General features: G+C 41.2%; 6 protein-coding genes across 9 annotated transcripts in view; 2 read left to right on the plus strand and 4 right to left on the minus strand.

Moving 5' to 3' along the window:
• Positions 1 to 3,093: 3,093 nt before the first annotated feature.
• LOC119262258 lies at positions 3,094 to 7,633 on the minus strand. 2 transcript variants are annotated; one of them, XM_037533567.1, is made up of 3 exons: positions 6,812 to 7,633; positions 5,827 to 6,091; positions 3,094 to 4,863 (listed from the first exon to the last, which is right to left on the minus strand). In XM_037533567.1, the coding sequence occupies exons 1-3, from the start codon at positions 6,983 to 6,985 to the stop codon at positions 4,331 to 4,333; spliced, it is 972 nt and encodes a 323-aa protein (XP_037389464.1). In that variant the 5' UTR covers positions 6,986 to 7,633; the 3' UTR covers positions 3,094 to 4,330. The 2 variants fall into 2 exon arrangements, with proteins under 2 accessions (XP_037389464.1, XP_037389462.1); XM_037533565.1 differs by having other exon boundaries at positions 5,827 to 7,633.
• Positions 7,634 to 10,651: 3,018 nt separating this feature from the next.
• On the minus strand, positions 10,652 to 16,322 carry LOC119262260. Its single transcript, XM_037533573.1, has 2 exons — positions 15,875 to 16,322; positions 10,652 to 15,565 (listed from the first exon to the last, which is right to left on the minus strand). Exons 1-2 carry the CDS (start codon positions 16,286 to 16,288, stop codon positions 14,954 to 14,956), a joined length of 1,026 nt encoding a protein of 341 aa, XP_037389470.1. The 5' UTR covers positions 16,289 to 16,322; the 3' UTR covers positions 10,652 to 14,953.
• On the minus strand, positions 10,652 to 20,061 carry LOC119262254. Of its 2 annotated transcripts, none has more exons than XM_037533553.1 (2): positions 19,728 to 20,061; positions 10,652 to 18,047 (listed from the first exon to the last, which is right to left on the minus strand). In XM_037533553.1, the coding sequence occupies exons 1-2, from the start codon at positions 20,027 to 20,029 to the stop codon at positions 16,418 to 16,420; spliced, it is 1,932 nt and encodes a 643-aa protein (XP_037389450.1). In that variant the 5' UTR covers positions 20,030 to 20,061; the 3' UTR covers positions 10,652 to 16,417. The 2 variants fall into 2 exon arrangements, with proteins under 2 accessions (XP_037389450.1, XP_037389443.1); XM_037533546.1 differs by lacking the exon at positions 19,728 to 20,061 and adding an exon at positions 18,492 to 18,829.
• Positions 18,092 to 42,723, plus strand: muc3a (mucin 3A, cell surface associated). Its single transcript, XM_037533544.1, has 12 exons — positions 18,092 to 18,243; positions 30,214 to 36,255; positions 36,742 to 36,857; positions 37,033 to 37,094; positions 37,216 to 37,281; positions 40,448 to 40,572; positions 40,681 to 40,743; positions 40,884 to 41,058; positions 41,406 to 41,567; positions 41,736 to 41,827; positions 42,038 to 42,186; positions 42,465 to 42,723. Exons 2-12 carry the CDS (start codon positions 30,237 to 30,239, stop codon positions 42,507 to 42,509), a joined length of 7,074 nt encoding a protein of 2,357 aa, XP_037389441.1. The 5' UTR covers positions 18,092 to 18,243; positions 30,214 to 30,236; the 3' UTR covers positions 42,510 to 42,723.
• A 133-nt stretch (positions 42,724 to 42,856) lies between these two features.
• snapc2 (small nuclear RNA activating complex, polypeptide 2) lies at positions 42,857 to 51,244 on the minus strand. Of its 2 annotated transcripts, none has more exons than XM_017687540.2 (5): positions 51,115 to 51,244; positions 48,956 to 49,164; positions 48,254 to 48,427; positions 47,186 to 47,813; positions 42,857 to 45,326 (listed from the first exon to the last, which is right to left on the minus strand). In XM_017687540.2, exons 2-5 carry the CDS (start codon positions 49,157 to 49,159, stop codon positions 44,890 to 44,892), a joined length of 1,443 nt encoding a protein of 480 aa, XP_017543029.1. In that variant the 5' UTR covers positions 49,160 to 49,164; positions 51,115 to 51,244; the 3' UTR covers positions 42,857 to 44,889. The 2 variants fall into 2 exon arrangements, with proteins under 2 accessions (XP_017543029.1, XP_017543030.1); XM_017687541.2 differs by having other exon boundaries at positions 51,023 to 51,204.
• A 12,931-nt stretch (positions 51,245 to 64,175) lies between these two features.
• The window catches only part of nat16 (N-acetyltransferase 16), an 18,696-nt gene continuing 10,782 nt past the window's right edge, over positions 64,176 to 72,089 (plus strand). The window contains exons 1-4 of the mRNA XM_017687539.2: positions 64,176 to 64,325; positions 69,974 to 70,197; positions 70,336 to 70,560; positions 70,838 to 72,089. The exon at positions 70,838 to 72,089 is cut by the window's right edge and continues 10,782 nt beyond it. Of these exons, the coding sequence (XP_017543028.1) occupies positions 69,982 to 70,197; positions 70,336 to 70,560; positions 70,838 to 71,401 (1,005 nt within the window). The 5' untranslated portion in view covers positions 64,176 to 64,325; positions 69,974 to 69,981 and the 3' untranslated portion in view covers positions 71,402 to 72,089. The remainder of the gene's footprint in view (positions 64,326 to 69,973; positions 70,198 to 70,335; positions 70,561 to 70,837) is intronic.

Genomic DNA, 72,089 nt, shown 5'->3' on the forward strand with positions numbered 1-72,089 from the left:
AATCTGGGCTCATACCCCTTGGTTTCACTGTCATTACTCCACTTGGTAATCACCATAGTCTGGGCAATAAACCAGGTAAGTCTGAGACCCAGTGATGAACCACTTTTGTTGTGACTCAGAATGGGGAGTTAACATTTAAGGCAATTAGATGATTTGGGTGTTTTCACTTGTGGACCAGGCTTCTCCATCCAGGTTAGTTGACTTCATTCTGTATTCTGAACATGCGCCAGGATGGTGGAGATGGAACAGTTTTTCCATCGATGCAGGTTAAGGAGACTTTTCTTTGTGTTTCAGGGAATAGTCCATGAACAAGAAGTACACAGCATTTCTCAGTCTATCAAAAAAGGACTACCCTGTTTCATTGTTGTTTTGCTTCAGATTCTTTATTTAGCCCAGTCACTAATTGCTGGGAAGGCATCCTCAATGTTTTTGTCCAACAAAAGGTACAAGCAGTGCTGTCAGGTGCTGTCTTTGGTTTAACAGGGCCTTTGACCTCTGCCCAATTAAACTTAGGGACACTGCTCATATCATATCTTTTTCAAAGCATTTAACTCTACCAGAAGTTTGAATGTTTTTTTTTAATCTGGGATCATAATTATTGCCAATGATTGCATTTCAGACATGTCTCATGGTTAAGCACACCTGAATGGTTGCTTGACTGTCAGCCCTCAAAATTGGTGAGGAAATCACTGGAAAAACACTAAACATGATTTGCAAAAAGTACAAAATTCTACACAAAGATGACATACTAGCAGAAAAGGTAGCCACTGCAAAAAACTTTAGTAATCTCAAGAACCATATCATAATTATCCAGCCTTTATAGAAAAATGACTTAGAATTAATTTACTTAAAAAGTAGATCACAAGCATTTTGAATTTGGTGTGCAATTTTTTAACAAATATGGTATTTAGAAGTAATTTCCATATCATACCCTAGGTGGAGAAACAACCAAAGGATCAAACACAGACAATTCGGATACAAGTACACATGATGAAGGAAAAACAACACAAGGGTTTGATAGAACGAGACAGGAAGCAGGTACAAGAGTATTTGTTTCTGAAACAACATTCAGTCTTCTTACAACAACATCAGAGGCAGAAAAAAAGGCAGCGACGTGGGAACCAAAAAGACAAGTTTCAGGAACAACCACACGTGTCTTAGAAACAACGATACCACATGATGGCACAACAAAACCTGTTGTGGAAGTAACCACATTGAATACAGCCAATACATCCAGTTACACTGCAACAACAGACAGTTCAGAAGCAGTAACACTGACAACCATCATAACGACAGCAGAGACAGAAACAACGAAAGAGACTTTGGCTACAACTACACATGACAGAGGAACAACTACACAAGTGTTTGATATAACTACACATGAAGAAGCTACAACAGTAGCTGTTTCAGAAACAACACCAGATGTTGTCACAACATCTAGTGTCCATGCCAGTACAACTGATGGTGTAATAGCAACAACATTCATTCTTCCCACAACAACATCCAAACCAGAAACAACAGCAGTGACATGGGAACCGACAACACAAGTTGCAGGAACAACCACCCTTGTCTCAGAAACAACGATACCACACGATGGCACAACCACAGCAGATTTGGAAAGAACAACATTGGATTCAGACACTACATACAGTGACACTGCCACAACACACAGTTCAGAAGCAGTAACACTGACAACCATCATAACGACAGCAGAGGCAGAAACAACCAAAGAGAATTTGGATACAACTACACATGACGGAGGAACAACAACACAAAGGTTGGATATAACTACACATGAAGAAGCTACAACAGTAGCTGTTTCAGAAACAACACCAGATGTTGTCACAACATCTAGTGTCCATGCCAGTACAACAGACGGTGGAGTAGCAACAACATTCAGTCTTCCCACAACATTAGAGGTACAGAGAACATCACCAACCTGGGAAGCAACAACACAGGATGCAGGAACAACCACACCTGTCTTAGAAACAACTATAGCACATGATGGTACAACAACACCTGGTGTGGAAGTAACCTCACTGGATTCAGCCACTACATCCAGTGACACTGCCACAACAGACAGTTCAGAAGCAGTAACACTGACATCCATCATAACGACAGCAGAGGCAGAAACAACCAAAGAGAATTTGGCTACAACTACACATGACGGAGGAACAACTACACAAGTGTTTGTTATAACTACACATGAAGCAGGTACAACAGAAGTTGTTTCTGAAACAACACCAGATGTTGCCACAACATCTAGTGTTCATGCCAGTACAACTGATGGTGTAATAGCAACAACATTCATTCTTCCCACAAGAACATCCAAACCAGAAACAACAGCAGTGACATGGGAACCGACAACACAAGTTGCAGGAACAACCACCCTTGTCTCAGAAACAACTATATCACATGATGGCACAACAACACCTGGTGTGGAAGTAACCTCACTGGATTCAGCCACTACATCCAGTGACACTGCCACAACACACAGTTCAGAAGCAGTAACACTGACAACCATCATAACGACAGCAGAGGCAGAAACAACCAAAGAGAATTTGGATACAACTACACATGATGGAGGAACAACAACACAAAGGTTGGATATAACTACACATGAAGAAGCTACAACAGTAGCTGTTTCAGAAACAACACCAGATGTTGTCACAACATCTAGTGTCCATGCCAGTACAACAGACGGTGGAGTAGCAACAACATTCAGTCTTCCCACAACATTAGAGGTAGAGAAAACATCACCAACCTGGGAAGCAACAACACAGGATGCAGGAACAACCACACCTGTCTTAGAAACAACTATAGCACATGATGGTACAACAACACCTGGTGTGGAAGTAACCTCACTGGATTCAGCCACTACATCCAGTGACACTGCCACAACAGACAGTTCAGAAGCAGTAACATTGACATCCATCATAACGACAGCAGAGAAAGAAACAACCATAAATAATTTGGCTACAACTACACATGACGGAGGAACAACTACACAAGTGTTTGATATAACTACAAATGAAGCAGGTACAACAGAAGTTGTTTCTGAAACAACACCAGATGTTGTCACAACATCTAGTGTTCATGCCAGTACAACTGATGGTGTAATAGCAACAACATTCATTCTTCCCACAACAACATCCAAACCAGAAACAACAGCAGTGACATGGGAACCGACAACACAAGTTGCAGGAACAACCACCCTTGTCTCAGAAACAACGATACCACACGATGGCACAACACCTGGTATGGAAGTAACCACATTGGATCAAGCCACTACATCCAGTGACACTGCCACAACACACAGTTTAGAAGCAGTAACACTGACAACCTTCATAACGACAGCAGAGGCAGAAACAACCAAAGAGAATTTGGATACAACTACACGTGATGGAGGAACAACAACACAAAGGTTGGATATAACTACACATGAAGAAGCTACAACAGTAGCTGTTTCAGAAACAACACCAGATGTTGTCACAACATCTAGTGTCCATGCCAGTACAACAGACGGTGTAGTAGCAACAACATTCATTCTTCCCACAACAACATCCAAACCAGAGACAACAGGAGTGACATGGGAACCGACAACACAAGTTGCAGGAACAACCACCCTTGTCTCAGAAACAACGATACCACACGATGGCACAACCACAGCAGATTTGGAAAGAACAACATTGGATTCAGACACTACATCCAGTGACACTGCCACAACACACAGTTCAGAAGCAGTAACACTGACAACAATCATAACGACAGCAGAGGCAGAAACAACCAAAGAGAATTTGGATACAACTACACATGATGGAGGAACAACAACACAAAGGTTGGATATAACTACACATGAAGAAGCTACAACAGTAGCTGTTTCAGAAACAACACCAGATGTTGTCACAACATCTAGTGTCCATGCCAGTACAACAGACGGTGGAGTAGAAACAACATTCAGTCTTCCCACAACATTAGAGGTAGAGAAAACATCACCAACCTGGGAAGCAACAACACAGGATGCAGGAACAACCACACCTGTCTTAGAAACAACTATAGCACACGATGGTACAACAACACCTGGTGTGGAAGTAACCTCACTGGATTCAGCCACTACATCCAGTGACACTGCCACAACAGACAGTTCAGAAGCAGTAACACTGACATCCATCATAACGACAGCAGAGGCAGAAACAACCAAAGAGAATTTGGCTACAACTACACATGACGGAGGAACAACTACACAAGTGTTTGTTATAACTACACATGAAGCAGGTACAACAGAAGTTGTTTCTGAAACAACACCAGATGTTGCCACAACATCTAGTGTTCATGCCAGTACAACTGATGGTGTAATAGCAACAACATTCAGTCTTCCCACAAGAACATCCAAACCAGAAACAACAGCAGTGACATGGGAACCGACAACACAAGTTGCAGGAACAACCACCCTTGTCTCAGAAACAACTATATCACATGATGGCACAACAACACCTGGTGTGGAAGTAACCTCACTGGATTCAGCCACTACATCCAGTGACACTGCCACAACACACAGTTCAGAAGCAGTAACACTGACAACCATCATAACGACAGCAGAGGCAGAAACAACCAAAGAGAATTTGGATACAACTACACATGATGGAGGAACAACAACACAAAGGTTGGATATAACTACACATGAAGAAGCTACAACAGTAGCTGTTTCAGAAACAACACCAGATGTTGTCACAACATCTAGTGTCCATGCCAGTACAACAGACGGTGGAGTAGCAACAACATTCAGTCTTCCCACAACATTAGAGGTAGAGAAAACATCACCAACCTGGGAAGCAACAACACAGGATGCAGGAACAACCACACCTGTCTTAGAAACAACTATAGCACATGATGGTACAACAACACCTGGTGTGGAAGTAACCTCACTGGATTCAGCCACTACATCCAGTGACACTGACACAACAGACAGTTCAGAAGCAGTAACATTGACATCCATCATAACGACAGCAGAGAAAGAAACAACCATAAATAATTTGGCTACAACTACACATGACGGAGGAACAACTACACAAGTGTTTGATATAACTACAAATGAAGCAGGTACAACAGAAGTTGTTTCTGAAACAACACCAGATGTTGTCACAACATCTAGTGTTCATGCCAGTACAACTGATGGTGTAATAGCAACAACATTCATTCTTCCCACAACAACATCCAAACCAGAAACAACAGCAGTGACATGGGAACCGACAACACAAGTTGCAGGAACAACCACCCTTGTCTCAGAAACAACTATATCACATGATGGTACAACAACACCTGGTGTGGAAGTAACCTCACTGGATTCAGCCACTACATCCAGTGACACTGCCACAACAGACAGTTCAGAAGCAGTAACACTGACATCCATCATAACGACAGCAGAGGCAGAAACAACCAAAGAGAATTTGGATACAACTACACATGATGGAGGAACAACAACACAAAGGTTGGATATAACTACACATGAAGAAGCTACAACAGTAGCTGTTTCAGAAACAACACCAGATGTTGTCACAACATCTAGTGTCCATGCCAGTACAACAGACGGTGTAGTAGCAACAACATTCATTCTTCCCACAACAACATCCAAACCAGAGACAACAGGAGTGACATGGGAACCGACAACACAAGTTGCAGGAACAACCACCCTTGTCTCAGAAACAACGATACCACACGATGGCACAACCACAGCAGATTTGGAAAGAACAACATTGAATTCATCACCATCTTCAACAACAGCACCAACCTGGGAAGCAACAACACAGGATGCAGGAACAACGACACCTGTCTTAGAAACAACTATAGCACATGATGGTACAACAACACCTGGTGTGGAAGTAACCTCACTGGATTCAGCCACTACATCCATTGACACTGCCACAACACACAGTTCAGAAGCAGTAACACTGACAACCATCATAACGACAGCAGAGGCAGAAACAACCAAAGAGAATTTGGATACAACTACACATGATGGAGGAACAACAACACAAAGGTTGGATATAACTACACATGAAGAAGCTACAACAGTAGCTGTTTCAGAAACAACACCAGATGTTGTAACAACATCTAGTGTCCATGCCAGTACAACAGACGGTGGAGTGGCAACAACATTCAGTCTTCCCACAACATTAGAGGTAGAGAAAACATCACCAACCTGGGAAGCAACAACACAGGATGCAGGAACAACCACACCTGTCTTAAAAACAACTATAGCACATGATGGTACAACAACACCTGGTGTGGAAGTAACCTCACTGGATTCAGCCACTACATCCATTGACACTGCCACAACAGAAAGTTCAGAAGAAGTAAGACTGACATCCATCATAACGACAGCAGAGGCAGAAACAACCATAAATAATTTGGCTACAACTACACATGATGGAGGAACAACTACACAAGTATTTGATATAACTACACATGAAGAAGGTACAACAGAAGTTGTTTCTGAAACAACACCAGATGTTGTCACAACATCTAGTGTTCATGCCAGTACAACTGATGGTGTAATAGCAACAACATTCATTCTTCCCACAACAACATCCAAACCAGAAACAACAGCAGTGACATCGGAACCGACAACACAAGTTGCAGGAACAACCACCCTTGTCTCAGAAACAACTATATCACATGATGGTACAACAACACCTGGTGTGGAAGTAACCTCACTGGATTCAGCCACTACATCCAGTGACACTGCCACAATAGACAGTTCAGAAGCAGTAACACTGACATCCATCATAACGACAGCAGAGGCAGAAACAACCAAAGAGAATTTGGATACAACTACACATGATGGAGGAACAACAACACAAAGGTTGGATATAACTACACATGAAGAAGCTACAACAGTAGCTGTTTCAGAAACAACACCAGATGTTGTCACAACATCTAGTGTCCATGCCAGTACAACTGATGGTGTAATAGCAACAACATTCATTCTTCCCACAACAACATCCAAACCAGAAACAACAGCAGTGACATGGGAACCGACAACACAAGTTGCAGGAACAACCACCCTTGTCTCAGAAACAACGATACCACACGATGGCACAACACCTGGTATGGAAGTAACCACATTGGATCAAGCCACTACATCCAGTGACACTGCCACAACACACAGTTTAGAAGCAGTAACACTGACAACCTTCATAACGACAGCAGAGGCAGAAACAACCAAAGAGAATTTGGATACAACTACACATGATGGAGGAACAACAACACAAAGGTTGGATATAACTACACATGAAGAAGCTACAACAGTAGCTGTTTCAGAAACAACACCAGATGTTGTCACAACATCTAGTGTCCATGCCAGTACAACAGATGGTGTAGTAGCAACAACATTCATTCTTCCCACAACAACATCCAAACCAGAGACAACAGCAGTGACATGGGAATCGACAACACAAGTTGCAGGAACAACCACCCTTGTCTCAGAAACAACGATACCACACGATGGCACAACCACAGCAGATTTGGAAAGAACAACATTGGATTCAGACACTACATACAGTGACACTGCCACAACACACAGTTCAGAAGCAGTAACACTGACAACCATCATAACGACAGCAGAGGCTGGAACAACCAAAGAGAATTTGGATACAACTACACATAATGGAGGAACAACAACACAAAGGTTGGATATAACTACACATGAAGAAGCTACAACAGTAGCTGGTTCAGAAACACCAGATGTTGTCACAACATCTAGTGTCCATGCCAGTACAACAGACGGTGGAGTAGCAACAACATTCAGTCTTCCCACAACATTAGAGGTAGAGAAAACATCACCAACCTGGGAAGCAACAACACAGGATGCAGGAACAACCACACCTGTCTTAGAAACAACTATAGCACATGATGGTACAACAACACCTGGTGTGGAAGTAACCTCACTGGATTCAGCCACTACATCCAGTGACACTGCCACAACAGACAGTTCAGAAGCAGTAACACTGACATCCATCATAACGACAGCAGAGGCAGAAACAACCAAAGAGAATTTGGATACAACTACACATGATGGAGGAACAACAACACAAAGGTTGGATATAACTACACATGAAGAAGCTACAACAGTAGCTGTTTCAGAAACAACACCAGATGTTGTAACAACATCTAGTGTCCATGCCAGTACAACAGACGGTGGAGTAGCAACAACATTCAGTCTTCCCACAACATTAGAGGTAGAGAAAACATCACCAACCTGGGAAGCAACAACACAAGTTGCAGGAACAACCACCCTTGTCTCAGAAACAACGATACCACACGATGGCACAACAACACCTGATGTGGAAGTAACCACATTGGATCAAGCCACTACATCCAGTGACACTGCCACAACACACAGTTCAGAAGCAGTAACACTGACAACCATCATAACGACAGCAGAGGCAGAAACAACCAAAGAGAATTTGGATACAACTACACATGATGGAGGAACAACAACACAAAGGTTGGATATAACTACACATGAAGAAGCTACAACAGTAGCTGTTTCAGAAACAACACCAGATGTTGTCACAACATCTAGTGTCCATTCCAGTACAACAGACGGTGTAGTAGCAACAACATTCATTCTTCCCACAACAACATCCAAACCAGAAACAACAGCAGTGACATGGGAACCGACAACACAAGTTGCAGGAACAACCACCCTTGTCTCAGAAACAACGATACCACACGATGGCACAACCACAGCAGATTTGGAAAGAACAACATTGGATTCAGACACTACATACAGTGACACTGCCACAACACACAGTTCAGAAGCAGTAACACTGACAACCATCATAACGACAGCAGAGGCAGGAACAACCAAAGAGAATTTGGATACAACTACACATAATGGAGGAACAACAACACAAAGGTTGGATATAACTACACATGAAGAAGCTACAACAGTAGCTGTTTCAGAAACACCACATGTTGTCACAACATCTAGTGTCCATGCCAGTACAACAGACGGTGGAGTAGCAACAACATTCAGTCTTCCCACAACATTAGAGGTAGAGAAAACATCACCAACCTGGGAAGCAACAACACAGGATGCAGGAACAACCACACCTGTCTTAGAAACAACTATAGCACATGATGGTACAACAACACCTGGTGTGGAAGTAACCTCACTGGATTCAGCCACTACATCCAGTGACACTGCCACAACAGACAGTTCAGAAGCAGTAACACTGACATCCATCATAACGACAGCAGAGACAGAAACAACCATGAATAATTTGGCTACAACTACACATGACGGAGGAACAACTACACAAGTGTTTGATATAACTACACATGAAGCAGGTACAACAGAAGTTGTTTCTGAAACAACACCAGATGTTGTCACAACCTCTAGTGTTCATGCCAGTACAACTGATGGTGTAATAGCAACAACATTCATTCTTCCCACAACAACATCCAAACCAGAAACAACAGCAGTGACATGGGAACCGACAACACAAGTTGCAGGAACAACCACCCTTGTCTCAGAAACAACTATATCACATGATGGTACAACAACACCTGGTGTGGAAGTAACCTCACTGGATTCAGCCACTACATCCAGTGACACTGCCACAACAGACAGTTCAGAAGCAGTAACACTGACATCCATCATAACGACAGCAGAGACAGAAACAACCATAAATAATTTGGCTACAACTACACATGACGGAGGAACAACTACACAAGTGTTTGATATAACTACACATGAAGCAGGTACAACAGAAGTTGTTTCAGAAACAACACCAGATGTTGTCACAACATCTAGTGTCCATGCCAGTACAACTGATGGTGTAATAGCAACAACATTCATTCTTCCCACAACAACATCCAAACCAGAAACAACAGCAGTGACATGGGAACCGACAACACAAGTTGCAGGAACAACCACCCTTGTCTCAGAAACAATGATACCACACGATGGCACAACACCTGGTATGGAAGTAACCACATTGGATCAAGCCACTACATCCAGTGACACTGCCACAACACACAGTTTAGAAGCAGTAACACTGACAACCTTCATAACGACAGCAGAGGCAGAAACAACCAAAGAGAATTTGGATACAACTACACATGATGGAGGAACAACAACACAAAGGTTGGATATAACTACACATGAAGAAGCTACAACAGTAGCTGTTTCAGAAACAACACCAGATGTTGTCACAACATCTAGTGTCCAAGCCAGTACAACAGACAGTGTAGTAGCAACAACATTCATTCTTCCCACAACAACATCCAAACCAGAGACAACAGGAGTGACATGGGAACCGACAACACAGGTTGCAGGAACAACCACCCTTGTCTCAGAAACAACGATACCACACGATGGTACAACCACAGCAGATTTGGAAAGAACAACATTGGATTCAGACACTACATCCAGTGACACTGCCACAACACACAGTTCAGAAGTAGTAACACTGACATCCATCATAACGACAGCAGAGGCAGAAACAACCAAAGAGAATTTGGATACAACTACACATGATGGAGGAACAACAACACAAAGGTTGGATATAACTACACATGAAGAAGCTACAACAGTAGCTGTTTCAGAAACAACACCAGATGTTGTCACAACATCTAGTGTCCATGCCAGTACAACAGACGGTGGAGTAGCAACAACATTCAGTCTTCCCACAACATTAGAGGTAGAGAAAACATCACCAACCTGGGAAGCAACAACACAGGATGCAGGAACAACCACACCTGTCTTAGAAACAACTATAGCACATGATTGTACAACAACACCTGGTGTGGAAGTAACCTCACTGGATTCAGCCACTACATCCAGTGACACTGCCACAACAGACAGTTCAGAAGCAGTAACACTGACATCCATCATAACGACAGCAGAGACAGAAACAACCATAAATAATTTGGCTACAACTACACATGACGGAGGAACAACTACACAAGTGTTTGATATAACTACACATGAAGCAGGTACAACAGAAGTTGTTTCTGAAACAACACCAGATGTTGTCACAACATCTAGTGTTCATGCCAGTACAACTGATGGTGTAATAGCAACAACATTCATTCTTCCCACAACAACATCCAAACCAGAAACAACAGCAATGACATGGGAACCGACAACACAAGTTGCAGGAACAACCACCCTTGTCTCAGAAACAACTATATCACATGATGGTACAACAACACCTGGTGTGGAAGTAACCTCACTGGATTCAGCCACTACATCCAGTGACACTGCCACAACAGACAGTTCAGAAGCAGTAACACTGACATCCATCATAACGACAGCAGAGACAGAAACAACCATAAATAATTTGGCTACAACTACACATGACGGAGGAACAACAACACAAAGGTTGGATATAACTACACATGAAGAAGCTACAACAGAAGTTGTTTCTGAAACAACACCAGATGTTGTCACAACATCTAGTGTTCATGCCAGTACAACTGATGGTGTAATAGCAACAACATTCATTCTTCCCACAACAACATCCAAACCAGAAACAACAGCAGTGACATCGGAACCGACAACACAAGTTGCAGGAACAACCACCCTTGTCTCAGAAACAACTATATCACATGATGGTACAACAACACCTGGTGTGGAAGTAACCTCACTGGATTCAGCCACTACATCCAGTGACACTGCCACAATAGACAGTTCAGAAGCAGTAACACTGACATCCATCATAACGACAGCAGAGGCAGAAACAACCAAAGAGAATTTGGATACAACTACACATGATGGAGGAACAACAACACAAAGGTTGGATATAACTACACATGAAGAAGCTACAACAGTAGCTGTTTCAGAAACAACACCAGATGTTGTCACAACATCTAGTGTCCATGCCAGTACAACTGATGGTGTAATAGCAACAACATTCATTCTTCCCACAACAACATCCAAACCAGAAACAACAGCAGTGACATGGGAACCGACAACACAAGTTGCAGGAACAACCACCCTTGTCTCAGAAACAACGATACCACACGATGGCACAACACCTGGTATGGAAGTAACCACATTGGATCAAGCCACTACATCCAGTGACACTGCCACAACACACAGTTTAGAAGCAGTAACACTGACAACCTTCATAACGACAGCAGAGGCAGAAACAACCAAAGAGAATTTGGATACAACTACACATGATGGAGGAACAACAACACAAAGGTTGGATATAACTACACATGAAGAAGCTACAACAGTAGCTGTTTCAGAAACAACACCAGATGTTGTCACAACATCTAGTGTCCATGCCAGTACAACAGATGTTGTAGTAGCAACAACATTCATTCTTCCCACAACAACATCCAAACCAGAGACAACAGCAGTGACATGGGAATCGACAACACAAGTTGCAGGAACAACCACCCTTGTCTCAGAAACAACGATACCACACGATGGCACAACCACAGCAGATTTGGAAAGAACAACATTGGATTCAGACACTACATACAGTGACACTGCCACAACACACAGTTCAGAAGCAGTAACACTGACAACCATCATAACGACAGCAGAGGCTGGAACAACCAAAGAGAATTTGGATACAACTACACATAATGGAGGAACAACAACACAAAGGTTGGATATAACTACACATGAAGAAGCTACAACAGTAGCTGGTTCAGAAACACCAGATGTTGTCACAACATCTAGTGTCCATGCCAGTACAACAGACGGTGGAGTAGCAACAACATTCAGTCTTCCCACAACATTAGAGGTAGAGAAAACATCACCAACCTGGGAAGCAACAACACAGGATGCAGGAACAACCACACCTGTCTTAGAAACAACTATAGCACATGATGGTACAACAACACCTGGTGTGGAAGTAACCTCACTGGATTCAGCCACTACATCCAGTGACACTGCCACAACAGACAGTTCAGAAGCAGTAACACTGACATCCATCATAACGACAGCAGAGGCAGAAACAACCAAAGAGAATTTGGATACAACTACACATGATGGAGGAACAACAACACAAAGGTTGGATATAACTACACATGAAGAAGCTATAACAGTAGCTGTTTCAGAAACAACACCAGATGTTGTAACAACATCTAGTGTCCATGCCAGTACAACAGACGGTGGAGTAGCAACAACATTCAGTCTTCCCACAACATTAGAGGTAGAGAAAACATCACCAACCTGGGAAGCAACAACACAAGTTGCAGGAACAACCACCCTTGTCTCAGAAACAACGATACCACACGATGGCACAACAACACCTGATGTGGAAGTAACCACATTGGATCAAGCCACTACATCCAGTGACACTGCCACAACACACAGTTCAGAAGCAGTAACACTGACAACCATCATAACGACAGCAGAGGCAGAAACAACCAAAGAGAATTTGGATACAACTACACATGATGGAGGAACAACAACACAAAGGTTGGATATAACTACACATGAAGAAGCTACAACAGTAGCTGTTTCAGAAACAACACCAGATGTTGTCACAACATCTAGTGTCCATTCCAGTACAACAGACGGTGTAGTAGCAACAACATTCATTCTTCCCACAACAACATCCAAACCAGAAACAACAGCAGTGACATGGGAACCGACAACACAAGTTGCAGGAACAACCACCCTTGTCTCAGAAACAACGATACCACACGATGGCAAAACCACAGCAGATTTGGAAAGAACAACATTGTATTCAGACACTACATACAGTGACACTGCCACAACACACAGTTCAGAAGCAGTAACACTGACAACCATCATAACGACAGCAGAGGCAGGAACAACCAAAGAGAATTTGGATACAACTACACATAATGGAGGAACAACAACACAAAGGTTGGATATAACTACACATGAAGAAGCTACAACAGTAGCTGTTTCAGAAACACCACATGTTGTCACAACATCTAGTGTCCATGCCAGTACAACAGACGGTGGAGTAGCAACAACATTCAGTCTTCCCACAACATTAGAGGTAGAGAAAACATCACCAACCTGGGAAGCAACAACACAGGATGCAGGAACAACCACACCTGTCTTAGAAACAACTATAGCACATGATGGTACAACAACACCTGGTGTGGAAGTAACCTCACTGGATTCAGCCACTACATCCAGTGACACTGCCACAACAGACAGTTCAGAAGCAGTAACACTGACATCCATCATAACGACAGCAGAGACAGAAACAACCATGAATAATTTGGCTACAACTACACATGACGGAGGAACAACTACACAAGTGTTTGATATAACTACACATGAAGCAGGTACAACAGAAGTTGTTTCTGAAACAACACCAGATGTTGTCACAACCTCTAGTGTTCATGCCAGTACAACTGATGGTGTAATAGCAACAACATTCATTCTTCCCACAACAACATCCAAACCAGAAACAACAGCAGTGACATGGGAACCGACAACACAAGTTGCAGGAACAACCACCCTTGTCTCAGAAACAACTATATCACATGATGGTACAACAACACCTGGTGTGGAAGTAACCTCACTGGATTCAGCCACTACATCCAGTGACACTGCCACAACAGACAGTTCAGAAGCAGTAACACTGACATCCATCATAACGACAGCAGAGACAGAAACAACCATAAATAATTTGGCTACAACTACACATGACGGAGGAACAACTACACAAGTGTTTGATATAACTACACATGAAGCAGGTACAACAGAAGTTGTTTCAGAAACAACACCAGATGTTGTCACAACATCTAGTGTCCATGCCAGTACAACTGATGGTGTAATAGCAACAACATTCATTCTTCCCACAACAACATCCAAACCAGAAACAACAGCAGTGACATGGGAACCGACAACACAAGTTGCAGGAACAACCACCCTTGTCTCAGAAACAATGATACCACACGATGGCACAACACCTGGTATGGAAGTAACCACATTGGATCAAGCCACTACATCCAGTGACACTGCCACAACACACAGTTTAGAAGCAGTAACACTGACAACCTTCATAACGACAGCAGAGGCAGAAACAACCAAAGAGAATTTGGATACAACTACACATGATGGAGGAACAACAACACAAAGGTTGGATATAACTACACATGAAGAAGCTACAACAGTAGCTGTTTCAGAAACAACACCAGATGTTGTCACAACATCTAGTGTCCAAGCCAGTACAACAGACAGTGTAGTAGCAACAACATTCATTCTTCCCACAACAACATCCAAACCAGAGACAACAGGAGTGACATGGGAACCGACAACACAGGTTGCAGGAACAACCACCCTTGTCTCAGAAACAACGATACCACACGATGGTACAACCACAGCAGATTTGGAAAGAACAACATTGGATTCAGACACTACATCCAGTGACACTGCCACAACACACAGTTCAGAAGCAGTAACACTGACATCCATCATAACGACAGCAGAGGCAGAAACAACCAAAGAGAATTTGGATACAACTACACATGATGGAGGAACAACAACACAAAGGTTGGATATAACTACACATGAAGAAGCTACAACAGTAGCTGTTTCAGAAACAACACCAGATGTTGTCACAACATCTAGTGTCCAAGCCAGTACAACAGACAGTGTAGTAGCAACAACATTCATTCTTCCCACAACAACATCCAAACCAGAGACAACAGGAGTGACATGGGAACCGACAACACAGGTTGCAGGAACAACCACCCTTGTCTCAGAAACAACGATACCACACGATGGTACAACCACAGCAGATTTGGAAAGAACAACATTGGATTCAGACACTACATCCAGTGACACTGCCACAACACACAGTTCAGAAGTAGTAACACTGACATCCATCATAACGACAGCAGAGGCAGAAACAACCAAAGAGAATTTGGATACAACTACACATGATGGAGGAACAACAACACAAAGGTTGGATATAACTACACATGAAGAAGCTACAACAGTAGCTGTTTCAGAAACAACACCAGATGTTGTCACAACATCTAGTGTCCATGCCAGTACAACAGACGGTGGAGTAGCAACAACATTCAGTCTTCCCACAACATTAGAGGTAGAGAAAACATCACCAACCTGGGAAGCAACAACACAGGATGCAGGAACAACCACACCTGTCTTAGAAACAACTATAGCACATGATTGTACAACAACACCTGGTGTGGAAGTAACCTCACTGGATTCAGCCACTACATCCAGTGACACTGCCACAACAGACAGTTCAGAAGCAGTAACACTGACATCCATCATAACGACAGCAGAGGCAGAAACAACCATAAATAATTTGGCTACAACTACACATGACGGAGGAACAACAACACAAGTGTTTGATATAACTACACATGAAGCAGGTACAACAGAAGTTGTTTCTGAAACAACACCAGATGTTGTCACAACATCTAGTGTTCATGCCAGTACAACTGATGGTGTAATAGCAACAACATTCATTCTTCCCACAACAACATCCAAACCAGAAACAACAGCAATGACATGGGAACCGACAACACAAGTTGCAGGAACAACCACCCTTGTCTCAGAAACAACTATATCACATGATGGTACAACAACACCTGGTGTGGAAGTAACCTCACTGGATTCAGCCACTACATCCAGTGACACTGCCACAACAGACAGTTCAGAAGCAGTAACACTGACATCCATCATAACGACAGCAGAGACAGAAACAACCATAAATAATTTGGCTACAACTACACATGACGGAGGAACAACAACACAAAGGTTGGATATAACTACACATGAAGAAGCTACAACAGTAGCTGTTTCAGAAACAACACCAGATGTTGTCACAACATCTAGTGTCCATGCCAGTACAACAGACGGTGTAGTAGCAACAACATTCATTCTTCCCACAACAACATCCAAACCAGAGACAACAGGAGTGACATGGGACCCGACAACACAAGTTGCAGGAACAACCACCCTTGTCTCAGAAACAACGATACCACACGATGGCACAACCACAGCAGATTTGGAAAGAACAACATTGGATTCAGACACTACATCCAGTGACACTGCCACAACACACAGTTCAGAAGCAGTAACACTGACAACCATCATAACGACAGCAGAGGCAGAAACAACCAAAGAGAATTTGGATACAACTACACATGATGGAGGAACAACAACACAAAGGTTGGATATAACTACACATGAAGAAGCTACAACAGTAACTGTTTCAGAAACAACACCATATGTTGTAACAACATCTAGTGTCCATGCCAGTACAACAGACGGTGGAGTAGCAACAACATTCAGTCTTCCCACAACATTAGAGGTAGAGAAAACATCACCAACCTGGGAAGCAACAACACAGGATGCAGGAACAACCACACCTGTCTTAGAAACAACTATAGCACATGATGGTACAACAACACCTGGTGTGGAAGTAACCTCACTGGATTCAGCCACTACATCCAGTGACACTGCCACAACAGACAGTTCAGAAGCAGTAACACTGACATCCATCATAACGACAGCAGAGGCAGAAACAACCAAAGAGAATTTGGATACAACTACACATGATGGAGGAACAACAACACAAAGGTTGGATATAACTACACATGAAGAAGCTACAACAGTAGCCGTTTCAGAAACAACACCAGATGTTGTAACAACATCTAGTGTCCATGCCAGTACAACAGACGATGGAGTAGCAACAACATTCAGTCTTCCCACAACATTAGAGGTAGAGAAAATATCACCAACCTGGGAAGCAACAACACAGGATGCAGGAACAACCACACCTGTCTTAGAAACAACTATAGCACATGATGGTACAACAACACCTGGTGTGGAAGTAACCTCACTGGATTCAGCCACTACATCCAGTGACACTGCCACAACAGACAGTTCAGAAGCAGTAACACTGACATCCATCATAACGACAGCAGAGGCAGAAACAACCAAAGAGAATTTGGATACAACTACACATGATGGAGGAACAACAACACAAAGGTTGGATATAACTACACATGAAGAAGCTACAACAGTAGCTGTTTCAGAAACAACACCAGATGTTGTAACAACATCTAGTGTCCATGCCAGCAGATGTTTCACAACATCTAGTGTCCATTCCAGTACAACAGACGGTGTAGTAGCAACAACATTCATTCTTCCCACAACAACATCCAAACCAGAAACAACAGCAGTGACATGGGAACCGACAACACAAGTTGCAGGAACAACCACCCTTGTCTCAGAAACAACGATACCACACGATGGCAAAACCACAGCAGATTTGGAAAGAACAACATTGTATTCAGACACTACATACAGTGACACTGCCACAACACACAGTTCAGAAGCAGTAACACTGACAACCATCATAACGACAGCAGAGGCAGGAACAACCAAAGAGAATTTGGATACAACTACACATAATGGAGGAACAACAACACAAAGGTTGGATATAACTACACATGAAGAAGCTACAACAGTAGCTGGTTCAGAAACACCAGATGTTGTCACAACATCTAGTGTCCATGCCAGTACAACAGACGGTGGAGTAGCAACAACATTCAGTCTTCCCACAACATTAGAGGTAGAGAAAACATCACCAACCTGGGAAGCAACAACACAGGATGCAGGAACAACCACACCTGTCTTAGAAACAACTATAGCACATGATGGTACAACAACACCTGGTGTGGAAGTAACCTCACTGGATTCAGCCACTACATCCAGTGACACTGCCACAACAGACAGTTCAGAAGCAGTAACACTGACATCCATCATAACGACAGCAGAGACAGAAACAACCATAAATAATTTGGCTACAACTACACATGACGGAGGAACAACTACACAAGTATTTGATATAACTACACATGAAGCAGGTACAACAGAAGTTGTTTCTGAAACAACACCAGATGTTGTCACAACATCTAGTGTTCATGCCAGTACAACTGATGGTGTAATAGCAACAACATTCATTCTTCCCACAACAACATCCAAACCAGAAACAACAGCAGTGACATGGGAACCGACAACACAAGTTGCAGGAACAACCACCCTTGTCTCAGAAACAACTATATCACATGATGGTACAACAACACCTGGTGTGGAAGTAACCTCACTGGATTCAGCCACTACATCCAGTGACACTGCCACAACAGACAGTTCAGAAGCCGTAACACTGACATCCATCATAACGACAGCAGAGGCAGAAACAACCATAAATAATTTGGCTACAACTACACATGACGGAGGAACAACTACACAAGTATTTGATATAACTACACATGAAGAAGGTACAACAGAAGTTGTTTCTGAAACAACACCAGATGTCACAACATCTAGTGTTCATGCCAGTACAACTGATGGTGTAATAGCAACAACATTCATTCTTCCCACAACAACATCCAAACCAGAAACAACAGCAGTGACATGGGAACCGACAACACAAGTTGCAGGAACAACCACCCTTGTCTCAGAAACAACTATATCACATGATGGTACAACAACACCTGGTGTGGAAGTAACCTCACTGGATTCAGCCACTACATCCAGTGACACTGCCACAACAGACAGTTCAGAAGCAGTAACACTGACATCCATCATAACGACAGCAGAGACAGAAACAACCAAAGAGAATTTGGATACAACTACACATGATGGAGGAACAACAACACAAAGGTTGGATATAACTACACATGAAGAAGCTACAACAGTAGCTGTTTCTGAAACAACACCAGATGTTGTCACAACATCTAGTGTCCATGCCAGTACAACAGACGGTGGAGTAGCAACAACATTCAGTCTTCCCACAACATTAGAGGTAGAGAAAACATCACCAACCTGGGAAGCAACAACACAGGATGCAGGAACAACCACACCTGTCTTAGAAACAACTATAGCACATGATGGTACAACAACACCTGGTGTGGAAGTAACCTCACTGGATTCAGCCACTACATCCATTGACACTGCCACAACAGACAGTTCAGAAGAAGTAACACTGACATCCATCATAACGACAGCAGAGGCAGAAACAACCATAAATAATTTGGCTACAACTACACATGACGGAAGAACAACTACACAAGTATTTGATATAACTACACATGAAGAAGGTAAAACAGAAGTTGTTTCTGAAACAACACCAGATGTTGTCACAACATCTAGTGTTCATGCCAGTACAACTGATGGTGTAATAGCAACAACATTCATTCTTCCCACAACAACATCCAAACCAGAAACAACAGCAGTGACATGGGAACCGACAACACAAGTTGCAGGAACAACCACCCTTGTCTCAGAAACAACTATATCACATGATGGTACAACAACACCTGGTGTGGAAGTAACCTCACTGGATTCAGCCACTACATCCAGTGACACTGCCACAACAGACAGTTCAGAAGCAGTAACACTGACATCCATCATAACGACAGCAGAGGCAGAAACAACCAAAGAGAATTTGGATACAACTACACATGATGGAGGAACAACAACACAAAGGTTGGATATAACTACACATGAAGAAGCTACAACAGTAGCTGTTTCAGAAACAACACCAGATGTTGTAACAACATCTAGTGTCCATGCCAGTACAACAGACGGTGGAGTAGCAACAACATTCATTCTTCCCACAACAACATCCAAACCAGAAACAACAGCAGTGACATGGGAACCGACAACACAAGTTGCAGGAACAACCACCCTTGTCTCAGAAACAACGATACCACACGATGGTACAACCACAGCAGATTTGGAAAGAACAACATTGGATTCAGACACTACATCCAGTGACACTGCCACAACACACAGTTCAGAAGCAGTAACACTGACATCCATCATAACGACAGCAGAGGCAGAAACAACCAAAGAGAATTTGGATACAACTACACATGATGGAGGAACAACAACACAAAGGTTGGATATAACTACACATGAAGAAGCTACAACAGTAGCTGTTTCTGAAACAACACCAGATGTTGTCACAACATCTAGTGTTCATGCCAGTACAACTGATGGTGTAATAGCAACAACATTCATTCTTCCCACAACAACATCCAAACCAGAAACAACAGCAGTGACATGGGAACCGACAACACAAGTTGCAGGAACAACCACCCTTGTCTCAGAAACAACTATATCACATGATGGTACAACAACACCTGGTGTGGAAGAAACCTCACTGGATTCAGCCACTACATCCAGTGACACTGCCACAACAGACAGTTCAGAAGCAGTAACACTGACATCCATCATAACGACAGCAGAGACAGAAACAACCATAAATAATTTGGCTACAACTACACATGACGGAGGAACAACTACACAAGTGTTTGATATAACTACACATGAAGCAGGTACAACAGAAGTTGTTTCTGAAACAACACCAGATGTTGTCACAACATCTAGTGTTCATGCCAGTACAACTGATGGTGTAATAGCAACAACATTCATTCTTCCCACAACAACATCCAAACCAGAAACAACAGCAATGACATGGGAACCGACAACACAAGTTGCAGGAACAACCACCCTTGTCTCAGAAACAACTATATCACATGATGGTACAACAACACCTGGTGTGGAAGTAACCTCACTGGATTCAGCCACTACATCCAGTGACACTGCCACAATAGACAGTTCAGAAGCAGTAACACTGACATCCATCATAACGACAGCAGAGGCAGAAACAACCAAAGAGAATTTGGATACAACTACACATGATGGAGGAACAACAACACAAAGGTTGGATATAACTACACATGAAGAAGCTACAACAGTAGCTGTTTCTGAAACAACACCAGATGTTGTCACAACATCTAGTGTTCATGCCAGTACAACTGATGGTGTAATAGCAACAACATTCATTCTTCCCACAACAACATCCAAACCAGAAACAACAGCAGTGACATGGGAACCGACAACACAAGTTGCAGGAACAACCACCCTTGTCTCAGAAACAACTATATCACATGATGGTACAACAACACCTGGTGTGGAAGAAACCTCACTGGATTCAGCCACTACATCCAGTGACACTGCCACAACAGACAGTTCAGAAGCAGTAACACTGACATCCATCATAACGACAGCAGAGACAGAAACAACCAAAGAGAATTTGGATACAACTACACATGATGGAGGAACAACAACACAAAGGTTGGATATAACTACACATGAAGAAGCTACAACAGTAGCTGTTTCTGAAACAACACCAGATGTTGTCACAACATCTAGTGTCCATGCCAGTACAACAGACGGTGGAGTAGCAACAACATTCAGTCTTCCCACAACATTAGAGGTAGAGAAAACATCACCAACCTGGGAAGCAACAACACAGGATGCAGGAACAACCACACCTGTCTTAGAAACAACTATAGCACATGATGGTACAACAACACCTGGTGTGGAAGTAACCTCACTGGATTCAGCCACTACATCCATTGACACTGCCACAACAGACAGTTCAGAAGAAGTAACACTGACATCCATCATAACGACAGCAGAGGCAGAAACAACCATAAATAATTTGGCTACAACTACACATGACGGAAGAACAACTACACAAGTATTTGATATAACTACACATGAAGAAGGTAAAACAGAAGTTGTTTCTGAAACAACACCAGATGTTGTCACAACATCTAGTGTTCATGCCAGTACAACTGATGGTGTAATAGCAACAACATTCATTCTTCCCACAACAACATCCAAACCAGAAACAACAGCAGTGACATGGGAACCGACAACACAAGTTGCAGGAACAACCACCCTTGTCTCAGAAACAACTATATCACATGATGGTACAACAACACCTGGTGTGGAAGTAACCTCACTGGATTCAGCCACTACATCCAGTGACACTGCCACAACAGACAGTTCAGAAGCAGTAACACTGACATCCATCATAACGACAGCAGAGGCAGAAACAACCAAAGAGAATTTGGATACAACTACACATGATGGAGGAACAACAACACAAAGGTTGGATATAACTACACATGAAGAAGCTACAACAGTAGCTGTTTCAGAAACAACACCAGATGTTGTAACAACATCTAGTGTCCATGCCAGTACAACAGACGGTGGAGTAGCAACAACATTCATTCTTCCCACAACAACATCCAAACCAGAAACAACAGCAGTGACATGGGAACCGACAACACAAGTTGCAGGAACAACCACCCTTGTCTCAGAAACAACGATACCACACGATGGTACAACCACAGCAGATTTGGAAAGAACAACATTGGATTCAGACACTACATCCAGTGACACTGCCACAACACACAGTTCAGAAGCAGTAACACTGACATCCATCATAACGACAGCAGAGGCAGAAACAACCAAAGAGAATTTGGATACAACTACACATGATGGAGGAACAACAACACAAAGGTTGGATATAACTACACATGAAGAAGCTACAACAGTAGCTGTTTCTGAAACAACACCAGATGTTGTCACAACATCTAGTGTTCATGCCAGTACAACTGATGGTGTAATAGCAACAACATTCATTCTTCCCACAACAACATCCAAACCAGAAACAACAGCAGTGACATGGGAACCGACAACACAAGTTGCAGGAACAACCACCCTTGTCTCAGAAACAACTATATCACATGATGGTACAACAACACCTGGTGTGGAAGAAACCTCACTGGATTCAGCCACTACATCCAGTGACACTGCCACAACAGACAGTTCAGAAGCAGTAACACTGACATCCATCATAACGACAGCAGAGACAGAAACAACCATAAATAATTTGGCTACAACTACACATGACGGAGGAACAACTACACAAGTGTTTGATATAACTACACATGAAGCAGGTACAACAGAAGTTGTTTCTGAAACAACACCAGATGTTGTCACAACATCTAGTGTTCATGCCAGTACAACTGATGGTGTAATAGCAACAACATTCATTCTTCCCACAACAACATCCAAACCAGAAACAACAGCAATGACATGGGAACCGACAACACAAGTTGCAGGAACAACCACCCTTGTCTCAGAAACAACTATATCACATGATGGTACAACAACACCTGGTGTGGAAGTAACCTCACTGGATTCAGCCACTACATCCAGTGACACTGCCACAATAGACAGTTCAGAAGCAGTAACACTGACATCCATCATAACGACAGCAGAGGCAGAAACAACCAAAGAGAATTTGGATACAACTACACATGATGGAGGAACAACAACACAAAGGTTGGATATAACTACACATGAAGAAGCTACAACAGTAGCTGTTTCTGAAACAACACCAGATGTTGTCACAACATCTAGTGTTCATGCCAGTACAACTGATGGTGTAATAGCAACAACATTCATTCTTCCCACAACAACATCCAAACCAGAAACAACAGCAGTGACATGGGAACCGACAACACAAGTTGCAGGAACAACCACCCTTGTCTCAGAAACAACTATATCACATGATGGTACAACAACACCTGGTGTGGAAGAAACCTCACTGGATTCAGCCACTACATCCAGTGACACTGCCACAACAGACAGTTCAGAAGCAGTAACACTGACATCCATCATAACGACAGCAGAGACAGAAACAACCATAAATAATTTGGCTACAACTACACATGACGGAGGAACAACTACACAAGTGTTTGATATAACTACACATGAAGCAGGTACAACAGAAGTTGTTTCAGAAACAACACCAGATGTTGTCACAACATCTAGTGTCCATGCCAGTACAACTGATGGTGTAATAGCAACAACATTCATTCTTCCCACAACAACATCCAAACCAGAAACAACAGCAGTGACATGGGAACCGACAACACAAGTTGCAGGAACAACCACCCTTGTCTCAGAAACAACGATACCACACGATGGCACAACACCTGGTATGGAAGTAACCACATTGGATCAAGCCACTACATCCAGTGACACTGCCACAACACACAGTTTAGAAGCAGTAACACTGACAACCTTCATAACGACAGCAGAGGCAGAAACAACCAAAGAGAATTTGGATACAACTACACATGATGGAGGAACAACAACACAAAGGTTGGATATAACTACACATGAAGAAGCTACAACAGTAGCTGTTTCAGAAACAACACCAGATGTTGTCACAACATCTAGTGTCCATGCCAGTACAACAGACGGTGTAGTAGCAACAACATTCATTCTTCCCACAACAACATCCAAACCAGAGACAACAGGAGTGACATGGGAACCGACAACACAAGTTGCAGGAACAACCACCCTTGTCTCAGAAACAACGATACCACACGATGGTACAACCACAGCAGATTTGGAAAGAACAACATTGGATTCAGACACTACATCCAGTGACACTGCCACAACAGACAGTTCAGAAGCAGTAACACTGACATCCATCATAACGACAGCAGAGGCAGAAACAACCAAAGAGAATTTGGATACAACTACACATGATGGAGGAACAACAACACAAAGGTTGGATATAACTACACATGAAGAAGCTACAACAGTAGCTGTTTCAGAAACAACACCAGATGTTGTCACAACATCTAGTGTCCATGCCAGTACAACAGACGGTGGAGTAGCAACAACATTCAGTCTTCCCACAACATTAGAGGTAGAGAAAACATCACCAACCTGGGAAGCAACAACACAGGATGCAGGAACAACCACACCTGTCTTAGAAACAACTATAGCACATGATGGTACAACAACACCTGGTGTGGAAGTAACCTCACTGGATTCAGCCACTACATCCAGTGACACTGCCACAACAGACAGTTCAGAAGCAGTAACACTGACATCCATCATAACGACAGCAGAGACAGAAACAACCATAAATAATTTGGCTACAACTACACATGACGGAGGAACAACAACACAAGTGTTTGATATAACTACACATGAAGCAGGTACAACAGCAGTTGTTTCTGAAACAACACCAGATGTTGTCACAACATCTAGTGTTCATGCCAGTACAACTGATGGTGTAATAGCAACAACATTCATTCTTCCCACAACAACATCCAAACCAGAAACAACAGCAATGACATGGGAACCGACAACACAAGTTGCAGGAACAACCACCCTTGTCTCAGAAACAACTATATCACATGATGGTACAACAACACCTGGTGTGGAAGTAACCTCACTGGATTCAGCCACTACATCCAGTGACACTGCCACAACAGACAGTTCAGAAGCAGTAACACTGACATCCATCATAACGACAGCAGAGACAGAAACAACCATAAATAATTTGGCTACAACTACACATGACGGAGGAACAACAACACAAAGGTTGGATATAACTACACATGAAGAAGCTACAACAGTAGCTGTTTCAGAAACAACACCAGATGTTGTCACAACATCTAGTGTCCATGCCAGTACAACAGACGGTGTAGTAGCAACGACATTCATTCTTCCCACAACAACATCCAAACCAGAGACAACAGGAGTGACATGGGAACCGACAACACAAGTTGCAGGAACAACCACCCTTGTCTCAGAAACAACTATATCACATGATGGTACAACAACACCTGGTGTGGAAGTAACCTCACTGGATTCAGCCACTACATCCAGTGACACTGCCACAACAGACAGTTCAGAAGCAGTAACACTGACATCCATCATAACGACAGCAGAGGCAGAAACAACCAAAGAGAATTTGGATACAACTACACATGATGGAGGAACAACAACACAAAGGTTGGATATAACTACACATGAAGAAGCTACAACAGTAGCTGTTTCAGAAACAACACCAGATGTTGTAACAACATCTAGTGTCCATGCCAGTACAACAGACGGTGGAGTAGCAACAACATTCAGTCTTCCCACAACATTAGAGGTAGAGAAAACATCACCAACCTGGGAAGCAACAACACAGGATGCAGAAACAACCACACCTGTCTTAGAAACAACTATAGCACATGATGGTACAACAACACCTGGTGTGGAAGTAACCTCACTGGATTCAGCCACTACATCCATTGACACTGCCACAACAGACAGTTCAGAAGCAGTAACACTGACATCCATCATAACGACAGCAGAGGCAGAAACAACCATAAATAATTTGGCTACAACTACACATGACGGAGGAACAACTACACAAGTATTTGATATAACTACACATGAAGAAGGTACAACAGAAGGCTTTTCTGAAACAACACCAGATGTTGTCACAACATCTAGTGTCCATGCCAGTACAACTGATGGTGTAATAGCAACAACATTCATTCTTCCCACAACAACATCCAAACCAGAAACAACAGGAGTGACATGGGAACCGACAACACAAGTTGCAGGAACAACCACCCGTGTCTCAGAAACAACGATACCACACGATGGCACAACAACACCTGATGTGGAAGTAACCACATTGGATCAAGCCACTACATCCAGTGACACTGCCACAACACACAGTTCAGAAGCAGTAACACTGACAACCATCATAACGACAGCAGAGGCAGAAACAACCAAAGAGAATTTGGATACAACTACACATGATGGAGGAACAACAACACAAAGGTTGGATATAACTACACATGAAGAAGCTACAACAGTAGCTGTTTCAGAAACAACAACAGATGTCACAACATCTAGTGTTCATGCCAGTACAACTGATGGTGTAATAGCAACAACATTCATTCTTCCCACAACAACATCCAAACCAGAAACAACAGCAGTGACATGGGAACCGACAACACAAGTTGCAGGAACAACCACCCTTGTCTCAGAAACAACGATACCACACGATGGTACAACCACAGCAGATTTGGAAAGAACAACATTGGATTCAGACACTACATCCAGTGACACTGCCACAACACACAGTTCAGAAGCAGTAACACTGACATCCATCATAACGACAGCAGAGGCAGAAACAACCAAAGAGAATTTGGATACAACTACACATGATGGAGGAACAACAACACAAAGCTTGGATATAACTACACATGAAGAAGCTACAACAGTAGCTGTTTCAGAAACAACACCAGATGTTGTCACAACATCTAGTGTCCATGCCAGTACAACAGACGGTGTAGTAGCAACAACATTCATTCTTCCCACAACAACATCCAAACCAGAAACAACAGCAGTGACATGGGAACCGACAACACAAGTTGCAGGAACAACCACCCTTGTCTCAGAAACAACGATACCACACGATGGCACAACCACAGCAGATTTGGAAAGAACAACATTGGATTCAGACACTACATACAGTGACACTGCCACAACACACAGTTCAGAAGCAGTAACACTGACAACCATCATAACGACAGCAGAGGCAGGAACAACCAAAGAGAATTTGGATACAACTACACATAATGGAGGAACAACAACACAAAGGTTGGATATAACTACACATGAAGAAGCTACAACAGTAGCTGGTTCAGAAACACCACATGTTGTCACAACATCTAGTGTCCATGCCAGTACAACAGACGGTGGAGTAGCAACAACATTCAGTCTTCCCACAACATTAGAGGTAGAGAAAACATCACCAACCTGGGAAGCAACAACACAGGATGCAGGAACAACCACACCTGTCTTAGAAACAACTATAGCACATGATGGTACAACAACACCTGGTGTGGAAGTAACCTCACTGGATTCAGCCACTACATCCAGTGACACTGCCACAACAGACAGTTCAGAAGCAGTAACACTGACATCCATCATAACGACAGCAGAGACAGAAACAACCATAAATAATTTGGCTACAACTACACATGACGGAGGAACAACTACACAAGTATTTGATATAACTACACATGAAGCAGGTACAACAGAAGTTGTTTCTGAAACAACACCAGATGTTGTCACAACATCTAGTGTTCATGCCAGTACAACTGATGGTGTAATAGCAACAACATTCATTCTTCCCACAACAACATCCAAACCAGAAACAACAGCAGTGACATGGGAACCGACAACACAAGTTGCAGGAACAACCACCCTTGTCTCAGAAACAACTATATCACATGATGGTACAACAACACCTGGTGTGGAAGTAACCTCACTGGATTCAGCCACTACATCCAGTGACACTGCCACAACAGACAGTTCAGAAGCAGTAACACTGACATCCATCATAACGACAGCAGAGGCAGAAACAACCATAAATAATTTGGCTACAACTACACATGACGGAGGAACAACTACACAAGTATTTGATATAACTACACATGAAGAAGGTACAACAGAAGTTGTTTCTGAAACAACACCAGATGTCACAACATCTAGTGTTCATGCCAGTACAACTGATGGTGTAATAGCAACAACATTCATTCTTCCCACAACAACATCCAAACCAGAAACAACAGCAGTGACATGGGAACCGACAACACAAGTTGCAGGAACAACCACCCTTGTCTCAGAAACAACTATATCACATGATGGTACAACAACACCTGGTGTGGAAGTAACCTCACTGGATTCAGCCACTACATCCAGTGACACTGCCACAACAGACAGTTCAGAAGCAGTAACACTGACATCCATCATAACGACAGCAGAGACAGAAACAACCAAAGAGAATTTGGATACAACTACACATGATGGAGGAACAACAACACAAAGGTTGGATATAACTACACATGAAGAAGCTACAACAGTAGCTGTTTCTGAAACAACACCAGATGTTGTCACAACATCTAGTGTTCATGCCAGTACAACTGATGGTGTAATAGCAACAACATTCATTCTTCCCACAACAACATCCAAACCAGAAACAACAGCAATGACATGGGAACCGACAACACAAGTTGCAGGAACAACCACCCTTGTCTCAGAAACAACTATATCACATGATGGTACAACAACACCTGGTGTGGAAGTAACCTCACTGGATTCAGCCACTACATCCAGTGACACTGCCACAACAGACAGTTCAGAAGCAGTAACACTGACATCCATCATAACGACAGCAGAGACAGAAACAACCATAAATAATTTGGCTACAACTACACATGACGGAGGAACAACTACACAAGTGTTTGATATAACTACACATGAAGCAGGTACAACAGAAGTTGTTTCAGAAACAACACCAGATGTTGTCACAACATCTAGTGTCCATGCCAGTACAACTGATGGTGTAATAGCAACAACATTCATTCTTCCCATAACAACATCCAAACCAGAAACAACAGCAGTGACATGGGAACCGACAACACAAGTTGCAGGAACAACCACCCTTGTCTCAGAAACAACGATACCACACGATGGCACAACACCTGGTATGGAAGTAACCACATTGGATCAAGCCACTACATCCAGTGACACTGCCACAACACACAGTTTAGAAGCAGTAACACTGACAACCTTCATAACGACAGCAGAGGCAGAAACAACCAAAGAGAATTTGGATACAACTACACATGATGGAGGAACAACAACACAAAGGTTGGATATAACTACACATGAAGAAGCTACAACAGTAGCTGTTTCAGAAACAACACCAGATGTTGTCACAACATCTAGTGTCCATGCCAGTACAACAGACGGTGTAGTAGCAACAACATTCATTCTTCCCACAACAACATCCAAACCAGAGACAACAGGAGTGACATGGGAACCGACAACACAAGTTGCAGGAACAACCACCCTTGTCTCAGAAACAACGATACCACACGATGGTACAACCACAGCAGATTTGGAAAGAACAACATTGGATTCAGACACTACATCCAGTGACACTGCCACAACACACAGTTCAGAAGCAGTAACACTGACATCCATCATAACGACAGCAGAGGCAGAAACAACCAAAGAGAATTTGGATACAACTACACATGATGGAGGAACAACAACACAAAGGTTGGATATAACTACACATGAAGAAGCTACAACAGTAGCTGTTTCAGAAACAACACCAGATGTTGTAACAACATCTAGTGTCCATGCCAGTACAACAGACGGTGGAGTAGCAACAACATTCAGTCTTCCCACAACATTAGAGGTAGAGAAAACATCACCAACCTGGGAAGCAACAACACAGGATGCAGGAACAACCACACCTGTCTTAGAAACAACTATAGCACATGATGGTACAACAACACCTGGTGTGGAAGTAACCTCACTGGATTCAGCCACTACATCCAGTGACACTGCCACAACAGACAGTTCAGAAGCAGTAACACTGACATCCATCATAACGACAGCAGAGACAGAAACAACCATAAATAATTTGGCTACAACTACACATGACGGAGGAACAACTACACAAGTGTTTGATATAACTACACATGAAGCAGGTACAACAGAAGTTGTTTCTGAAACAACACCAGATGTTGTCACAACATCTAGTGTTCATGCCAGTACAACTGATGGTGTAATAGCAACAACATTCATTCTTCCCACAACAACATCCAAACCAGAAACAACAGCAATGACATGGGAACCGACAACACAAGTTGCAGGAACAACCACCCTTGTCTCAGAAACAACTATATCACATGATGGTACAACAACACCTGGTGTGGAAGTAACCTCACTGGATTCAGCCACTACATCCAGTGACACTGCCACAACAGACAGTTCAGAAGCAGTAACACTGACATCCATCATAACGACAGCAGAGACAGAAACAACCATAAATAATTTGGCTACAACTACACATGACGGAGGAACAACAACACAAAGGTTGGATATAACTACACATGAAGAAGCTACAACAGTAGCTGTTTCAGAAACAACACCGGATGTTGTCACAACATCTAGTGTCCATGCCAGTACAACAGACGGTGTAGTAGCAACAACATTCATTCTTCCCACAACAACATCCAAACCAGAGACAACAGGAGTGACATGGGAACCGACAACACAAGTTGCAGGAACAACCACCCTTGTCTCAGAAACAACGATACCACACGATGGCACAACTACACCTGATGTGGAAGTAACCACATTGGATCAAGCCACTACATCCAGTGACACTGCCACAACACACAGTTCAGAAGCAGTAACACTGACAACCATCATAACGACAGCAGAGGCAGAAACAACCAAAGAGAATTTGGATACAACTACACATGATGGAGGAACAACAACACAAAGGTTGGATATAACTACACATGAAGAAGCTACAACAGTAGCTGTTTCAGAAACAACACCAGATGTTGTAACAACATCTAGTGTCCATGCCAGAACAACAGACGGTGGAGTAGCAACAACATTCAGTCTTCTCACAACATTAGAGGTAGAGAAAACATCACCAACCTGGGAAGCAACAACACAGGATGCAGGAACAACCACACCTATCTTAGAAACAACTATAGCACATGATGGTACAACAACACCTGGTGTGGAAGTAACCTCACTGGATTCAGCCACTACATCCATTGACACTGCCACAACAGACAGTTCAGAAGCAGTAACACTGACATCCATCATAACGACAGCAGAGGCAGAAACAACCATAAATAATTTGGCTACAACTACACATGACGGAGGAACAACTACACAAGTATTTGATATAACTACACATGAAGAAGGTACAACAGAAGTTGTTTCTGAAACAACACCAGATGTTGTCACAACATCTAGTGTTCATGCCAGTACAACTGATGGTGTAATAGCAACAACATTCATTCTTCCCACAACAACATCCAAACCAGAAACAACAGCAGTGACATGGGAACCGACAACACAAGTTGCAGGAACAACCACCCTTGTCTCAGAAACAACTACATCCCATGATGGTACAACAACACCTGGTGTGGAAGTAACCTCACTGGATTCAGCCACTACATCCAGTGACACTGCCACAACAGACAGTTCAGAAGCAGTAACACTGACATCCATCATAACGACAGCAGAGGCAGAAACAACCAAAGAGAATTTGGATACAACTACACATGATGGAGGAACAACAACACAAAGGTTGGATATAACTACACATGAAGAAGCTACAACAGTAGCTGTTTCAGAATCAACACCAGATGTTGTCACAACATCTAGTGTCCATGCCAGTACAACTGATGGTGTAATAGCAACAACATTCATTCTTCCCACAACAACATCCAAACCAGAGACAACAGCAGTGACATGGGAATCGACAACACAAGTTGCAGGAACAACCACCCTTGTCTCAGAAACAACGATACCACACGATGGCACAACCACAGCAGATTTGGAAAGAACAACATTGGATTCAGACACTACATACAGTGACACTGCCACAACACACAGTTCAGAAGCAGTAACACTGACAACCATCATAACGACAGCAGAGGCTGGAACAACCAAAGAGAATTTGGATACAACTACACATAATGGAGGAACAACAACACAAAGGTTGGATATAACTACACATGAAGAAGCTACAACAGTAGCTGGTTCAGAAACACCACATGTTGTCACAACATCTAGTGTCCATGCCAGTACAACAGACGGTGGAGTAGCAACAACATTCAGTCTTCCCACAACATTAGAGGTAGAGAAAACATCACCAACCTGGGAAGCAACAACACAGGATGCAGGAACAACCACACCTGTCTTAGAAACAACTATAGCACATGATGGTACAACAACACCTGGTGTGGAAGTAACCTCACTGGATTCAGCCACTACATCCAGTGACACTGCCACAACAGACAGTTCAGAAGCAGTAACATTGACATCCATCATAACGACAACAGAGACAGAAACAACCATAAATAATTTGGCTACAACTACACATGACGGAGGAACAACTACACAAGTGTTTGATATAACTACACATGAAGCAGGTACAACAGAAGTTGTTTCTGAAACAACACCAGATGTTGTCACAACATCTAGTGTTCATGCCAGTACAACTGATGGTGTAATAGCAACAACATTCATTCTTCCCACAACAACATCCAAACCAGAAACAACAGGAGTGACATGGGAACCGACAACACAAGTTACAGGAACAACCACCCTTGTCTTAGAAACAACGATACCACACGATGGCACAACCACAGCGGATTTGGAAGGAACAACATTGGATTCAGAGACTACATACAGTGACACTGCCACAACACACAGTTCAGAAGCAGTAACACTGACAACCATCATAACGACAGCAGAGGCAGAAACAACCAAAGAGAGTTTGGACACAACTACACATGACACAGGAACAACCACACAAGATTTTGGCATAACTACACACGAAGCAGTTACAACAGTAGTTGTTTCTGAAACAACACCAGATGTCATCATGACCTCTAGTGTCCGTGCCAGTACAACAGATGGTGTAGTAGCAACAATATTTACTCTTCCCACAACATCAGAGGCAGAAACAACATCAGCGACCTGGGAACCAACAACAAATTTTGCAGCAACAACCACTGCTGTCTTTGCTACAACTATACCACACGATGGCACAACTGCTGCCACAATAGACAGTTCAGAAGCAGTAACATTGACACCTTTCCTATCTACATCAGAGACAACCACAGAGAACTTGGATAAAACTACACATGATATAGAATCAACAACACAAGAGTTTCATATAACTACACCTGATGCAGGCACAACAATAGCTGGTTATGAAACAACACCAGATGTAGTAACACCTAGTGTCCATTCCAGTACAACAAATGCTATAGTAACAACAACATTCAATCTTCCCACAATATCATCAGAATCAGAAACAACAGCAGAGAGCCTTGAACCAACAAAGAGTGCAGTCACAACCGCAGCTGCCTTAGAAACAACTACACCACATGATGGCACAACAACAGCTGATTTGGAAATAACCACATTAGATACAACCACTAGACCCAGTAACTCTGACACAACAGACAGTTCAGAAGCAGTAACATTGACAACTATTAGAACTACATCAGAGTCAAAAATAACAGCAGAGAATTTGGATACAACTACACGTGATTTAGGATCAACAAGAGAACAGTCTGATGTAACTACCGAAGATACAAGCACACCAGCAGCTGCTTCTGAAACAACACCAGATGGAGTCAGAACATCCAGTGTCCATGCAAGCACAACAGATGGATTAGTAACAACAATATTCACTCATCCCACAACAACATCACAAGCAGAAACAACACAGGGTGCAGGCACAACAACTTTCTTAGAGACAACAACACCAGTTAAAAGCACTACAAGTACTGGCTTGGATCCAATAACAGAAGCCGTTGGCTGTGAAACAACCACACTGGCTTCAGTCACTACACCCACTGAATCTGACACAACAGATGGTTCAGAAACAACTACTTTGATGCCTATTATAACTACATTAGAATCAGAAACAACAATAGAGGACTCGGATACAACTACACATGATACAGGCAGAACAGCATCTGTTTTTGAAACAACATCAGATGTTTCAATAGCAGTAACATTCATTCCTTCCATGTCTATATCACCTTCAAGCACGCACATGCCTTTTACGACTACATCAGGTGCAGAAACAACAATTAATAATTTGGCATCAACAGTATTGGATCAAACAATGGAAGGCTCAGGTAGAACTACACCTGCTACAGGAATGCCAACTGTTGACCCTTCAATTACGACAGTTATTTCAGAAATCACCACAGACGTTTTTTTCACTACGTCTTCAATTAGTTTGGAAACAATGACATCATATCCAGGGATAACAACATATGCTCCTGTCACTGTGACAGACATTTCAGAAACTACCACGGAAAGCCCCTTTTCAACTACATTAGATGCAAGAACAACAACAGAATTCTCTGAAATGACTACTAGGATCACAGAAGAGATTTCAGAATCAACTACACACAATTTGCCATCAACTACATCAGACACTTTCTTAACAACTCATGACTCTGCCACAACAACAGAGTTGTCAGTAGCAACTACGTTTAGACCTCTCTCAACTACAGTTGCAGACACGACAGAGGGCTTATACACAACGATACTGGGTGCAGGCATATCAACCAGTGCCTCTGCCACGACCACAGCTGATTTAGAGGGAACTACATTTAGTCCCCTCACAACTATATCAAATGCAGAAATAACATTTGAGATCTTGGAAACAACACCATCAGTTACAGGCATGACATCCAGTGACTCTTTTACAACAACGGATCATTTAGAAGTAATAATTACATCGGAGGCCCCTCTTATTTCAACAACTAATACTGTGTTGTCTAGTACTACAACACAAACTACTGCAAGCACAAAATCTCCTCTAGAGTGTGAAAATGGAGGAACTCCAAATCCAACCCACAATAACTGCCTCTGTCCCCCTGGTTTCACTGGAAGAATATGTAACACTGTTGAAGCTGAAATCAAACCACCAGGTCTGTGAAAGAATGCCTTTTATAAAATTCTTATTTAGTTTTTTTACATAGCTTCCCTGTCTGTTTATATAGTCACTGTCTTGGTGTATCCCTGTTTTGCTCAGTTTAGTGTTTTTTTTCTGCTTTTAAACACGAACTCATTTAATCAGATATTTACCTATTTAAGTATCTGTGTGTGTTCAAGCAGGGAAAATCTTCGCTTTGCAGAACAGAGGTACTCTAGAACCAAGATTGAGAACCAATGTGTTGTTACAGCTCCTAAAGACAGGAAATTATTAGTCTTTTATGAGAAGTGTTGCTATATTTTAAACATAAATAAGCAATGATATTTAATTTAATATGAATATGACATAGGATGGAGAAATATGTTTTCTTGGTGATAAACTAAATCTCCAAGAGTTTCTATTCTATATATTTAGTATTAAAGTTTACATCACATTTGTTCTGCCTAGTTTGATCTTTTCCCAAATCTTTTAAATGTTTTAGATATGATTGAAAGGTCAGCCATTGCTGAAGTAGAAGTGAATAAAGAGTACCTCCCTGAATACGATGACCCATTCTCAGTTGAATACCAAGATTTTGTAACAATCTTCAAAAACCAGGTAAGTTAAGAAGATTGTATTCGCAATTATAACATGTATGGATTACTTCTCATGGCATCTTCTGAAATGTCAAATGTGTAGAAAGATGTAAGCAAGTCTCTACCTAGTATTGCTGATACTGTGGGTTCTGACATGCTTTTCTTGTCTGTACACATTTTTATTATTTATTTTACAGATGACACCTATCTACAAAGCATACATCAGGAATTTTGTCAATATCATGAACATAGTACTCAGGTAGATCTGCTGGCTTTATTTGCAAAAATGATTACACAACTACATTATGAATAAAAGATTGTATTTTTGACAGTTCAGGAACAACATCTCTGTAAACCATGTTTTTTTTCTTCATAAACAGTAAAGGAGGGAATATCAGCCAGAGAAGACACCGTAGGTGGACTGAGAGGACAATCATACAATCAGGGTGATTTGTATATCTGAATATTAAACCATTTCAAAGCTTTCGTAAGCAATGTGAATCTCTCTAAATAAACATTCTGCTCAAGAAACCATGAGGCAGAATTACTAAGAGCAATGTTACCAACAGTCAACTGAAATTTTGCATAGATGGGGTGGCCAGTTTACAGGTTATTTAATAAGAACTTCCATGTAAATTAAGACAGGTGCAACTTAGTAATTAACATATGCCTAGTATGACAGAACCACTTTTGGCTCTTTTTATCTAAAAGCCTGTTTCTGCCAGGTAGAAGTGAAAAAGTTCAAACTGTGAATTATGTGAAAAATTATGACTTATTTTCTCAAGACTTATTAACATAGGACATTCTGAAAATAGTAAAATAAGTATGAAAATAATATAGAATTTCAACATAATACAGCAGAAATTCCACAAAATAAGTAATTATTGTGACTTTCTGCTATGAAGCGCATTCATTTTTGGCTGGTGAGATGAGCGAAACTTGGAGTTCCATGCAGACTCCATCTGGAAGCCGCGTGCCATAAAACCCCCATTATAAAACGGATAGTTCCGCTCCAAAAATCTGGTTGGGTGAGCCATTTCAGAAGCCCTTGTAAAATACACAATGTATGCACGCCTGTGACCATCACAACTGAATTTTGTATTAATGCCCCAAGAAAAGCCCCTTGTGCTGTTAACGGAATGATTTTTAACCCTATCGAGCGTTAGGGGCTACACTTAGGCCCAATCCCATTTCTTCTTTTCACCCCTACTCCTTGTTTTCGAGTTTTACTCTAACCCTTTGGAACGGACTTACAACCCTCAAATTACAAATACATCGCTTCATTAACATCGCTTCATTAACGGCCTACTAGCGGTGCTCTGTAGGCTTCAGTGATAGCAGAGAAGCGAAAAGTTCAGCAACCTCACTGCTAGGCGTTAGTTACATTTAGGGCATCGCATGCTTTCAAATAGGGGGTATAAGACAATATTTATCACCACCCACTGCTAATTCTTTGAAGTGAGCTATTCACCAGGTTCAATTTGTCCTGTTCCACCTTAAATGGTGCAGCAGCTACATTCTGGCACTTCAGGCGTCAACACGGCTGGATCGTTTAATGTGGAACGGGGAAATGAGCTCGCTAACTACCGAGACATTAGCACACTTTGCTATAGCGAATTTTTATGCGTGTTACGAAGAAAACGACTAGAATACATCGAATGATAATACAACGGTTATCGTATTTTTTATGGAGAAAATACTTACATTTGTGGGTGCACTATGTAGGCTTTGTGTCCATTTTTACATCCTATTAAAAACTAGTTAACCTAGAGCTTGTATGCAGGACCATAATAGGGTAGTCTGGGGATGGTCCAGCAGCGGCATGTTTGTACGCGTGTAATGCTGTGGCTAGTCAGCGGGGTGCCAAGGTTATGAAGCCAGTGGTCTGATATGTGTGTTTTATTATATTTTATAATGTCTGCTGTTTTGTAAAAAGCTATATGTAAGGAGAGTTCGTGCGTTACTGCTATTTTATACAGCAGTTAGTTCCGGCTGATTGGTTGAGCAGCATTCTAACCGCGCTGTTATTTCACCACAGCACCACGTTTTTTTTTTTCACAAACACTGTATCACTCCGCTGAGACACCGTTGCTAAGCAACAACTTTTTCAAGACATTTGCCGTTTTTACTTCTTACTTTGCGCACAAACAGAAATTAGACAATTTTACGATCACATTAGAAAGGATGAAGAATGGAAAGGCAGTTGGTCCAGATGACATACCTGTGGAGATATGGAGATGTTTAGGAGAGAAGGCAGTGGACTTTTTAACCAGGTTGTTTAACAAAATCCTGGAGAGTGAGAGGATGCCTGATGAGTGGAGAAACAGTGTACTGGTCCCCATTTTTAAGAACAAGGATGATGTGCAGAGCTGCAGTAACTACAGAGGTATAAAGTTGATGAGCCACACCATGAAGGTATGGGAAAGAGTTGTTGAAGCAAGGCTAAGGCGAGAGGTTCAGATCAGTGAGCAGCAGTTTGGTTTCATGCCCAGAAAGAGTACCACAGATGCATTTTTTGCGTTGAGAGTGTTGGTATCCAGAGCAATGGACAGGTGTAGAAAAGAGGTGAAGAATAGGGTGCAGGCAGGATGGAGTGGGTGGAGACGGGTGTCAGGGCTGATGTGTGACAGAAGGATAGCAGCAAGAGTGAAAGGGAAGGTTTACAAGACAGTAGTGCGTCCTGCTATGATGTATGGTTTGGAGACTTGGAAACCAGCTGAGCTGGAGGTGGTGGAGATGAAGATGCTGAGATTTTCGTTGGGAGTGACAAGGCTGGACAAGATTAGAAATAAGCAAATCAGAGCGACAGTGAAGGTGGAGCAGTTTGGAGATAAAGCCAGAGAGGCCAGGTTGAGATGGTTTGGACATGTGTTGAGGAGGAATAGTGGATATATTGGTCAAAGAATGTTGGAGATGGAGCTGCCGGGTAGAAGGAGAAGAGGTAGACCTCAGAGAAGGTTTATGGATGTAGTGAAGGTGGACATGGAGATGGTTGGTGTTAAAGTAGAGGAGGCAGTAGATAGGGCAAGATGGAGGCAGATGATCCGCTGTGGCGACCCCTAAAGGGAGCAGCCGAAAGAAGAAGAAGAAGACACTAAACTACATTACATTAAACACAAAGTGTCAGTTGGTCTGTGTAAGGAGCTGGAGAATGAACTGCCGGCTGTGCAGTGAGTGAGCGTAGCAACAAACTGCTCGTTAAAGAACTAAGCTATAATTTGGCGAAAGGAATCGCTAACATTAAAACATTAAACACCGCGATCACTGCCCAGTTCATTTATTTATTAATTTATTTAACTGTTGTAAGAAAGCAGTAGAACACTCAATGTCGTTTGTTATCGTAAATGACGTGTTGTCATTTTGCCATAACACACTCCTATAAATACATATGCAATTGGTCATATTATAGGTGCTAAAGGCTGTTACACCTTTTTAGAAGATCATGACAATCACTGTTAAATACCAAAGCAAAGTTTGGAACAGTGCAAAAACGTAGCAAATCTGCTGCTGTGTCATTCTGTAATTTAACAGTACTTAACTGTTACGGTCTTAATGTGTCTTACTTAATATTTGACATGATTTTCCTCCATGTACCCCCTTGTTTGTTTCCAGGGTAAATGTTAAACATGACATTGTTGTGGAAATTCAAAATGATGATGTTGCTGAACACTATGATGAGGTCCTCGTGCAGGCGGAAGAAGCTCTTTCAGCAGTCCGGAACTGTTCATTTAGCAGCGGTAAGTTGTCTTGATAGCACCATCTACTTTACAGATTATTTATTTTGCCGTTATTTGAAAGATTACTGGTTTAATCTAAATCTTGAAACTTTATTTTCCCCAACCAAGACTGCCAATTAAACCTCACCATTACTAATGTGGATGTCACACCAACTGAACTGAATGGAACAGGTAATGTTATGTTTATATTGTGGATTCTGCCACTGACAGAAAGAGGGAAAGAAGGAAATGTTCTTATCTGTTCTCTCGAAACATGCATTTGGATGTATTTAAGAATCTTACATTATCTTTACATCTACTTCTTTTGTTAGAATTCTGTGAAACAATTACAGCATGGCTTCCTGAAGAATACCAGCAGTATTATTCTAACGTCACAGTCTCAGGCAAGTTGACATGTGTGACCCAGTGCCACCAAAATCATCCTAATCCAAAAATATGTGAAAACAGAGGCACATGTGAGGTTTCAAGGAATGGACCATCCTGCTAGTGAGTACATTTTTCTTTTTATAGTATAATAATATGAATAATATCCTATTCCTGTCACTCTAATGTGCATTCATTCAGCTCATCAAAATGTATGAAAAGTGCAAATGCTTAAATCTTGTGTTTCAGTTTTTCAAAAATAACCCTTTAAAAGGTCTTTGGCTGTTATGCTGACAGTCCTTTAACATAAAGATGAATTATGAGTATTATTTTAAAACACTATTGGTGCAACAGTTCTAGTCAGTATGTATCTTGTAATATATGAGATGCGAAAACTGTAAAGTTCAAATAATGCAAAGAAAATATTCCTGTGGGCAGCGATCACAACTATGACATTTTCTGTGTTGTAGTTGCCTTCACACAGATGTGAACTGGTATCTGGGAGAAGACTGCAAATTCCAAGTGAACAAAGCAGGCGTTTATGCTGGAATTGGGGTTGTTTCAGTGGTTTTGGTAACAGCTATAGCAGTGCTCTCAGTCTATGTCTTCATCAATAAAAGGAGAACGAGAAGGTAAGAAGCTGTGTTGTTGAATACTAAAGGATTAAAAATAGTGTTAGGAGTGCCACATTTTGTGTGTTAAACTCACGTGTCGTTGCATGTGTGTACACTAAAACAGCTTGAAAGTTTAAGAGATAAAACGTTCCATGTTTTTTCCTCTCGTCAAACAATCTTGCATAGGGATAGGGACCATAAAAGTGATCTAGTGAATCAATGGCTAGAAGATGATGTTGAGTGGCCCTCACCGAGTAGATCGAGCTCATCTCATTCAGGTACCAACATGTGAACAGCATCTTACCATGACTTCGTCATGAACCAACGAAACATTAATGCAAACATGAATTAAAACTATAGCTGAGCATTCTGAGCAGCGTTGTAGTTCAATATAACTATGGTTCATAAACAAGTATAATTACTTGATATCAGAAACTGTTTTGATCACAGTGAATGGTGGTGTGAATAATAATTCCTTTGTTTTGCAGCTGCTAGCATAGCATATGATAATGCAGCGTATGCAGATGAAAACTACAGGCAGCAGAGTAACTCAACACAGAGATCACTCTCTTCCACACAACCTTCTTTCTCACCAGAGCAACAAATTCCATCTGGGTATCTTCACAACAACCACCCTGTAAGTAACTTTAAATACTAGGAAAATAAGTAATGGATGTAATTTCCTTTGATTGTAGTCAATAAAACTGATGATACTAGCAAAGATGGCTACAACTATTGGAATTGGGAAAAACGGAAAGAAAAAAGTTGTAAAGGCCACACTCTGAGTACTTTAACGTCAGACGGTTGAACTGATAAAGAAAAACAGAAATAAGTATATTAATTATGTTAATAGCTGTGCAGATAGCACACTAAAGCGTTACGAGAAATAATGAAAATGTCTGTCCTTTTCAACAGATGAGAATCAACAGACCTCAAATCCATGGATTGCTTGATGTTTAGAATTCTCTGCAAGTTAAACCACAGGGCCAAATTCACTGAAAATAACTTACTATAACTATACAAACACTGTGTACAGCATGTATTTATTCAAGCATTAAAAAACAACAACAAAGGGCACTAGGCATGATGTAATTTTGTTAGGATACAAATGCGGATATACAATTACAGATTTAGTGCCTGAACTACAAACATGTTTTAGAATTGAGTATTTATATGCTGATAAATTATTTTACTGTATTTATTACATTAAAAGGTGATTTAATATTATGCTCAACTTCACTTTATATATTTGTCATGCCTATTTAACACTGTCACAACGTCTTTGATATTTAGTATTTTAAACAATGTTGAAAGCTTGTGTTACTGTTATTGTGTTATTGGTCAAAGAATGTTGGAGATGGAGCTGCCGGGTAGAAAGAGAAGAGGTAGACCTCAGAGAAGGTTTATGGATGTAGTGAAGGTGGACATGGAGATGGTTGGTGTAAAAGTAGAGGAGGCAGTGGATAGGGCAAGATGGAAGCAGATGATCCGCTGTGGCAACCCCTAAAGGGAGCAGCCGGAAGAAGAAGAAGAAGTTGAAAGCTTGTATTAGTTCTCACCTCTAAATCCACTTGTAATCTTTGGGACCAATTCACTAATTTAATACTATTTAGAGTTCAGAAAATGTAAAGTACTTCCTCCTCCCCCTCTAGGCTGACTTTGCATTCATAATCACTATAAACATTTGCAGTAAATGTTTTGATTTAACTCCATGAACCTGAAATGAAATCTTTCTCTGCGTGCAATTCATAAAAAAGAATTGCAAAAACACTAGCCAATACTATTTATTAAATGCTTTTTTATCTTATCAATAAAAAACCTTTCTTTAAATGTGTGAAGCATATTCATCTGGCTTGTAAATTACTCACATTCAGCTGGCTAAATACTGTCCACAAGAGGGTGCTTTTAGCAGTCAAATAGGTTGTGGTGATTCGCAGCAGTGACACTAGGTGTCCTTGTTACAGTATGTGACAACTCCAAAGTTTACAGTCTAAGGAGGCAATAACTTTTAACTTTACAATGACTAACTTCACAACATTTTCATTGTCAACAAACTGTACAGCGCCCATTCATCCAATGTTTGCACATGACAACACAATTCACACTGGAACCAATTGTTGATACAAGCTGATACACCTTCATGCGTCCTGAAGAAAACGCCCAGTTTTGATAATGGTGGGGGAGAATGCCGTCCAATAACTAAGTCTAAAATCTCCCAAAAGGTGCTCAATTGTGTTGAGACCTGGTGACATGGCACGATTTATATCATTTTCATACTCATCAAACTATTCAGTGAATGCTTGTATGGGGTATGAGGGCACTGTTGTGCCAGAAGAGACCACTCCCATCAGGACAGAAATGTTTCATTATAGGACAAAAGTGATTATATTCATGTGCAGTGGCCCTTCCCTTTAATTAGAAAAGTGAAACCAAAGCATGAGAGCAAAATGCAAAGTACACCAGTCTGGAAGCATCTGAACTTATTATATTTCTTGATTTATTTATAAACCTTTTCCTTTAATTGTCCCCTGCCTATAGTTAGTGACTGAAAATCAGCAGTTAATACGGGAGAAAGATACATGAGGGGGAAAAGGGCTGGGATGCTGCTGGTTCCTACAGTCACATTTGTATATCGAGTGTATTTTCTTCAACATAACCCTCAAGAATGTCATTGTTAAGCAAACTGAATTGCAATGACATTTGAGATCTGCTGATAAACTGAACTGTTTCGAAAGAATCAAAACGAAACAATTGTTTACATACATAATACCTAACACAGACACTGAACGATATTTGCATATTTCATTCAAAGAACATAATTCACAAACAAAATAATACATTTATTTGATAAAGTAAAAATATAACAAAATACAACCTATGGCCTACATCCTATGATGCATGGTTGGTAGAACACACAGTCAAGTGAACAGAAACACAGTGCACCATTGTGCTAAAGACTGACAACAGTCTGGTGCAAGACAAGATGGGGATTTTAAGGATTTGATTAAGAACCTTGAGAATACCTGCCCTAGCATTATACATTACACACTATTACACAGCCTAATTTGTATCGAAATACCATGTCATAAAAAATGTATCCATGTAACTGCATTTAACAGATTTATTGTGAATCTCTATGATAAATTCTCATATACAAAAGGGAATATTTTTCAAACTACTTTAAACCAATCTGGTTTAAAAGTATAAATAAAAGTTTTAGCACTTCCAAAAGGGCAAGCAGTGCGCTATCCTTGAGTGGAACCCTGGAATACAATTATTGTATGATCACCATCTTCCAGCCTCATAGTTCCAGAAAGCCAGAGCTAAATAAACAACTATCCTAAGACTCCTGCCGTTTAAGCAGGGTGATTGGTACCATGAATGGATTTAGTGGACACAGGCCAGCTTCTGCCCAATTTCCTACACCTATTGGAGGGTTGACTGCAGATGACTGACTAGAGCTTTCACCTTCAGACACTGGTAATCCAGTAGAATCCCCTTGTTTTGACGCTACATTTGAAAGACCTTCCTTCTGAACATTCTGTCCTGCTGCACAATTAGCCTGCTGATCAACTGTAGCAGTCCGTTTTGTTATGCCAGCTGTGGCTGGCTCAGCAGGCGCAGGTCTCTGGTCAGCCCTGGGAATGGAGACTGCAGTCACAGGAGGTGTGGTCAGACGTGTGTGTACCTGAAGGAGATGATGCTGCAATTCCTTGCAGTCAAGCAAGGGGAGCTCCTCAGGCAAAGACATCAACAAGTCCAAAAGCACTGCATTCTCTGAAGACATTAAAATGACAATTTTCATTACAACAGTACAGTAAAATATACTTATAATCGATAATTATTTAGGTACTACCTTGTACTTACACTGATTGGCTTACATTACTTATCAGATTCACCATGCAGATATGCAATACTGTCAGCAATAGTACGCAAATACTGGCTGTAGCCCATCTATAGGTATGCACAATTTATCAGCCCTCCTCTGTACCAAGTGGTGCTCAGACAAGGATTACTATTCTTACTTGCATATTTGAGATGATTGATCAAATGTGTCATGTCAAAGACACACCATCTTACTGCAAATTTTGCATTGAGCATTTATCTTATTGTCCAATAATTTAAAGTCCTCCCACATATGATTTCTTTTTCTCTGTAAGCATTTTATGAGCATGTGGAAAGCGGTGCTGTTTGTTGTGCAGCGAGTGTTGTGGATGCATTGAATAAAGCCAGTTATAACATACGGATTATGTTATTAATTTACAATAACTGGTGATGTAAATAATTATCTGATTAACTGTTAACCGTCAAGCGCGCAACTAGTGGTGTTTGGGACTGCGTTTTGAGATGACGACAGCACAACCATAACACATACCACACCTGAAACAAACATCTGCAAGCAAACAATTCTGTCCATGTTCTCTATATAAAAAGGTATAAAAAGCTGCTGTGCTCAACTTATGTAGAATTTTTAAAAAATGAGTTTTGAAATGGATCCACTGTCTTGCAGGAAAGGTAACACAAAGTTAGGGCAGGATTTTGGGCAATATTTATTGTTTTCATAATAAATTGTCACAATATGCTTTTCTGATCATATTGAGAGTGTTGTATGTAATACAGTATGTTTAGAACACTGAACAACAGCATGTTTCCTTTCATAACGTGCATGTTTAGGAATATTTAAATGGAATTAGTGTAGCACAGTAAGATCAAATGTTAAAGAACCCCCCATCATAGTATTAAAGTATTTTTAAATGTGATATTTCCAGTTGTTTTGTCAGTTCCAACTGATCAGACCTCATAAAAACTAAACGGTGGCATATCATGCATCTTAAATTTCTTGAAGTGATATTGCATTTTTGCCATGTCATATAAAATCTAAAAACTAAATCTATCAGTTTTCAGAAAATAAAAAACCGAAACTATTAATTCACTCATTAAAACTCTAAACTAAAACTAAAGTGAAATGAATAACCAAACTATAAAACTACATAAAAATAAACACTACAATAACACTGATTAATACAGAATTCAGGTGATGCGTGCACCCAGAATTGTCCATTATGTAAACACTTTGATGGGTTATATGCTTGATTTTAGATTTGCCTGTTAACAATTATTTGGTGGCTAATGATGGTAATGATCAAAATAATGTATCAAAATTTGCATCCCTAACAAAAGTGTTTTTTTTTTCTTTTTTTTAAATAAAAGTTCTGTGGTTTACCTAAAAAGGTGAAGCTTCCCAACACTAAACAGAGAAACTACTAACAAAATGACAAACAAATATTGGATCATTCAAATTATTCAGGCTAGTCTTAATTATTTGGATAGTGGATTCTCAAGATGGTGACATCAGCATGGCAGTAGCATATTTTGGGTTTTGGTATTTCAGGCACATCTATCTGCTTTGTGTACATGATAAACTGGCCAATACGAGGTAGGTTAACAGGTAAATTAGTGTAATATATGTAAAAAAAATTAGTCCATTAGCTGAATCTATGATAAAAAAATATTAACCATTTTAAGCAAATTGTCATTGCAAAAATTAACTAATTAGGTAGCTAGTTTTAAATAACAGTTCAAGAAAATACTAATACATGATGAGACAACAAAATCAGTGAAGAAGACATACATACCCATTGCAGTAAGAGTCAGACTGCGGTCTTGTTGATCAATTTCACTCAGAAATTGGTAAATCTTCTCAAAATCCAATGTATACTTCATTCCCATTGATCTGGGCAGCTCAGACTGTCTTTTGCCCTGCTTATCCAACTGATTAGAGCTTGATGAGACTGTAGCAGTAGATGCAGTAGTTGTAGTGGGCACTGGTAATGTTGGTTTTGAGGCTGTATGATTCTGGCTACTTGTAAACTGACAGAGGTCTGATTTGGGCAAACTGGGTGTGGATGGCTTTTCTGATGCTTGACCTGCCACACTTCTACTTGGCTGTGCACAATCTGAATCCTCCTCAATTCTGGAAATGGAGGAGGGCTGAATGATGGAAGATGTTCCCATTGTGTTTTTGCCAGAGAAGCTTGAATTTCCATCTTTTCCAGGTGACTGAGAGGGAGGTTTACAGGTTCTACCAGGTTGGACTGTTACAGTAGAAGGATTAGCAGGCAGATCAGATTCAGACTGTGATCTAGATGTGGGCCTCACTGGTACCGTGCTTGAGGTGTTGGCTGCAGGGCTCAGAATGCTGCAGAAACGTGGGGGATCAGAGTGTTGCTGGCTGCAAGGCTCTGTGGCAGCAATCACAAGCATCTGATGAAAGATATATCAATTCAATTAAATTCAAGTTTGTCTTTATACATATATATATATATATATAAAATGCTACAGTACAGTGCAAATTAAATTTACAAAGACAAGGAGTATCTGTTTAAACGTTGAGTAATAACACTGTGACATTTAATTTTTAGGTAGCCAATGTCAAACGTAAACTGTATAATATATAACACATTTAAAGCTAAAGTGGTACAGAGTTTGGTCAGTCATCTTGGTGTCCACTATAGAATTAGACCATGAACCTGTATCTCCATTACATCACCCAAGTTACACGGAATAATCACAAGACCAAAAAGATTTACTTAATTTAACACTTGCAATAGAAAAGAAAAGGAAAAAAAAACCAACACCACCACAACAACCAGACAATAACTCCAAATGTCAATTGTTTTCATATGAAAATGTTGTTTACATACTTGAGAAAAGGCAGAGGATATTGTTTCCTCATGGATGCCAGCCATTTTCTCTGCCAGTTCTGCCCATATTTCAATTGGAGCTTTGGTCCTCTGTTCCTCATATTTCTGTTTTTTAACTTGCCGATGCACTTGCCACACAACTCGCGTCCTCAAATACTTTATCAGATTTTGAATCTAAAAAGAACAAAAAGCACACTGTACATTTTCATTACTGAGACAACAATTTTGATTGATTTACAGTAAAACATTCACAGGCACAAAAGTTAGCTTGTACTACATAAAACACAGTAGCATAGTACTAAACCACTAGTGTAATATTACACATGTTTCCGTTACAGGGTATTCGCAGATATCAACAAATTCAATTTAATGATTTTTAAGTGCTCTGAAATGCCACTTTGGGAATTTTTAATGATGATTTTAGCCACTTGTTAGTCCAATAAGTCTACACAAAGCTATATTTACTAAAAGCAAAAAAGAAACTTTTCATGGGCAATTAGTCCCAACTTATATAACATTTTATGTCAATTAACACCTAACATTGATTTCTTTATCATACTATTCACTGCTGATTCCCTGCTTTAAATAAAACAGTCTAATAGAGCATGCCTGCAAGTACTCGACTTGCCTGCCAGCTGGAATACCTGACTGCGTATGTGGGAGGAGATACACTTTGGAAGTTCATTTAGCATGCTCACATACCTCAAGCAGAGTACGTTTGGGCACTTTCTTTCGAAGCTCCAACAGGTCCAGCTCTGAATTTAACCTCTGTTGCTGTTTCAGGCCATGTAGAAGGTTCCGTTTCTCTTGGTTTTTCCACCCATGAAAGGACCTACGAGTTGACTCAATCCTTTTCGAGGGCAAAAATTTTGATGGCAAGATCCGATGACGAGAGGGAGGCTTCATGGTGCCTGGAATACAGATGACCTGCTCATGTCATCTTCACAAATTGCAAATTAAGTATAATAAAATAAGTGCGTTGTACAACACGGATACATTGCAGAAGACAGCAGTAACTGTAAAATCAATTTTAACTTATTTTTTTTAAATCAATCATGGGTGAAGAACCCAGAAAGGAAACATTTTGGCTAGGCTCATGGAAAAAAAGTCAAACATTCCAAAAACAAAAACTTTTTAAAAAGATTTGTGTACATCTAAAGATACAAATTTATGGCATTCCAATGACTTATGAGCAAGTTGGTTCACCCTGACATAGAGAGCATTTACTAAACACATCCTAAGTAAGTTCTTCAAAGAGGAATTCCACCAATGTTCCAAAACTTCAGCACAAATCAATTGCTGAGATGTGAACACGGTCATTTGGATTGGTTTCATAGCTAGACAGAGAGAGCATATTACTGATCCTCAAAGGGAAACTGCAGTGTTGCAGCAGCCGTTCACATAAATCGCCCAAAACACATAACTTATACAAAACACACATAAGGTAGGTACAGCTCCTGTAGGAGTGTTTAATGTGAAATGGTTTACTGTTACCAAATCTACTTACAAATTCTGATTTCTTTATAATGGTAGTGACAGAATAAGGGTCACTATGTCTACAACACACATACAGCCATTTTATTTATCCAAAACCATGACTGGACCTGCATGTGTCTTCTGAATGAACGGACCAAAAAAACAACCCAAAATGATAAAAAGTCTGGTCCCACTGACTCACATTAAAACTAAAGTATGTGTTTTCCTTCTCCTGTAAAGTTGGATATACTATTTTGGAGGCTTTGCTCCAACAACAGTGAGATATATGCACACCATCACTGCCCAAATAAGCAAGTATCTCCAAAATAATAACTTCACAGGACAGGGCAAAAACGTGCTTTACTTTCAATGCAAGATAATGTAAAGCGATTTTATTCTAAATACTGTTGGAGCATTTCTATCATGACATTTCCACACAATGTAAAGTCCAGTTACTGAGGTCAAATGATGCAGAAAAGCAAAGTAGCACATAATGGTTTATATTTATACATATATATGTATGTATAAACATATACATATATATACACACACATACACACACACATACATACATATATACACACACACACACACACACACATATACATACATACATATACATGTTTTCTATTTATACATGTGAACAACAGTGACTTGACAAATTTTCCCAAAACGGAGCATTCAGAATGACTTTGTTTACATCTTAACTGATGGAATTCCCCTTTAATACTTCACTACTACTGTATACAATAAAGCTAAACAAGCGACATGAAGCAGAATAGCGAGATGTGTACTCTTCACTTGTGCTGCTTTTGTTAATGACGGTGCAAACAAGCAAGCAATAAGGTCTTGGTGATCGCTCTAGATTAGCCAGCCATTCTCCCATGGCTTTCCTTCATGGTTCATGACTCAGGTAATCATCACCAGGGCCATGCTGAGAGACGAAGCCCCTCACTCCTGACATTAAGACCCAGCACAGCTCACATTTGGCTAACTGTTAGCTAGCTAGCTACATTATTCCTGCGCATCAGCCGCTGAACAGTCTGGCTCAGCAGGAAGCAAACTGCCTGAACTAAAGCACAGCAGATCAAGCGCGAACTAACATCAACGGAAAAATCTGACCCAGTTTACATATAAAAGTAGTTAGACGTAGCGTAGTGAAATGCGCGAACTAGCGTTAGCTAACTGAGCTAAAACTCGCTGCCTAGTAAGCCAGTTAGCTGAGTTAGCTAGCTAGCTAGGTTAGCTAACCTAACACACAGGTGCGGTAGTTAACTAGAGAAGTAACGCGACCTTGTTAACGCTACACTTTCCAGTAAAAGTGTCGGTCAGTGCAGCAGCCAGTCCATGTATCTGCTCGGAGCCCTTCTCAGATCAGATCTTACCCGTGAGGCCATGAACTGCTCCACTGTAGCCACTTTAAAGTAACTGCCCGCTGCTGCTGCTAAACATTTTACAACGGGTCGCCGGAAAGGCCAAACGCTCAGGAGCTAGACGGCCACCAGGAGTGGAGAATAATTCAGAAATAATACTGCACACTGCAACACGATGATCAAGGGTTCTTTAGTAAAACGAATGGCTCTATTTAGAACCATGAGATCCATATAAACCGGATGGATATTGGTCTGAAAATGGTTATACATTCTTTTATTGTTACGATATCAGGCTTGTAACAAAAGCTCTAACTCTTTCGGTGCTATGACAATTTTCAAAGCGGCTCTATATAAAACCATATACACCTCATTCTCCACCAACCTGAAGAATCATTCCTTTTAAGCATGAAATGGTTCTATATGGAACTTTTTAAGTGTGTAGTTTAATTGTTCTCCACCCCTGCTGTCCATTTAAATGTACTGTTTTTAGTAAGTTATCCAACCAAATTCAAACATGCACAGAATATTGCCACAGTTAATGAATAACTATTAATTTAATGTTAATTTATCTTTATGTCAGGACTAGTATTGCTGATTAGCGGCTGCACCACACACAAAAAAACAAACAAAGTCTTTCATTTATTTATTGAAATATTTATGCTTTACTTGCACCTGAATATGTTTAAATGTAGAACCTTATTTTATACCTTCATTCAAGTATAAGATTTTGGCAGTTTTTTAAACCTTTTTTTCACCGCTGATGGCTAAACATTAATCAGAGACACAGTTATGAAAAAAACAAGTGCTGAAGGAAAAGTCATTACAGTCAGCCTAGTTTTATATTAAATGTACATAATTCAATCAGACCTGAGTAGTGTAGCATAAGTCAAAATAATTTTCTTTTTTACTTTAATGAAATACAGTGCTTTTTCAAGAAAGAAGAGTAGGAGTACCAAAAAATTACTTAACTACTGAGTATTTTAGGTAAAAAATAGATTGCTTTCCTCACAAGTATTTTGGAGTATCATTATAAATATTATGGTTTACAAATCCATCAGCATTTTACTTGTAAGTTTAATTCAGTAACTCAAACCCTTGTATCTCCAAAGTGATAACTTTACAGGAGAAGGAAAAAATGTATTTTACTTTTAAAATATTTCCTAAAAAATGTAACTAGACTTCTTTCCAAGTCATTTTGGGTTGTTTCTTTTGGCCCATTCATCATGAAATTTATGATATAAATATATACAATATAAAGGACAACAGCCATTTTTTAAATTATGTCAAAAACTGAAAAAACTTTTTTTTATGACAGCTGTGGACATACTACCCACTTCTGAAAACAGAGCACACACACACACACACACACACACCATATGTTTCTACTGTTTTTAAATGTAATATAGGTTGAATACAATTAACTAATTACTGGGTTCTTTTTTTATTAGCACTTCACATACTGTCATGATGTTTTTAGGAAGCGATGTCTGTTGCTTGGATGTGTAATCTACTTTATACTCTCAGATGTCATACAACTTGAATTGTTTGCATGCATACAAATCTGTGTTTGTATGTATGTGGGTATATGAATTTAGTCATTTGTATTCTGTTCTTAAGGCTGTGTTTTACAATGCCTGTAAATGTATGTACAGAACATCCACAATAACATTCCCTTTCCTGTGTTCTTAGCGGGACATCATACATTGTTTTCTGCAAAATATATGCCGATTTTAAATTTTATGCCAGTAACAATTTTTTTTTATGTTTGAAAATTAAAAACCACTGTGTTGCATCACTTCTTCTTTTAACAACACTCTGTATGTGTTTGGGAGCTGAAGAGACCAGTTGTTGTAACAGTAATAGTGAAATGTTTTCCGATTCTTGCTTGATTTAGGATTTCAGCTGCTTAACAGTTTAGGGTCTCTTTTGTGGTATTTTTCATTTCATAATGTGCCAAATGTTTTCAATTGGTAGTAAGTCTGTGTAACCAAACCAACCCGTTCAGATGTTCGCCGTAAAAATAAAAAATGAGGCTTTATTATTAGAGGCTTGGACTAAACTCAGAGTCAAGAAACACGCAAAGGTCAGATCTAAAATGTCGAAATATAGAAAATGAAACACGTAACAAACCAGGCAATCAAATCCAAAGGGCAAAGACAAAAGTCCAATAACCCACAGTCAGGTCAGCAAAACACAAAAGGGCAATCAGAAAGAAACACTCACTAGTTCTCACAGGAAGAAACAAAACCTCGCAAAGAAGCTATGCTAAAAGCCCAGGTCAGTAGTCAGATGACCTCCCAGAGGATCCTGGGAGATGGAATTAATGGAGGTGTCAGAGCCAGCGTGACAGTCTGGACTGCAGGCAAGCCAGTTTAGCATTCTGTCTCTTTTAATACAGAGCCATGCTGTTGTAATGCATGCAGAATGTGGTTTCGCATTGTGTTGCTGAAATAATGAAGGCCTTCCCTGAGAAACGCATCATTCAAGTCACCCATGCCATGAGCACCACTGCACCCCTATACCATCATAGATGTTGGCTTTTGAACTGTGCACTGATTAAAAAAAAAAAGAATGTCACATGTCCCTCTCTTCTTTAGCCCAAAGGACACAGCATCCATGATTTCCAAAAACAATTTCACATTCTGATTCGTTGGACCACAGGTTGCTTTCCCATTTTGCCTCAGTACATTTTAAATGAGACTGGGCCCAGAGAAGGCGGCAGCATTTCTGGATTCTATTTATCTATGTTTTTTCTTTGAATGGTAGCGTTTAACTTGAATTTGTGAATGCAGAGATAAATTGTGTTCACAGACAGTGAAGTGGTCCTGAGCCCATGCAGTAATTTCCACTACAGAACAGTGTCTGTATTTAACACATTACCTGAGGGCCCAAAGATTACAGCCAGCCAATATTGATTTTCAGGTTTGCCCCTTACATTCAGAGATTTCTCTGAATTCTCTGAATCTTTAAATTATATTATGTACTGTAAATGATGAAATCCACAAGGTCTTTGCTATTTTATGTTGAAAAACTTTATTCTTGAATTGTTTCACTACTAGACTGCACAGTCTTTCACAGTGTGGTGAACTCTCCATCATCTTCTGAAAGACTGACCTTTTACCAATTAACCTAATTAGTTGTGAGATGTTCCACCAGGAGTTCATTTTAGCATTACAAACCTTTACAAATCTTTGTAGTATTTTCAGTTAAATATAGGATTATTTGCACATCATTGCGTTCTGGTTTTATTTATATTTTGCACAGTATTGCAGTTATTTTTTGGAAACAGGGTTGTACCTTTTATGAACATGTATTGTGGTATATGGAATAGTATGAAAGCACCAGAGAAATGACTTATAAAAACCAATTCAATCATGCATTCACCAAACATCAGTATTAGTAGAATTTCTCAGAAAGTACAGATGCAACTCCCTTCAGATGTAGCTTCCTCACTATCCAGTCTATATTTTACACCTCATTCTAGGTTCAGTTTTCCAAAATAGCATTTGGGGTCACTGCAGTCCTCTTCAGAAAGAGTTGTACTGATAGATGCCCTATCTAGGACATCCTGTGCGGGTAGACCCATAATACATACAGTAAATAGGTCAGGAAATCTACCAAGGTCAAGTAAACTCCCAGTCTAATAGGCTATAATACATCCTGATAGTAATGATAATGATAGTAAAAATGCTGACATGAGTTTCATTAAGCAATTATGGCTAAAGGACTGGCCGTTTTTGGTCTGTTCATGAAGAGGAACCAGAGAGTGGATCACCTGTCCCGTGGAAAGTCTCAGTTGCAGCAAGAGCGCTCGGTGCAGAAAGACAGAACCACTCTCGTAATCAATCAAAGAGTTTATTAAGTCCTCTGCACAAAGAAAGAAGGGCACTCCTTCTTTTATACAAACACGTCCTGCCCTGTTGCGTACAAGCAAACAGGGTGGACCCAAATAAGTTGTCTAACAGTCATGAAATGCTAAGCTGACACTCACGGACCACCGGAACTGCCCAAAGGAGGGGGGCTTCTGCTCTGTGTACGATAATCTTACCTACGAAAGAGAACAAATGGTTCTGGACAGAATGTTGTCCCGATAAGAGGAGCAAGTTGTTTGTGCAAACTGCCAAGGACAGTAGCTATGCTTGCTGCAAAGTCTGCTTAGAGCAGAGTTAGAGCAGAGTTAACCCTTTCATTCCCCTCTTTTATGCCTCACCAACTGGTGAGGCATAACAGGGCTAGTTACTGTGGTGCGTGAGAACACACATACATATGGTTGGTGCTGGAGATGAGAGGCTGGTATACGGGCCGCGGGGGTCGCATCGCAGAGGCCAGCGCGTAGACCCTTTCCATGAGGCATCTGAAAAAACAAGGACCCAAACACAACAACAGCAAAACCATACAGATAATGGGGACAGCCATGGCAAAATAAGGAGTAAGTAGTTAATAAGGAGTTAGTAAGGAGTTAGTAAGGACATATTTAAGAATGTGCTGCAAACATGTAGCAAGATCTGTAGTGTTGCGAGTTTTAGAACAAAAATCCTTTGATAAAGAAAGAGAATAATTAATGTGAGGGTAATAATAATGAGTAACATTCAAGCAGTCAGGAGACAGACAGGTGTGTGCTACAGCCTGCAGAGTAGCAGAGAGATCCAGAGGGGCCGTAGTCATGGAGTGCTTGTTCACACTGGAAGGCATCAGGTGACACACGTAGCAGGAGTCATTGGTGTACTGCTTGGCTGTCCAGTTAGCATACTGCCAGAAAACGTTATCCATGGGGGATCCGCCAGCACGTTCCACCAGGCACAAGATTAATATTAGCTGCAACATACTTCTGTAACACAGGACAGGTTAGAGATATGAAACAAAAATATTTAGACGTCTATCATGTATATACATCACTGCGGGGCTGACTGACATCTGGAGGCATGAATCCACTGTAGAAAAAGATCGGTTAATACCCCCGTGCGTGTGACAGCGAGTACAGTAGTGGGTTCAGAGAAAGGGGAGTCTGAAAAACCCTTTCTCTCAAATTTCTTGACCAATACCTGATCACCCGGCTTAAAAGCATGAGTTGGGACCTTGGGAGGGTCTGTGATAGTTTGGTTGACCCTCTCCCAGTATTCATTTTGAACAGTTAACAACCCTGCGGTGTACTCGCTGCGACGCACATCCAAGTCCCATCCGGACGTCCCATGACAATTTCATACGGCGACAGACCACCCAGAGTGTCTGTGCGCGCCATCCGTAGTTCGGCCAAAACTACAGGTAAAACCTTCACCCAATTAGTAGTGTTCTGCGCCTGCATGGCCTTTCGTAACCGCCCTTTTATAGTCCGATTAACCCTTTCGACCATACCCGAGGATTGAGGGTGATAGGGGATGTGGAAAGCCCAGTCTATGCTCAGGTGCTTCGCGAGCATCTGTGTGACTTTGGAGGTGAACGGTGTGCCTTTGTCGGAGTCTATTCCTAAGGGGACACCGTAACGCGGTATGATTTCTTGGCATAGTTTTGTCATGACTGTATTTGCATTTTCTTTATTGCATGGGAACGCCTCGGTCCAACGAGAAAATTTATCTATTAAGACCAATAAATATTTATAAGGCCCTACAGTCGTCATGTGTGTGAAATCGATTTGCCATTCTTGGAAAGGTGTTTCCGGTTTAGGAAGAACTTGGTGCGGTCCGGCCGGTTTTGGGTTATTCTGTGCACATGTAAGACAACGGTCTAATATACGATCAATAGCAGAGTTCAATTTGTGAATGCAAAACATTTCTGACATGTCATGCTTTACCCCTCTTCGTTCCCGATGCGAAATACCATGAAAATCGGGAACGAGGAACGGAACACAATGTGCGGGCAGGCACAGCCTGCCCCGGGCGTCGTGCAGCGGTTTGACGGCTGGATCGTAGCCCGATGACAGCCAATGCTTGATATCAGAGTCCGAGGCGGTGGCCTGAATACAGTCAAGATCAAGACCAGGAAGTAAGTCAACCGTGAGTGCAGCACAGGAGAAGGAAGCCGAATTCATAAAAGGGCAAGTGGGGCGATGAAGAGCTCAGCGTTTTGCGGCAGAGTTGGCGGTATTGTTACCAACAGAGTCAGGGTCGCTACTACGCTGGTGAGCGCGAACTTTAACAATGGCCAGTCGGGAGGGCAGGAAGCTAGCCCTGATCAGGTCCTCGATAAGCGACGCATGGGAAATGGGTTTGTTATCAGTAGTAACGAAACCGCGTTGATGCCAGATTCCCCCAAAATCATGAACTACGGCGAAAGCGTAACGGCTGTCCGTGTATATAGTGACATCTTGGTCTTGAGCCATCCGATGATGGCTCGGAACATGATCCATCAACATAAAATGCTAGGCCAGAAGGCAACGGGGTGGAAGACACGTCAGGGCGAATAGAAGTTTCACCGGCCAGACGGGTCTCGCAGTCATGCACGTCTAGAGTGGGACTGGAGGCGTCGTGTGGTAACAGAAGTAAACGCATTAAAGCGGAAGAGACAGTATCTAGTGCGGACGCACAGTGAGGTTTTCGGTGTTCAACAAAATGTTCTCATAGCCTGCACGCCGCTGAGCAGACAAGTGCTGTGTAGAACAGTTATTTAGGAGCTGACAGACCTGATGAGAGGTGTGTAAGGTCAAGTCATGACCTAAAACGATTTTTTCAGCATCCTGTACCATTAGTGCGCACGCCGCGACCGCTCGGAGACAGGACGGAAGGCCTCGGGCCGTAACGTCCAATGTTTTAGAATAATATGCGCAAGGGCGCAAACCTCCCCCGTGGGGCTGAGCCAGAACCGCAGCAGCAGTGCCCCCCGACTCCGACGCCCACAGGTGAAATGGCAGAGCGTAGTTGGGCAGGCCCAAGGCTGGTGCAGACTGCAGTGAGGACAGTAGAGCAGAATATGCACAGTTCATGGCTGTAGTCCATGTGAGGCGATGAGTCATGGCCTGTTCGTGAGTGAAGGAGGCACGCAGTGTTTTGTCATGCGCGGAGCAGTGAGGAATCCACTGTCTGCAGTAATTGATGAGGCCGAGGAAAGACATCATAGCCTGCTTGGTGGCGGGCTTGGGAAGCTGCGTGATGCATGACACTCGGTCAGCGGAGAGGAGGCGTTGACCTTGAGATAGTTCATGACCCAGATATTGGACCCGGGGTAGGCAGAACTGCAGTTTCTTTAGTGAAACCTTGAAGCCCAGTGTAGCCAAGCGCATGAGGACCAGTTTAGATGCCTCAGTGCACGTGGAGCTGTCAGGGGCCGAAATCAGAAGGTCATCTGCATACTGCAGGAGCACAGCACCCCCGGGGAGGGAGAGGTCAGAAATGAGGTCTCGGAGCGATGCGGCGAACGCCGCAGGCGAGTCGCAGAAACCTTGCGGCAAACGAGACCACGTGTATTGGCGTTGGCGATGAGTAAAAGCGAAAATCGGCTGGGTGTCAGGTTCAACAGGAATGCTGAAAAAAAAGCAGAACTAACGTCTAAAACAGTAAAAAATGCGTGTTGACACGGAATGGAGGTCAATATCGAAGAGACATCAGGCACAATTGGGGCGATAGGCACGATGGCGTCATTAAGGCGTCGAAAATCTTGAGTGAATCGCCAAGAACCGTCCGGCTTGGGGACTGGGTTAATCGGTGTGTTATACGCACTTTGACATGGGACGACCACACCTAGAGAAAGAAGTTTCTGTAGAATAGAGTCTATACCACACAGTTTGTGCTCGGGCAAAGGGTATTGTTTAACAAAAACAGGAGTGGGGCTTTTTAGAGTAGCCTCATATGGTTTACAGTCAACCCTGCCAACATCATCCCTATGTGCAGCCCAAACAGTGTGTGGTATGGAACGCAGAGGCTCAGGAACCTCTGTGGCGTGTGAGACAGACAGCAGAGCAGACACAGGTGATTTAAAGGATTTATTGGCGATGTTGAGATCGCGATTGAAATCTCCCGTGGACACGGTCATGCGCGAACCAGAAAAGGATAGGGATAGACCAAGTTTACTCATTAAATCCCGCCCCATAAGGTTAAAGGGACAATCTGGCATGAACACGAAAGAATGAGTAAATCGCACTGCGTCGTATACAACCTGAAGTGGGGGCGTATACGGAGATGAGAAGGGCTGTCCTGTAATACCCACAGAGCTAGTGATTCTAGATGATAAAGGCCCCTCATAGCGAAGAGAGCGTGGCACCGGTATCAATGAGAAAATTATAATCAACACCAGATACATTGAGAGACACAACAGGAAGGTCATGATTCAGATGGTTGGCAAGGGGAAGAGCACATTTTGGTAACAAAAAGTGCAGCTGTCCTGTTATTTATCTGTCTTTTCTTAAACCTAACTTGCCTGGCACTGCTGTGGATTGAAGTCCACATTTCAAAAAAAAAAAAAAAAAAATACACAGTAGTGATCAGACAATGCAACATCCTTAATAGAGGCTGAAATGTTAAGACCCTTTGAGATAACCACATCCAAAGTGTGACCATGGCAATGTGTGCTTCCAGTCACATGCTGAGAAAGTTCAAAAGATTCAAGTACATCATAGAGTTCTTTGGCGTAATTATCCTTGTGATTATCAATATGAATGTTAAAATCACCAGCAATAACAAAATGATCAAATTCAGTAGAAATAAAAGATAACATATCTGTGAAGTCATCAATAAAATTAGCATTGTACCTTGGAGGTCTGTAGACAGTTACTAATAATATTCTTTGTGCCCCCTTTAAAATCGCATCTAAATATTCAAAAGATGTGAAATCACCAAGTGGTAACTGCTTGCTTTGGAAAGTATCATTAAACAGCATTACTTCCGCCTTTCTTGCCGGTGCGTGAAACATTTAAAAAGTTAAAGTTTGGTGGAGCCGTCTCAGTTAACACAATATCAGCACTATATGAGTTTAATGTCTCTGTTAAAAGCATGAAATCAAGCCTGTGAGTTGTAATTAAATCATTAATTATATAAGACTTATTTGTAAGAGATCTGATATTCAGTAGAGCTAACTTAATAACCTGTGCACTTTGTTTCAAAGACTGTGGATTTGTGTAAATAAAATTTGCAAGGCACTGGACAATCAAAAATGACCACATGCTAAAAACAGCCTTCAAACTATAACTTACAATAAAAGTGAATATTATCACCTCAGGATTTCATGCTAACAACAGGACCTTAACATTGATATAGGAACAACAAGTAACCAGGTATTCAGCAAAGTACATGTATGGGTAGTTAGTTATGCAATGTTTTCATTTCAGTGCACTGAATTTAGTTGAACATGCACATCATTTTCACATGCCTAACATGCATTGCTATTATTATCCATCCATCCATCCATCCATCCATCCATCCATCCATCCATCCATCCATCCATCCATCCATCCATTTTCTAAGCCGCTTCTCCGTCAGGGTCGTGGGGGGTGCTGGAGCCTATCCCAGCAGTCTTCGGGTGAAAGGCAGGATACACCCTGGACAGGTCGCCAGTCCATCACAGGGCAGACAGACAGACACAGACAGTAACTCACTAATAATTATTATACATGTATTATAAAACATGCAACACAACTTTGTTGTTTAATTTACTTACTTTTGGAAACAACTGTGCTGAACTGGCCATAGAAAAACATAACAGCACATAAACAACTCATAAATGAATGAAATAATAGAGTAAAACTGAACATATTACAGTATTGTAAAGTTGTATTCCTTATTCCTTTGTAGCAGATTACTATAAAAGATGATGCACATTGGGAGGAACAGGTCTAGCCTCTCGTCAAAAAAGTTGAAATGTTTTAGAGTAATTAGCTGCTGTATTGAAAGTGGTATTTTTCTGCAGCCTGTATCGTTTTGTTATTTTAGTCAGGATGGTGTTTTAGTTAATTACTTTATCTCATAGGCTAATATTATAATGAATAGATATTTAACTGCTACAATGATGTGGTTGATAAACAGCCATATGCTAGTGTGAAAAATAGCATGATTGTTTTCTTAAAGAATCAGTTTACATGAACATTCAAGCATATGTTACCAGAAGCTTACTATCTATACTTATCATGTTTGCCTATGTCATTACATATGCTACACAGTCCTCAGACAGCTAGGAGTGCACACTAGAGCACATATGAGCGGTACATTACAAATAGAGGAGTGCAGGAAAAATATATGAATGCATTTATAAATCCAATTCATTACATTACAGTAAAAAGTACAGTATGTGTACTGCAAATGCGCAGGTAAATCCTTTTTACCTAATGCCAGAAAATAATATAATTAGTGTCATTATACTAAAGATTGTTCATACGGCTCAGTTTTAGGTTTTATTCCCTTTCTGAGGTCTATGCATAGTTAAGTTTACGATTCTACTTTGTTAGAGACACCAGCCTCAGGACTAACATTCAAGGTTCGACCCAGCTGCAAATTTGTCATGTCCATCCACTGGCACTGCTATTACTTTTATTGCTTGTTAGCTGCATTAGCCTCATTGTCAAACATCAAACATGTCCTGGCCCATCAACTATGTTTTATGTGAAGGTAAAACTGGGTAAATTAGAATTTTTCAGTGAACCTGTAACGAGGAGCGAGGAGGCGGACGCATATGCGGAGATAAGCGACTTTTATTGTGGGCAAAAGACGGTCCAGGGTCACAGATCCAACACGGATAGATTGGGGGACAGACATGACAAACCTGAATAAAACAGAACCAACAACTGTACATAGACCAGTACAACCAACACAGAAGATAACAAAGACCAGCGAAAACAAAGGGCAAACACAGGGCTTAAATACGACACCAGGAAGATGAGGGACATGTGAAAACAATCAGGGACGGAGTCACAAAACAAGGGGCAGGACTAAGGATACCAAAACAAAGAAGCACGTGGACTATACCAAAACACAAACACGTACAGGACTAGGAGGGGCCAATTGTGACAGAACCTTTAATTTGGAGCAAACATGGGCTGCATCCCAAATCTGCATACTACAGCAGCTCCACTGCTGTAGAATGGAAGGCCCCGCAAAATGTGATGAAAACTACAAAGACTGTCACTGCAGCTTTCCTCCCACCCACACACAAAACATTTACAATAGAAGATGTTTGAGCAAAGCCATCAGTATCACCTCAGACTGCACACTCCACAGCCACTTCCCGCTCCACCAGCTGCCATCTGGGAAGAGATCAGAACATTCGAGGTAGAACCACCAGGTGCAAAACAGTTTCAAACTCCAAGCTGTTAAACTTGTCACACCCACTGCATCTACCAAGTCATGAATACAAACATGACTCCAACTATATCCTCCTGAGACCCAGAAGGAATAAAGTTTTAATTGTAAGAGAAAATAAGTCTATTGGCTGAAAAAAAAGTTTTTTTCAAAAACACTTATTTTTATATAATGTCCTTTATAGTGGACAACATGATGTTGTATAGTAGAGATGTTGATGTCTGTTTCCTATACTGCAACATACCAAAGCCCTGCTGCAACATCAGCAACAACTTGAAAAACCTTGTCATCAGTCTTTAAAGTCCTTATCATCAGTGTACTCCTCAAAGTAATTGCATGGTTTCCATTCAATATGGCTTTGGGCATCATTTAGCAGCAAACTGTTCCGTGGGAGGGATGAATATTAGGGATAATTGGAGAGGGATCAAAATGAGTTTATTTTGTTTTTAATATATTTTTTACATATTCAACTAATATATATATATATATATATATATATATATATATATATATATATATATATATATATATTTTTTTTTTTTTTTTTTTTTTCCTAATAAATTATTGGATTAAATAAAGCTAAGATCCCGAGCTTAAACGTTTGCATACACTTATTCCAGTCATCCATTTAGCAGTAAGAGTAAAACTTAAAATACTGGTAGTACAAAAAAAATAGATAGAGTAATATCTCAGAAATGTATTTGACTGTTAAGGTTACATGTCATTACTTCTAACCCAACTGGTTCAAGAGGGGTGTGGTCATCCTTTAATTTCCTCTGCCTCAGTCAATTTCCTGTCACCTGTGATACTATGAATTTCATGTAAAAACAGATGTAGTGAGTTCCATTGTAATTCACAGAGGACATCAAGTATGTTGTTAACTGCTTAAACTTTTATGCATTCAAAAAAATGCTTTGAAAATTTTTGCTAAAACATTTTGTACCTAAAACATATCGACAAGGTTTTAAAAACACTATAAATGCATATTTTACAATTACTTACTTCTGACAAATGATATATCATTGGAAAGACCATGATGTCCTCTACATGGTACCACCAGACTTCAGCACTGACTGACTCCATGTTTACTTGGACTGGACACTTGAAGTAACATTCATAGAGCACAGTATTTACTGTACACTGCCTCTGAAAAAATTGCTGTACATATTTTGCACATTTTGCTCTGTCTACGTACCAGTACACTTCTGTGTCTCAAATTTTTCCTGTATTTATTGTCTATTGTCTGTTAATAGTCTTGTATATTTATTGTTTTTGTGCTTTTTTATGCTACATATGTACATGGATGCTATCCATTTAGTACATGTGCACTCATGCCCTTGTCTTAATCTTTGTGCATCAGAGAGGTAGTCTGGATGTGTTTCGTTATACTGCACCCCCATGTATGTAAAATGACAATGAAGATTAATTCATTTGAACTGAACTGAATTAAATGATGTGTGCACCATCATTAGACATAGTGTAGTATGTAAAGTATGGAAGTGTGTGGTTTGGGACACAGCCATGGCCTTGTTTTCAAACCCTTACACTCTTTTAAGCCTTAAGACTTAACATGGTTACAGGATTCGTGAACAGTTTGTGAAAGTAACATGAGACCTACTGGTGCAATGAAAGTGAACCTTATTTAGTCATGTTTCTTTCATTAAGAGGAAAGAAGAGCCAATCAGAAGCGAGCTCAGCAGCAGCAGCAGCATCCTCAGGATTACATGAGCGAGAGAGAGAGAGAGAGAGAGAGATGGTCTGAGAGGCTGCTTGAATGACGTTTGAGGGGTACGTCGTGCCCACTGATTCTCCTGGGGGCGGGGCTTGTGGGCGGGGTTTAGAAGTGATAGCCTATATTGAGAGCCTGAACCGGCAGGGGCTAAAATTTCTCTCATCAGCTGAGTGTGTGCTCCCTGGCTGTATCTCGCCTTCACTCTGCACCTGTCTGCCTGCCTGAGACCTGTCTCCTTCTCCGCTCCTGCTAACGTCCTCCAGGCGTCTTTCAAGGTGGGTAAAATTCCACCAACAGATCTGATCGTCCTTTTCCCTCTAAGCTCAGCGTCAGATGCCGCATCCGAAGGCTTCTTTGCATTGTAGCCTGTATGGTGCATGCGACGGTATTTTGTCATTGGCCTGCATTTGAAATTCCAGTGATGCGGGTTTTCAAGCATTAACCCGTTTTATTCGGATCGTCTTTGCATAAATATGTCTATGAGCAGCACTGAACAGGCTGCACACATTCATTCCCTCAATACATTCGACTCTCTCTGTAGCCCCCCCAACCCCCAACGGCCATTTTGTATGGCCCAATTATGGGATATCGCAGAGAGGTTCAAAGGGAATGGCTAAAATGATGAGAAGCTGCTCGTTTTTTTCTGCCCGGCTTCAACAAATCCAGGTCATACTGAGTGTGTGCGCAGCGGCTACATTGGAGCGCAGTTCCTGAGCGATGCGCTGTTCTCCCACCAGCGGCTCACACAGTCCTCCTCCTTTGACGTCTATAGGTTACCCGCTACTGTGGACTGCGCTTTGCGGAATATCGCAGCAATTACGCACGTGCTTATTTGTGCCACCTTGTCGAAATGTCCTACCGTGGCGCATATTTATGTACATAAAACTACAGATAGGATTTCTAGATTTAGCCTAAACCTCCTCATCAGAAAACGTCACATTGGCGCTTTGAAATGTGTAGGAAGGATATTTAGACATGCCTAGATGATCTCAGCAGGAGGTAAGCGGTAAGGAGTCTGCACTGAACTGACCTTAAAACACGGCAAAACGATGAAACATTGAGTTACTATGCTGTACTGAAGATGCTCATGCTCAAGCACATGCTCAGTAAGACAAATTGTCACTGAGTGAAGAAAAAAATCTATTTCTAGATATTACACATTGAATCCTCTAGTTTTAATTACTGAAATATGATCATTGGCAAAATGCCTTAAGCCTGGATGGCCAGCTGGTTCATGATTTAGTATGGGGGCAGGCAAGATGCAGGTCATGCACAAGGAGGAGGAGGATGCTCTGAGCAATACCCCATCATGCCTGCAGCTCGCGACCTTGTGTACATTATGCACAGCTGAATTATATAAAGATGCTCTGCAGTAGAATGTGTGTGTGTATGTGTGTGTGTGTGTGTGTGCGTGTGAGTGTGTGTGTGTTTATGTGTGTGTGTGTATCTGTGCATGTGAGAGAGCCAGTGAACGAAAGCTGAGGTATTAGTTTCAATGCACACATAAATATGTATGCCAGATCATGTTGGCTATGTATGCCCTGCTTTATTTTGCACACACTATATATATATATATATATATCGGTTTCCTTATGGCTCCATGTTTTATCATTTTTGCTGTCACTGTACATGCGTCTCAAAATCCTCTTAAAGTCTTACAGAGCAATCCATTGTTGTAACCAATGGTCAATAAAACACAGTGATGATGATTTTCCTATGTAGCATTTAGTATTGTTTTTTTATGCGCTTATTTTTTTAGGTGCTCAGTCTCACCGAGAGGCTCAATTGCTGCATTTTGGTCACAGTCTATGTAAAAGAAAACTGACTGTCCCTAGATGAGCCTGTCCTCATTTCTGCACTACGGCATTGTACCTTCCCTCTATGTTCCTGCATTATCCGTTGTTGAGGGGACACTCCAAGATTAATGGGCTCAGGTTGGAGGCAGAGTTCTGCTGATGGAGGGCAGACACCAGGGTCATGCTTGGCCAGTTTTATGACCCTCACTTACTTTTGGTGCAGCTCAAAATACTGCAAAGTCATTTTGACTATTAGGTCGTAATGTGCCCACTCATCAACAACACGCAAGGGTAATACTGCTCCAGCACCTTTTTCTTTCACAGAAAGGAATGCTTTGAGTAGAAACTTGTTTCTGTTAATTAAAAGGATTACACTCTTAAGAATAAGGGTGCAAAAGATGGTTTTTGGAGTGATGCCATAGAAGAACCATCTTTGGTGTCATTAAGAATTTTTAAAGAACTATTTTTGTTCACTCCTAGAAAAGATACCAAAAAAGGTTATTTGACCTGTAACAACAGTAGAACCCTTGTCAATGCTCTAGTGCTCAGTCATGGTAAAGATCCTTTTAAGCCTGCAAAGAGCCTTTTATCTGTTCAAAAGGTTCTCTGAATTGTCATGGATCTATAGATAATTATTGGCTTTGCCAAATAACAATGAAAGAACAACATTTTAGTGACATAAGTATGATTTGTGAGTGTGAAGAACCTTTTAAAAAACTCAACTTAATGTGCTCTATAGCAGTTAAAGGTTTTCTGTATAATTGTATTTCTGAGCCAAGAATAATGTAAAGACCATTATTTGTTAAGAGTATTTTTAAGAAAACAGCTATTTTATAGATATTTTTTCCAATTCTGTATGCTTCTCTTTGCTCCATATCACATGTAAAAACATGGATTATGACTGTGGTGCAATTTGTTCCTGACCGAGCACACATTCCATATGGCTATTGTCATGAATTGGTCTAGACTAAAAATGTCAACAATATACAAGTTTCTGAATATTTTCTCTACATTGCTTATGCAGTTCACTTTTCCACATTCATGGTTCTCTCTTTTATCTATATATTTTCTGCCATTGATCTACAACGAAGTCTTCAGGTTTTAGGTGAAAGGGCGCTAGTTATGATGACTTACACCACAAAGAACCACAGAAAGGAAAAACGTGCTCTAAATTTAAGTTTTGATAAGCTGCTTGGAAATGTTTCCAGTAGATACTTGAATCTTATTGGGAAGTACACAAATCCCCCAACAGTTTTTGCTTACATGGGCACTGCAGGCATTACTCAGCTGAAAATGTGAGAACAGGGGCTTTATTTTGGACAGAGGGTTACGTTTGAGGTCTACATGCATAATCTGCTTTAATGATGCTTATGTAAACACATGGGAGGAGGACTGCTGTGGTATTAACTGTAAATAGAAATCTGATTTTGAAGCAGAAGTGCAGCCGAGGAGGAACGCATAGGAAATGAGTCAGACCAAATACATCAACGTGTCTGCACCATAATGTGTAATGTTTGGCAATCTTTGGGATTCATTCTTTCTTTTTAAATTCACAGCCCCCGTAATCTTAAAGTATTTTTAAGTAATGTTTTCTAAGCTGTATCCTATTATAAATCTTAATCATCCGAATTATAGGGAGATTTAGAACCCAGATGGTTGTGAACTCTGAACTCTGCAGGATCACAGGCATGAAGAATGAGTGCCAATATCCAACGTCGTTGGATTATAACCACGATTGACAAATACATACTCAAGTTATATAAACTCACAACAATAAACAAGAGAGAGGGAGTGAGAGAGAGGGGGGGGAAGCGAGAGAAAGAGAGAGAGGTGTTGAGTGAAACTGTACCTTTCTGCGTTTTCATGTAGTATCCATTTATTTCTTTTTCCTCTTTTTTGTATTTTTTTATTTGCTGTATCTTAACTCTTTACCCCCCTTATATAAATATTCCTTTATCTGTGTCTTTTATTTGCATTACATTCTAAAAATCTGCATTTGCTTCAGTTTGATAGTAGGAAGATACAAGAAATACATGGATGGCTGAAACTAACACTAAAAGAAAATGTCAATGTTTTCTTTAAACATTTTCTATTTGAATGACCTTTTATCATTTTTTTATCAGTAAAACAATTCATGCTGTTTATTTATATCCAGGGTTATGTATTTGTGAACCTCTTGGTCTAGTAATATACTTAAACATCATCTAGTCTGGTGTATTTGGTGGTGTGAGGAACAGAAGGTGTCCATGATTGCTGAAGGTAATGCAATCTTAGTGGCAATATTAAAAATGTTTGAAACTGTTTTATTATTACAATTGCAGAGATAACCTACCTAAAGGCCCTAATGAGATTCAGTTCATCCAGTTTTGACAGGTGACATACTGTCAAATCTCCTATGATAATAATCTTTTACAATAAGCATTCACAGCTGTGTGATCCACTTTGATGGAGGAGAGGTAGCATCTGAAATGAGATTTTGATACTCTCTGAAATGCAGTTAAATGTCAATAAACATTGAGAAGCCCCATTTTGTCCCTCTTTGGTTATATACATCACATTAAAGACATATGAAGACAGGTGTTGTGTTGCACAAGTTACTAAAGCATCTCTGCTGGCACTACTGAGTTTGACCGTTCCAATAAATATTTCATGATAAGTAATTATTTATCACAAAAAAGTAATTATTAATGTGTCATGTGCCACTTTCTGTTTGAAACCTTGTTGGTTCCTTTAAAGAATATTTGTCTTAACAACAGCTGCACTTCATCTTATTACTGTGGTAAAGCATTTATTCACCTTTTAATCTGGTAGAATTTGATGACTGGTGGCTTGAGATCTCCCTGTTAAGTCTTCTGAGCTGAATGAATTTGAAGTCAATAATGGTCAGAGATAGTGGGAGAGGGGACAGCTCATTAATTAGGCCAAAACAAGGGAAAGAGACAGACGCGCAGCGATTGATTTGGGTCGAAAGAATCATCTGACATCTAATCAGTCAAAATGCTCCAGTACAAATGGAAGGGCAAATGAAGGACTTCACATGTGCTGGGTCACATGTGCATCAGGAAAATCAAACTGCACTGACCATCAGTGAGCAGACCATGAATGAAAACTTTTGTTACACGCTCACAAAAAGCACCGTAATCCCTTTGTCTCTCAGCTACACCCAAATAAGCTGTCCGAGAACACGTTGATAGGCAATACTCCCATCACATGCCCACGAATAAGTAGGCTAGCATAATCCCATTGTTTCTGTGCCACGCTTAGATAAGCTGTCAGAGAACACTATTGATGGACGTCACTTGCATTTCGACACTATACTGATGGAAAAATACAAGAGTGTTTTTTTCACACTGTTTACCCTGGGGGCCAGACAGTGTTTTCTCTGGGACTCGTCCATCCCTTTTCTCCCACTGTGCAGACATTTAGATCCAGAGTCTTTCAGTCAGTACAATCCTTTCCACTCCTCTCTGCCATGCATGCATGCCTGCACATAAATGCCTGCCCATCCGCTCTACCTTTCCCTGATACCATTCTTGTATATCTCACCCCATTATCTCCCTAGGCCTGAAAAAATGTGTTTGTTTTCTGAAGGGAGCCAGGCCTGAGAAGCTGAGTGGGAATTAGAACGGGGATTAAGGGTTTTGGCAACTAGAGATGGAGATGTGGAGAGGAGGGGAGTGAGAATTTGGTTATGGTTGCCAGTTGCCAATGATCATGCCAACCTACTGCCATACTGCACAGAGAGCTAAACACTCTGCCATTTAACACTAGGCCTCACATGACTCAGACGGGCCATCAGAACTTTGGGTTGATCTTATAGTGTTATGAGCTTATGCACCCAGGGGTTCTTCTCAAAGACCATGACTGTCAAATAGGCTTAATATGAAGTACTTTTTTACAACAGAGCTGATTGATATGAAGATTTTTTAAACGTTTGAGCAATAAACACAGGGAAAAAGAGCACAAGAAGAAAAAATATAGAGAGGAACTTCAGAGGAGTCTCTTTTTTGATCATCAGGCAGAGCTAAAGCCACAGCTCAAGCCCAGTTAAGCAGGTAGAGCTGCAGCAACAAGGCTTAAACCTTGTTGAACATTTCATTCCATTATTCACCCTTCTTCTCCCTCAGCAATAACGATGAAGATCGAGAACAGCCTGCCTTGCCAGCAGCTCCCCGAGGTGCACCCTCAAACTGGACTGCAGTTCACTGTGGCCACTGAAGAAGACTTTGATGACATCATGGCCATGAGCCAGGATATCTATGGGGGCCTAGACTACCTTCCCACCCGCTACCAGACTTGGCTGCAGGAGACCAATCGCACTGTCATCCTGGCTCGCAAGCAAGGCAAAGTGGTAGGACCACCTACCTTTATTACATGTGTTAATTAAAACATTTGTAATGTAACCTAAACTAAAGCTCATTAAGCTAAAACTGTTGCCTTGTTGTCTCTGGATAAACAATTCAGCCATGCCTTTACGTATATTTCCCAGATTGCACTTGAGTCAGTGTGCGTTATTGATGATGGCGAGACTATGCTGGTGGAGGGCCTTCGTGTGGCCCCTCAAGAGAGGGGCAAGGGTGTGGCGGGTGTGCTGCTCCGCTACTGCTCTCAGCTTGTGAAGTCCAAGTACCCTGACGTTAAAGTGACTAGACTGACCAGAGATGACCAACTGGGACCTAAGGACTTCCAGAAGTACAGGCTCATCACAAAACAGGTAAACACCACTAGATTACATTTCCCGGTAATAACATGTGACTCACTGCGTTCACAAAGCCTTTTAAAGTCCTTAATTTACATTGAATGTAAATGCTTAAATATTTCTTTGGTATCTCAATACTTTGACTCTCACTTTGACAAAATGTGGTGGTACACGGTCACAAGTAGGTACTGTTGAGTCCATCGTCCTTACTTTGAGTGATAGGGGTTGTTGATAACTAAGTATACGGACCAGACAACATTCTCTCATTCCACCATTGAACTCCTGTTTCAAGGCAATCCTCCTGGCCCGCTTCCGTGCAGAAGACTTAAAGCTGCATCTTACTGATCTTGGGCTGAACGTGGGCATTACAGGAGATGACATGGCCCCTGCCAACATTCCAGTGCATTTGGAACCCTCAGAGGTTCGCCAGCTCTTCTTGAGCAATGGTTTGATGAAGGATGTCCTACCCAATGCCACCATTGTGCAGGACTGGCAGCCCTTCAAGCCTCTGCCCAGCAACATGGCAATCCTGCTGAAGAAGGACATTGATTGGATGGTAGATGACATCAGCTGCCCATCCATGGCCAGCCTGTGCACCTTTCCCATCCGTGTGCCCATTGGCGACGACTGGTACTACCTCAACATTGACATGTTTGGAAAAGATCTGGCTTTGGCTGTCCAGCAGCTCCTGTGCCACTTGAGACGCCACACCAACATGCTGAAAGGTCATGTGATGTGCCAGGTGTTCCTGGACCCACCCCTGTGGAAGCCCATGGCTGAGTTCTTCAAGGAAACCCTGAAAGTGGAGCTGGTGAAACAATACACTGAGCAGTGCGTGGTTGAGTCTGATGTGTAGCAGCAGGAGGGATGGACGCAGCTAAGAACGAGGATCTGAAGACACCCCTCTCCTCACATCCAGACGCCAAACTACAGTAGAGACTGGAAGAGCTTTGACATCTCTCAGATGGTTTCCTTTCATATCTTGCCCCAGAACAAAATGTTAACCTTGTAGATAAAACAACAAGCTGAAGACTAAAATGTCCTTATAGATTAATTGAAAATACTTGAAGTCTCACAGTTAGTTTAATAACGCCTCTTGTAAGGATTCAATTGCAAAAAATGAAACAACATGGTTAAAAAAACAGATACAACTTCATATGCAAAAGTTAGTTTGAAAGTTTAAGCTACATAACTTATTTCAGTATGCAGTACAGTATGTGTGGATTTACACATGCTGAGTTGCAAAGAAGACTGCACAACCTTTAAGGCACTTTATAATAATCTAAATGGATATCTCGCTATAGATAGTGGGATGGTTGCTTTAGAGACTATTTTGTCTGAATGTTGCACTGTAGCTGCCAATGTTGAGAATAACACAAAATTTTATTGCATTCTTTCTTGCAGTATACCCAGAAGGAAATCTAGAATACTTCGAAAACATTGTGATTAAACGCATACAATTTCAAGTAATTAGTATTTCCTCAGGTTAAATCAACGCTTATCTCACATTTTTTAAAAAAGATACAGCTGTTGTTTCTGTTACG

This window comes from Pygocentrus nattereri, chromosome 2 (assembly GCF_015220715.1).
Source record: "Pygocentrus nattereri isolate fPygNat1 chromosome 2, fPygNat1.pri, whole genome shotgun sequence".
Lineage (NCBI taxonomy): Eukaryota > Metazoa > Chordata > Actinopteri > Characiformes > Serrasalmidae > Pygocentrus > Pygocentrus nattereri.

What these genes read in the sequence shown, in the direction of transcription:
- LOC119262258 (XM_037533565.1), bottom strand. Translation starts at nt 6,400, where the DNA reads ATGGTTGTTTCTGCCTCTGCTGTCGTTATGATGGATGTCAGTCTTACT. An exon ending in TATAGTTGTTTCTAAGACAG is followed by an intron (nt 4,864 to 5,826) that starts GTGTCGTTGTTC and finishes TTTCTAAGACAG; the next exon opens with GTGTGGTTGTTCCTGCATCC.
- LOC119262260 (XM_037533573.1), bottom strand. Translation starts at nt 16,288, where the DNA reads ATGGTTGTTTCTGCCTCTGCTGTCGTTATGATGGATGTCAGTGTTACT. An exon ending in TTGTATCCAAATTCTCTTTG is followed by an intron (nt 15,566 to 15,874) that starts GTTGTTTCTGCC and finishes ACAACATCTGGT; the next exon opens with GTTGTTTCTGAAACAGCTAC.
- LOC119262254 (XM_037533553.1), bottom strand. Translation starts at nt 20,029, where the DNA reads ATGGTTGTTTCTGCCTCTGCTGTCGTTATGATGGATGTCAGTGTTACT. An exon ending in ACACTAGATGTTGTGACAAC is followed by an intron (nt 18,048 to 19,727) that starts ATCTGGTGTTGT and finishes TGTTGTTACAAC; the next exon opens with ATCTGGTGTTGTTTCTGAAA.
- muc3a (XM_037533544.1), top strand. Translation starts at nt 30,237, where the DNA reads ATGGAAGTAACCACATTGGATCAAGCCACTACATCCAGTGACACTGCC. An exon ending in ATCATGAACATAGTACTCAG is followed by an intron (nt 37,095 to 37,215) that starts GTAGATCTGCTG and finishes CTTCATAAACAG; the next exon opens with TAAAGGAGGGAATATCAGCC. An exon ending in AGGAATGGACCATCCTGCTA is followed by an intron (nt 41,059 to 41,405) that starts GTGAGTACATTT and finishes TCTGTGTTGTAG; the next exon opens with TTGCCTTCACACAGATGTGA.
- snapc2 (XM_017687540.2), bottom strand. Translation starts at nt 49,159, where the DNA reads ATGAAGCCTCCCTCTCGTCATCGGATCTTGCCATCAAAATTTTTGCCC. An exon ending in CCAAACGTACTCTGCTTGAG is followed by an intron (nt 48,428 to 48,955) that starts GTATGTGAGCAT and finishes TGTTCTTTTTAG; the next exon opens with ATTCAAAATCTGATAAAGTA. An exon ending in TATCCTCTGCCTTTTCTCAA is followed by an intron (nt 47,814 to 48,253) that starts GTATGTAAACAA and finishes ATCTTTCATCAG; the next exon opens with ATGCTTGTGATTGCTGCCAC.